General features: G+C 33.7%; 2 protein-coding genes across 2 annotated transcripts; one reads left to right on the top strand and one right to left on the bottom strand.

Annotated features, from left to right (window-relative positions):
• Positions 1 to 34,007: 34,007 nt before the first annotated feature.
• Positions 34,008 to 38,117, bottom strand: LOC143581468 (proteasome subunit beta type-4-like). The gene is made up of 6 exons (XM_077064246.1): positions 37,837 to 38,117; positions 37,481 to 37,557; positions 37,057 to 37,186; positions 35,730 to 35,889; positions 35,390 to 35,575; positions 34,008 to 34,310 (listed from the first exon to the last, which is right to left on the bottom strand). Exons 1-6 carry the CDS (start codon positions 37,887 to 37,889, stop codon positions 34,197 to 34,199), a joined length of 720 nt encoding a protein of 239 aa, XP_076920361.1. The 5' UTR covers positions 37,890 to 38,117; the 3' UTR covers positions 34,008 to 34,196.
• Positions 38,118 to 67,239: 29,122 nt separating this feature from the next.
• LOC143581467 (putative membrane protein At1g16860) lies at positions 67,240 to 71,743 on the top strand. Its single transcript, XM_077064245.1, has 4 exons — positions 67,240 to 68,471; positions 69,827 to 69,982; positions 70,078 to 70,289; positions 71,317 to 71,743. Exons 1-4 carry the CDS (start codon positions 67,674 to 67,676, stop codon positions 71,507 to 71,509), a joined length of 1,359 nt encoding a protein of 452 aa, XP_076920360.1. The 5' UTR covers positions 67,240 to 67,673; the 3' UTR covers positions 71,510 to 71,743.
• Positions 71,744 to 72,089: the final 346 nt, after the last annotated feature.

Here is a 72,089-nt window from a genome sequence, read left to right as displayed (position 1 = left end):
AAATTTTAATAAAATATCATATTTATTGAGCTATTATTTTATTATTTTGTTTATTGTATTTAATAGATCATAAAATATTAACTTTGAATTATATACATTATACAGCCTAAACTATAGTTTAAACCCTACATGTCTCCATCCAATTAGTTTAGGGACCTATATGCAAATTCTGATTTCCTTAAAATATTATATCTTTACGCAGAACCCTATACCCAAACCCATTAACCAACCCGTAACCCGTATCTAGTTCACAAACCCGAGACCCTTTTATCATTATTGGACCACAATTCAAATCGTATAGTAGGGAATTGAATCGTGCTTATTATTCATCTTACCATAACGAGTTACCGACAGTTTTAATTTGGAATTAACAATCAAATCGAATACGCATAGTTATATGTTTTGACCGTCCTATACTCGTATTTGAATTAGTATTATAAACATCTTAATAATCAAATTAAATTGGTACACTTAATCCTTACAAGCCATCGATCATTAATCCTAAGTTCAATTACATTATAAAAGTCCGTCGAGGTCAGTTCGTGTACAGGCCGGCGATGTGGGTTTGTCTTTCTCCGTCAATTCATCATCATATTTGGTAATTCTTACATGCATCATACTCGTCTTTGATTCAATTATGTTAACCTAACTTTTATTAAACAAACAATCAACATATTGATCAATTGCAGAAATTAGGGTTTTACGTTTTGGGGGTTTCTATTGTGTATGCATATAAAGAATTGTTTCTAGTTTGTAACCAACTGGCATGTTGGAGTAGATGGTTCGTGTGTGTGTGTTTAACTCCTTGAACCGAACAGGGGCGCAGGTTCGAGCCCCCAGGACACGGTTCTGTTACCTTATTTTTTTCTATTTTATTTTTAATGGTTCCAATGATTTATTAATTATTTATAATTAATAATAAATGTCAAATAAAACCTAACCTAACCTAACTTGGACACTCTCGTTTTAAATTTATAAATATAGACTATCCTAATGCTAGACCACTAGACAGGCAAGTGTACCTATCGACTGTAATAAAGCCTAATGAAGTCCGGATATCGAACCCAAATGACACTAGCGACACCTAAACTAGACTCTGACTAATAATTCAAATAAATTGATTTAATTGATTTTTGTCTTTTTTTATAATTAAATATAAACTAAATGATACTTACTCTAAAACTAGACATGGACAAATCGGTTTAGAACTCAAATAGGGGAAACAACTACCTAGGCAAGGAATCTTACTAATTAACTCGTAAACTTTCGGAATTGGATTTATGATTGGTACCGTATTCTAAAAATATGACACTAAGGAATAACTAAAGTATGCTAGATCTCCTCCCGGTCTCCCCAACAATACCTAAGAACCCTAAATATCATGTAAGCTCAACGGTTAAATGGTTCGAATCACCTCCCGGTCTCACCTTGCCTAACTATGCTAAGGTACCCAAAGATTAAATCACCTCCCGGTTTCTCTAATCACAAAACACCCTAAGGCGTAAACAGGTATTTTTATTGAATTCGGTTATAATTCGGATCTGCAAGAATCTAAAGGAATCTAGGGTAACTCACTCCCGTGCAATCACTACCCAAACCCGCAAAAGACCAAAACAGACGACCCTTAATTACCTCCCGGTCTCTCAAGTAACAGAATATAAGGTATCTCTAAACTCTCAATTACCGTTCCTATGGTATAAGTCGACTATAAACCATAAACTAGTTACAAACACACAGTAAGTAACCTAATATGCATCCATACATGAAAGACGTTCACAAAGACACATATGGAACAATAAATTGATTATAAATAAATACCAAATACGCATATGCATCACAACCAAATAAAATAAAAACTTTACCAAAACATAAACCAATCAATATATAATCCAACACCGAAAATAAAACGAGTCTAAAAAGTATTCATTTAAGCCCAGACAGTTAACAATTTAGCCAATCATAATAATCAATGAAACAAAATAAGTATTATAGTTCATCAAAGAAGTAAATAATTGAGATCGAGCTACTAGCCTGTTCTTCAAAAATTCCTTCACGTGACCAGATTATTAAATTCACTATTCTTAATATGTGAATTTAAGATTTTGACTTGGTAGCACAGTAGCCTCACTATTGTTTCTTCCTTGTCTGCTGCCTTCCGATTTTTTGACCAGGAGCCACACACCATCAAAAATCCCTCAATATTATATTACATGTTGTTTTGCTCTCTCCACCAGCCGCCCAGCGGCTCTCTCCTCCACGTGACCTCTAGGGTCTTTTACCAAAAACCCTCCTTTTATCTTATAAGGCTGAGGGGTGTGGAGCGTGAGAAAGGGCGCAAGAGGACAGACACTCGCGCCCCGGGGCGCGAGCACCACACCACCGAGGCGCGAGAGGGGCGCGAGAGGGGCGCGAGCGCGGAAAAAGAGGCAGGCGCCAGGGGGTTCGCGGGACAGGTTGAGCGTGAGGGGCATGGGGAGTGGTGAAAAGAGCCGTTTGAAAGATAAAATTGAGCCGTTGGCTCTTAATTTTTTAAAAAAAAAAATTTTCTCCTCCTATATATTACCCATTTTATACAACACTTTAACACAACTTCAAAAAACACCAAACTTACCCATTTCTTTATACAACACTTCCTATATATTACCCATTTCTTTCAAACTTTTTTAAAAAAACCTTTACAGAATCCTATATAATACCCCTAAATCAACCCATTTTTACCATATCAAACACAACTTCAATCTCCAAACAACCCATCGTCCCATTTATTTTTTTAAAAATAATGTCGTCGTACTCGTCTGATTCCGACTCCTCCGAAGAGGATGATTTGCTTCTTCATGTAGGGGGAGTTTTGACCGCAGCCGTGGTAAATCTCTTGCAAAATCAAGCCCATCAACCCCGACTCCCGAGGGTTAGAGCACCACCTCGTGATCGTGATCGATCGGGTGCTAACGATACTTTGATGAGGCATTATTTTAGCCCTCAACCGGTATACGCGGAGTCGGATTTTCGAACTCGTTTTCGAATGAGCAGGCAATTGTTCATGCGTATAGCGAGTGATTTAGAGGCACGGTATCCCTTTTTCCAACAAAGGGAGGATGCTAGGGGTCTTCCCGGTTTTACCCCTCTTCAAAAATGCACGGCTGCTATCCGTCAACTAGCGTACGGCATCTCGTCGGACGCTTTGGACGAGTATTTACAGATGTCGAAAATGGTTGCACGTGAATCCCTTCATTTTTTCTGCCAAGGTAAAAAACATTAATTTTACTTTTTATTAAATATTTATTACATTTTTTAATATATATTGTACGTAGGAGTCATATCGACTTACGCTCGGAGATATCTGCGTAAACCTACAACGTATGACATCCAACGCATATATGAGGTGCACGCAGAAAAACATGGTTTTCCTGGGATGCTAGGTAGCATCGATTGTACGCATGTTGGATGGGTTATGTGTCCAACGGCCTGGCGAGGTCAGTTCCACCGTGGTGATCATGAAGGGCCGACCCTCATACTTGAGGCGGCGGTGTCACAGGATCTTTGGTTTTGGCATGCTTTTTTTGGTGTTGCTGGGTCAAATAACGACCTTAATGTTATCGATCAGTCACATTTGATCAACGACCTTATCGACGGGGTTGAACCACCTCAATCTTTTGTTGCAAATGAAGAACTCTTCAAGTACGGGTACTATCTGGTCGATGGTATTTACAACGAATGGGCTGTGTTAGTTCAAGCTTTTACAGATCCAGTCGCCGACAAACGGAAGTATTTTACGAAGAAGCAAGAGTCTGCTAGAAAAGATATTGAAAGAGCTTTTGGAGCTATAAAAAAACAATATTATGTTCTGGCGAACCCGATACGTTATTAGACTCGGGAGAGGATAATGGACGTCGTCTACACGTGTCTTATCCTACACAACATGACGTTAGAAGACGAGGGCAAAGCTATATGCCAAAACTACCAAGGTGACATTCCGCCACAACCGTCCACAATCAGTGATCAACAAAAACTTCATAACATAGCAAATATCAAGAGCCGTGAGATACACGGGGATCTTCGACATGAGTTGGTTGAACATTTGTGGGCGAGGCGACCAGAGGATCTTGTATTAGATTAGTTTTATTATTAAATATTATTGTTTGTTTAATTTTTAGTATGTTTTTTTTATTATATGAATTTTCAAAAAAATGTGTGTTTTTTTAAATAATTTTTGCGTTTTTTTAATAATACGTTTTTTTACTACATTTAAAAAATAATAAAAAAAACCGCTCGCGCCCCCTCTCGCGCCCCTCCACACCATGCCCCGGGGCGCGAGCACCACTACCAACACCCATCTTATCAAGTTTCTCTCTCTGCCACACGTCACAATATTATTGGCTGGCGCCCTCACTCGCGCCCCCTCTCGCGCCCCCCACACCCCTCAGCCTAACATAAATTAAGAATTAAACCCTTTAACCCATTTGATTTTTAATTATTGTTGGGCCCACAATCTTTTCTTTTCACCTGCATAAAATTCCAATGTCCAAATATATCAATTGCAAAAAAAAATTGTTGAACTTGATTTCTAATCATTGTTGGGAGAGTCACATTTACTTTCATGTTATTATTACTGGTCTATTTTGTTTTTATGACCAACCAGTTTTAAAAATATATTAATATTGGTGCACTTTGTTATTAATTAATATGTAAATACAAGTACCTAAAATGCACCCATTACATTTAAATATGAACCATTTCGACGATTTTTTTTAATAAAAACAACCTTGAAGTTACTCACAAGTGTAGAGAATATCTATAATATAATTTTAATAATTATATTATGTATGTATGTATGTATGTATATATAATTTAGCTCATATCAGTATGTATGTATGTATTATAAATATATTTTAATAATAATAGTAAACCTTATTCTTTTTATTTAAAACCGTTCATTTTGATTCACGGTTCGTCATCATTGCACGTGTTTATAAACTTACTTATATTATATATATATATATATATATATATATATATATATATATACATATATATATATATATATATACATATATATATATATCTAATAAACGTACTAAATAGATTTTCCTTTAAAGATTTAAACAAAATATTTACTTGCGTCTTACTACATATTATATATAAATAATTACACATTATTATTATGATTATCTACTTATTTATATGTTAGTATTTTTTTCTATATTCAAATAATCAAAAATATATCTCACTTTATATTTAATTAAATTATTTTATTTAATTTGTATATTTATGTATTTACTTATTTAGATTTTATCATTACAAGCATATCTTATATCTTAATTATCTAAAATTTTTAAGTATTTAATTATATATATTTTATTGTGGGTAATTATTTGTGAATCTATAAATAATAAGACTAATAATAATAATAGCCATAGAAATTAATCGTTCGGTCAATAACATCTCAATCCCAAACATAACTCAAGTCACGTCGAAATCTTAATTAGTCCAATCATGTTAAATCTCTTATAATTAATTTAATATTATATTATATAACTAGGAATCCTTGATGATAGGTTCATCTCTCTCACATCATCACTTATATTTCGTTCATCCGATCAGGTGAATATCACATTCCCCCTTTTTCACTCAGTTTATACCGTTTTGGGGGCGTATGCGTTACTATTTGTTTCCCTATTATTTAATACACAAACTTGCAACTGTTTTAACTTGTGTTTAACAATTTATACCTTACTTGTTATGTGCTTATATGCTTTATGTGAATCGTATTCGGAGAGGTCCAACAAAATTTCAGAAAAGTATGATCATACTACAGTCGTAATAGCCATTGTGCTTATCGACATCTCATTATTTACTTGCTTATTGATTAAATTGCTTATCTCACTTGATACGGTTTGCTCTCTTATTTGTTATTATATAATCATGAAAATCTGGTGTTTTACTCACTCAACCTTGTGTTAACAAAACCTATTGTATTTTTGACGCATATGCAGGTTACCGCGTGTTATGATCATCAAGATTGTTTGAGCAACTTAGGGTGCATGTTAGAGAAGAAGATACAAGAATTTAATTTTGGATGTTCATTTTACTTGTTTATTTATGAATTTTATGTACTATGATTATTTGAATTTGTTGTACTATTTAATTTGGAATAATAAATATTAAAATTTTAATATTGCTTGATAGTACCTTAAGAGCTGTGAGCAATCAGCTCACGCCCTGGCATTTCCACAATAGGTTGGGGTGTGACAGATTGGTATCAGGGTCGAAGGTTTAAGATAGGTCGTTAGTGGTGCATTAGTAACATGCTTAGGAGCCCCATATGCGCTTATTTGTTTACCTGATGTGTTCTATTTAATTGTTTACAGCTTTCTTATATAATTATTTAATTAATTGTTTATTTATATTGTCATGCATACACACACAACTCCAAAGCTATGCTTCACTCTCAAAATATTTTATTACTCCGAGACTATGTCTCATTATCAAAATATTTTTTTATAACTCCGAAGCTACGTCTCAATCTCAATATATATATATATATATATATATATATATATATATATTAATTTTATTAGATTGCCTTTTATTGTCGGAAATTTCATTGAGAATTTTCTAGTTTTGTTTTTGCTCTTTTTCACCTAAAATTAGGTAGTGTGACAAGATTCCCCGCCATAGTGGAAATTGTCATATGACCAAAACGTTAAGCGTTTAACGTAATCGGCTAAACTGTTACACACTTAATTGTGTTTTATTGTTTTTTTTAAATGTCTAGTCGGGTGTAAAACCCATGGGACTCCATGGACACGCCAACTGTACATTTGCACAATTTGTTATATTTTCGATATTTTGTTGGAACATTATCATCCGTGGTGATACACAAGATATTTCAACTACTTATGCTTGAGTTCGTTTATTCATTATTGAGTTTGGTCGGTTAAATCACCATATAACGTTCATGGGCCGACAAACTTAATTGATACGTTGATTCGATAATTTAGTTGGGCCATTCAAATTGCCATGTAATGCTCATGGGAGGCCAACTCGCACATTTGTTTTGGTTTTGGTATGATAATAAGTTGGGAAAACAAAATGCCATGGAAAGCTCATGGGAAACCCAAGACATCAAAGAACATTCGCTATTTGTTTAATTGTTTGTTGATTTGATTTATGACTTGATTTAATTATTCAATTAATCTGTTAATCAATTACGCAATTAATCAATTTCTTACTTTCTAAATCATTTTTTATTCGATCTATTCATACAATCAAAACATTTTTATTTTCCTGATCTGATACAAATTCTTCATTCATCGAGACTCGGTTATCACGAGCAATCAAAACAATTTACACTCTATTGGTTTTCACCTATTCATCTTATCACGTTATTATATTATCAAAATATCCAGTAATTTAAATAATATTATTGCGCAATTTAATAATCAAATGGCTTTTTTATACTCATGGTATCATATATTTAAACTATTAAACATATTTCAAGTATTCAACCTCAAATTTTAATTTGTTAAAACGTATCAAACTTTGATAAAACTCATTCACTCATCAAATTAACTCATTGGTTTTCAATCTAGATTCTAACTTATTCTTAAGTTATGAATAAACATCAACATAACATATTTAAGTTTCGTTTTACACAATAACTCATATGAAATGCACAACTATCCAATCTTCTTATTAAATCATATCTTTATTAATCACATAATGTTTTCTCAACATCAAACAACATCAATCATTTATTTTCTAACCACCTCATAACCACATGTTTAGTCAAGGAGATAGCTCCTGCGACCTCTAAAATATAAACTCAATTTCCAAAATATATGTACAATCAATTTAATCTTGTTCATTAACTTCTTCACCAATAAATTCAATTCATTTACCCTTACTCATTCTTATAACAACAACAATAACAAAAGGCAAGTCTAAACATCAACTACATGTTGTTAATCCAATTAACAATCAGTCTGAACAAAATAGCATCTTAAACAAGGAACATTACGTCAAAATTCACTCATTACGCTTCACTTGCCACTATCATTTCAATTCAATCCTCATATCGCTTTGTACCCAATGTATTCGTTTGATCATCTTGTTAATACTTGCCACGTACCACCAGACGTTCCAAAACGGGCAATGCCGTCTAATTCTAAAACCCATGCTGCGACATTTGCTCAAATTTTATACCCTGCTACCTGTAATTGCTACAACTATGGAAGTCCTAATCACCTACGCCATGTGCGTTCTCGATTTAATCATGTTCATCAAGCTCAAATTTTCCAAACTTATTTTATTAAACCCTACTTTGCAACTTAATCAAAACATTTCAATTCAATCGACTTAAATTATTCAAATTTTCATAGATCTAAGTTTTTGTCATTTTTATCTAAACAAAAGTTATCTTTCTCAAAACGTACATTATAACAAATCTTTATTCGACTTTTGGATTTAAACAATTTTAATATTAATAGTTTATTAATTTTAAGTGATTATGATCATGCAATATAATTCTATCTTTTCAAAAGTCAACCTCCTATAATACCGTACTCCTAGTTTACCTCTTGTCCTCATTTATCTCAATTCGTTTCACTCTCAAACCTATATAATCCTTTCGTTTTAAAACATCCAAGATTTATAACTTTTATCAAAATGCGTTTTAGAAACTTTAACATTTTATTAAATCAATTCAAGTGTTCTAACTACAATCAAAGTCATTGAACAAAGAAACTTTTGTTTTTAGCAATATTTGGTACAAATACGATATACTAAAACGTATTAAAACTTTCGTTTCCTCAAAATCATGTTTTTCAAATGTTTTAAAACTCACTCAATGGGACAAGTTATGCGGACCATCCGACGATCTAAGTAATTACGGGTTGATACGTAATTACCAAAGTCCTCGCATGGAAATCATAATCCGAATAATTGTGTGTCATAATATAGAATTATAAGTAGTGGAAATAATGGTACAAATGTAAAGATGATAAAAACATGGTGGATGCGCCTCCGGTACACATTCTCATACTACCGTTTTTCTCCTTCACAAACATCACTGGTACACCTCGCACGAAAACACTCAGCATTAAAGCACCTTTGTAGAGGAGTTCTTGTAGTTGGGACATTAACCCTTTCATCTCAGACACCGCTAGATGGTAAGGTGCTTTTGCGACGGTTGTGCTCCTAGTATTACTTCTATCTAGAATTCTACTCCTCGTTCTGGTGGTAACCCTGGAAGTTCGTCTAGGAAAACTTCTGGATAGTCACACACTACAGGAACATATTTCACTTCTTTCGTCTCAGCCGTAGATTTGACAACATACGGCAAGTAGGCACTGCACCCTCGCCTTAACAAACCTTCGGATTTTATCATCAAAATGATGTTAAGCCCTAAACTTTCCTTAACACCATAAACCATCGTTGTACCGCCATCCAAAGACTTCAACCCCAAGCAATCATACGCATCAATAAAATCAAACTCAACCGTTTACTTAGAACATAAAATCCAAAACAAAACGAAATCCAAATAAAATCAAACCGAACCATGGTTTATCACGACCTAGGTAGTTTATGGAATTTAGCCTAGCATCTTAAAGTATAAATCAAACAAAACAAATAATAATGAAAACATGGTGAAAATCTAAAGAACGAAGAATTAAAGGCGATAAAACCCGGAATCTCCAAACGTGAACGTAAAAGTCTTCACCGGCTGTCCTCTTGCCTTCAAAATCACCACAAAGCTCGAAAATATGCTCCAAAGTCTCTCCAAAATCGGCCAAGGGTTTCAGGTTAAGTCAGGTTTAAGTTAAATGTGTTTAAATAACCAAAACAAGGCCCGTCATTAAGCGAAAACGAAATTAATTAAGCCCAATGTTGTCTAGGCGCCGCGCGGAGGGCATTTGGCCTTCCCCCTTCGCGCGGCGCGGCGTGCTTTTTTATGGGGGGCGGCCAGACCGGCCCGGTCTGAACGGTTCTCTGTTCTGGTTCTTCCTGACGCATTCCAGATCTCCGTTTCAGCTCGTTTTTCACCCTTTTTAATCACGATCAAATCCCGGAACCTACGAAACATAAAAACGTTAGTAGTATACAAATCTCGACTAAAAACGAATAAAAACTATTAAAATATTAAATAAAATAAACAAGGAAACATATATATTTAGCATTATATCAAATATCCCCACACTTATTCTTTTTTCGTCCCTGAAAAAGTTTGATGCAGTTGGATCAGAATCGGAAAATTACAGTCTAACAAACATATAGGTTAATTTTTAAAGCTCAGAAAAACGCAAAAGCCGCGATCACCGATATTGTTGTCCACTTAAACCCATGCTTTAATCTTTACCGGGACAAAGAAGATCCGACAATTTTTTACTCGGTGGTTTACACAATTAAGACCCGCTTATTTTCAGCTTTTAACGGACCAGACCACCCCAACTTGACTTAAACATCAAAATTAGCAGATTTAAACTTTTTGTTGCTCTATTTATTTTATGAATAGTTAAGATGATCAAGGGTATTGTTTATCCACCTAAGCTTAAGCATCAAAGTCTACCAAGCAGCCATTAGATATGATTAAGGTTCAATTATTTTATAGCTAGTGTTCCCCACAACATGACATACCCCCGTTATCAAGCAATACACCGAACCATTACCATAGGTGAGTATGCAAAATTTCATCTGTAGGGCTTACATGTGGCGTGTCCCTTGTGGTCCGCTTCTTAATGGTAATGAGACGCGAGCAAGGGGACCCCACATGGCTAACAGCGTGGATGATCAAGTCTGTAATGCATTTGTACTTTTGTACTTTTTGTGATCATGTTTAAAGACTTAAGTGGCAGAAAACTGCGGGTTTGCTCATTTTTTAGCTTTATTTTAAATATTCACAACCCTATTTGAAATTGTGAATACCCAGATGAATAATCGGCATACAGACCCATAGTCTCCGGACCCGGGGCATCCCATCAATACAAGATTTAAGGTTATAAAACCATACACCAATGATGTGTAAAACACTAAAACTAGCAGTTTAAGATTTATATCACAGGCTACACGGCATACTCTAACGTTAAACCTACCCAAGCATCATATGATAACGTCAATTTTTTTTTAACTTTTCAAACTTTATAATATTTTCACTTTTTCATACCAAGAATTGAGGCTTGAGTATGGCTGCCCTTTCATCACTTATTTTCTACGGACACAACGCTTTACCCACAAGAGATTTCCGACCCATTTTATCTAATTTGCCCTTTCATTTTCAAGGCTGAGCCTACCGACACATCCCAAGTTAAGTGCGCTTTCTTTTATTTATCTCATATTATTAGTAGTTTGAAAAACCAATTTTCGATAAATATCATCATCTCCCACTTTAACGCAAAAAAACTAGATTCAAGGGACATTTTTAAACATTTTTTCAATTTTTTTTTCAATTTTTTTTAGTTTTCTTTATTATTATAAAAGTCAATTTAAACTACGACTCAATATCCTATCCCCACACTTAAATTTTGCATTGTCCTCAATGCAAGGATAAGGACGACTCAAAATAAAAATAAAATTAAAATTAAAATAAAGTCGGACTACAAAAAACTAAAAACCTAGAAAATAGAAACAAAAATCAAAATAAAAAAAAATTAACAAGCTTGATAAAGGAAAAGACTTAGCTGGTAATATGCGCATGAAATATGATGCCAAAGTCTTCTTCCGTGAATGCCCTCCAACTACGAACGTGTTCAGCAAATAGTAACTCCTTCTCTCTCACACGAACGCAAGCGGCAAAACAAAACAAACATATCTAAAAATGTATCTTATCATAATGATAGATATTAAGCAATTAAAGTGTTTCACATCAACCGACAAATAAATCATGAATAATTAGCAGCAAATAATAAATATAAAGTAGACGTTTCAGCTGCTCCATCATCCCCACACTTATCTTTTGCAATATACTCTTCCTTGGGGATCGTTTCTCTAGCTCACTCAAACTTAAAACCAGCAAAACTCAAAAAAAACAAAACAAAGTCGAACTACAAAAAACTACGTTAGTGACTCGATGAATTATACAAACTCCGCGAAACCTCCCCACACTTGAACTTAATCAGGAGGTTTCTCCTTGATTTGGACCCTGTCCAGCCCGTTCAGTTCCACCCGGAATTTATCAAACAGTAATATATCAATGGTGGAACCGCAAAATATTAAATTAGAATTAAAAATCAATAACGGGTCAGACCACCTATATTTAAACTTACCTGGCAAAAGCCGAATGCGTTATATGTATCGAGAAGACCGGTCGTGTTTGACTTTTAATGGCTTTTTCACTCCCGTAAACCATCTTCTAAAGTATACACAACTTCGGTTTTCAGGTAACCTGTCATCCTCGGCCTTATCCCGTGGTTTTGATTCCTGATCATCATTCAAAACACAGTCCACGGGCCGGCAATGGTGTTCTTCCTCCAACACCGCATCCTCATATATAACGTCCTCTACAAGTAGGGCCTCAAAAACGCAACATCCCCATTAACGTCCAATGTGTCTCCCTCGTCATACTCTGACAATCCATCCAACTCCAGATCAAGGAATTCATCTTCCTCACTCAATTCATTCACAACCTCTTCCTCAACGCCAAACATCAACTCAAGTGAATCTTCCAAATCCACGTCATCCTCTATCTCTTCTTTCTTCACTAACGACCTCTGATAAGCAGCCCACTCTTCTTCATTTATCTCATCATCAGAGTCACTCCAAAAATCATTAATAGCATGTGAAACCGGAGGTGGGACTTCAACATCCATTTTTGTCTCTGTTACTTGAATGATCTCCTCATCTAGCTGCTCAACATATTCCAAGGATCTCAACCTCTCCATTTCATCTTCTTCATCCAGTCTCCTAGAAATTTCTTCTACTTGACGTTGGAGATCTGTAATAATATCCTGGTGAATTTTGAAGACGGTATCATGCTCAACGAACATCTTTTGGGTATCTGTAGCCATGTACTGGACCAACATCTTTTCTATCCTACCCATAGCAGCTACATCCCATCAGAAAGGCTTTTAGAAAATTGATCATAACATTGTTCCTGGTTTTGCTGAGGTTGCTGATACGAATTATCAAAATAATACGGAAAAGGTCCTTGTGAAAAATTTAGCACCGGCTGCACATAAGGGTTCAACGATTATATGGACATGCACGAGTCATATGACAACCACCGCATCTATAACAAATAAATCTAGAACCCTTGTATGGACAATCGTAGGGTAAATGATGGTCACCACACGTATCACAATTAAGGTTACTATAGTATGGACATTTAATGGTAAAGTGAGGTCCATTACAAATTTCACACATAATTACAAGAACAAGAAAAAGACACAGACAATTAGACACCTACGACCAAAGCAAAAATAAATAAATAAATAAACACGTAAAAATAAATTTAACTAAACCCTAAAAACTCAAAAGCAAAAACACAATAGCACGTATATAGCAAGTTAGTCCAACCAGAGCTAATAACGCAATCGCCAAGAGTCCCCGGCAACGGCACCAAAAACTTGATGTGCAAAAAGTAGTCAAATAATTATTAACTAAAATTATACTAATATAGACACTAAGTAATACTCTAGACCCTTAAACTTAACTTAAACTACTAACCGGCAAGTGAACCGATCGACTCTAGTACAGATAAGTAAGTCGAAATATCGAACCCACGAGACTCTTTTAATTACGAAACTAGCAAATTAGACTCAACTACAAGACACGACTATTTATTAATAATATTTGAGGGGGAATTTAGTACTATTAATTAAAACTAATAACTAATTAATTATTAAACTACTAATTAAACTATAAAAACCCTAAACCTAATTAATGTAATAATAATAAAACATAATCATTACCTTAAACTTAATTAATTAATTAAACTTAGGGCATGTTTGGCTAAGCTTTTTGTTTTTGGTTTTTGCTTTTTGAATGGGCAAAATGTCCAAAATACCCCTCCAAAAAGAAAAAAAGCTTCAATTTGGAGCTTTTGGAGGGGCATTTTGGACATTTTACCCCTCCAAAAAGCAAAAACAAAAAGCTTAGCCAAACATGCTCTTAAACCTAATTACTTTTAACTAATAAAACAATTAAACACTTAGATTAACTCAGATGATGAAAATAATTACCCAGGCCAGAATCCCCAAAGTTACGGTTATTAATTAAATGGAAAACGCAAGTTATGGAACTGGGATCATAAAATAGACCCTTGACAGAAAACCCGAACAGGACCCTTGAACTTCAAGAAGACGCCTATGGATTTCTAACAAGTTTTAAGACTCACCAGTTTTATATTAAACTTCCTTACGGTTATTTAAACGCTTATGTCTAAGTATCTTTTATGACGAAAACCTACCTTACAGCACGGAATTCAAAAGATAGCAAAGCAGACTCAATTAACTTAATAGACTAAGCTGACAATCAAACCTAGACGGATTCCTTACGAAGAACTAAATCTAGCAATCCTAACAAGCAAAGATCTATCAACAACCTATCACCTTACAGCTTTCTAGGCTGGCAGTTCACTTTTATCTATTTAATTGATTTTATTGTTTCTATGATTTTTAATGCATATTAATCACAAACTAGCCAAGAACACACAGTAAATGACCTAACAAAACTCTATCCTATGAAATAATCAACAAGGGCAATGTGAAACAATAAATTCAAGTAAACAAAATCAAGCAATCATACGCATCAGTTAAATCAAACTCAACCGTTTACTTAGAACATAAAATCCATAACGAAACGAAATCCAAATAAAATCAAACCGAACCACGGTTCTTCACGACCTAGGTAGTTTATGGAATTTAGCCTAGCATCTTAAAGTCTAAATCAAACAATACAAATAATAATGAAAACATGGTGAAAATCAAAAGAACGAAGAATGAAAGGCGATAAAACCCGTAATCTCCAAACGTGAACGTATAAGTCTTCACTGACTGTCCTCTTGCCTTCAAAATCACCACAAAGCTCGAAAATATGCTCCAAAGTCTCTCCAAAATCGGCCAAGGGTTTCAGGTCATTTTATTGGTAAAACGGGCATAAGGGATGAAAAAAATGATTAAAACATAAAGGCATGAAAAACCAGTTTCGAATCGTTTTCATAAGAAAAATCGATTCGATTCATTTAGGAAGCTCGACTCGATTCGTTTGTAATTTTTTATCCGACTCATTTGTAAAACTCTATTCATTTGTAATATTTGATTCGATTCATTTGTAAAACTCGATTCATTTGTAATATTCGATTCGGTTTGTTTGTAAAACTCGACTCGGTTCACTTAAACCCATCTAGGGGCTCTGCCTCTTGGACCCTGCTAGGGGTTGCCGCCCCTAGGACCCCGCAACCAAGGGATCTGCACCCGGACCCCGTTTGTTAGGGGTTTCACTAACCTAGAAATATGATCTGGTTAGGAGCAGTTAAGTGATGTTTGTTAATTATTACACAGTTAGTCGTGTCCAACTGAAAAGAGGTGCGACCGTAAACTCCGAGAGGAACAGGATTCATGTGAGTTTCTAGCCCCATTTCCTTGTTATGTTTCCGGGGCTGCGTGCATACTCGATGTGATTAGTTAATACACTTACCTAAAATGGTAAGTGTATGCTATGGATGTTTTATGGATGATATATGAATGATATAGAAATGTTGAACGAATGTAGAAAGTATTAGAAGTATGTATGGTTGTATGGTTGTATGGAATGAAGGGACCAGACCCTTATAATATATGTGAGGATAGGACCAGACCCACATAATATATGTGATGTTATGAACCAGACCCTTATAATATCTTTGAGGATAGGGACCAGATCCTTATAATATCTGTGATGAAAGTTACCAGACCCTCATAATATATGTGACGATAGGGAACAGGCCCTCAGAATATCTATGAAGTTATAGAGCGAAAGGATCTTTAAAACATAGAGATAGTTATGTATATACTAAGTAAGTTAAAACAAAAAAGTATGAAAGAATGAATGTATGTATGTTTGTATGTATGAAAGATAAACATGTTAAGTATGTAATATGTATCTTCGGATACGTTTATGTAAGTATGAGAATGTAATGTGCGTTACCTGATTAAATAGAACTCACTCAGCGTAGCTAATTCTAGTATGCACATAGACAAATAGGTTAAAGCAGCTAACTTGAGGGAGACATGTGGCATTGGACTGAAGAGGCTGGCATCTTGAGAAGATATGGTATTATGTTTTATGTTATGTTTAAGACAAGTTTGAATTCTGCCAAGACAAGTATTTCATGTTTTGTGATGTATGATTGAAGTTTTAAGTCTTTCGCGCAAATTTTTAATTCACTCTGATGTTTAGAACTAAGTTTATGAGTAAATCCAACACCCAATGTGGGGCACCGAGATCGGGGCATTACATGATACTTGCTTAAACTAGATAAACGAACTTAAACGAGTGCTAATATGAACGTCCTTCCCTCCAAGCTAGAACAGAACCTTAGGATAGTTTGAGAATGATTGCTAATGCTTTTGGATACTTGATCAAAATCCCTACTTGGTCAGAACCTCTTGATCTTGCTTGAACTGTCTTAACATACTTGAAACACTAAGAACACTAACTTTCTTTGAGGGTGTGAGAATGATTCATGAAATGGACGTTCAAGCATGAGTTTTTAGAGGCCAGCTTGCTTAGATGAGTCAACAATCATGTTGTGACACGTTAGGGTCATGTTTTGACACCTCTTGTTGACACAGGAGATTAGACGGGTCATTTAATTATTAGACGGTTCGTCTCATAATTACATACTGCCCCATCTCAAAATTATGGTGCATGAGACGCCCCGTCTCAAGTGGAAATCTTCGGGTATGGGTTTGGTTATATACGAACCGTCTAATATTGAGACGGTCCATCTCATTCTAACTTTTGTAGAATTACATATTGTACCATGTACTTCAAGTTCGGAAAAATTAACATTTGGTCCCTCAACTTTTAAAGTTGGCAAATATGGCACGAAGTTTTCGGGGTGTTACAGTAAACTTTGATTGAGATGCCATTTTTTAGTAGAGTTTGGAAAGGTAATGGTTAAGACCAGGTTTAAGGGTGAATTTAAGGATGAAAAACACCACTTGTCCACGGTGGTCGCCAACCTGTTTTGGTCAAAAATACCGAAGCAATTAGTGATCAGACTTAGTAGGTGAGGTAGCGTGTTCTTCACTAAAATGGTAAGCGTGTTCTTCACTAAAATGGTAAGCAAATGCGATAAAGTAAATGGGTGACACGTGAGGAAAAACCTTGGATCCTTGTGAAGATCTCTAGCAAAAACCTCGGGAGGGAAAAATTATCTGCATGCCTCAGATTTATTAATGAAAAATTGCAAGTACAACTCGATGAAGAACGAATGCTAAGTACAGATGTGAAAGTGAAGAATGTGAAGTGTCTTATGTCGTTCTCAATAGCCTCCTTATATAGAAACAAAAACTAACAAACCATGCCACAAATCCGGAATCCCTAGTCTTGTGACCGTTATGAGACTCTTTCTTTCTCTTCCATGTGCATATTGACTGGTCTTCCGATTTTAAGCAAGACTGAGTCTCACTAGCCGTTTAGGTTGTTATTCGATAAGTAACCTGCAATATAATAGTTAGTAAAAACGAATAAAGGTTCAGGATTCTGAAATTGTTAACGATCCTGAGCAACAGGATATCTCTGAGGATATTACTTGAGATTCTAAGCAAGAAATTGACAAACAACACTCAATACTACAGAAAAACCTTTTTGAATCAAATTTCAAACCTAAAACCATCAAAATTCTTAAACCTTCTCACACCAATACCATTAAAACTAAAAGCCAACAACAAATCTTAATCTTATCTAAAACAATATTCATTCTAAAAGTTAGTTAAAAAAATATTATTATATGGTTATAAAATCTTAAATGACATGGTCAATTGTGGTTGAAAAGAAAGGTAAAAAAATTATGGTTAGTACCAACTAGCGAAAACAATGTACCTCTTATCTGCTGACATGGCAATTACAGATTGGATATCCAGATATCTAGGGCTGACGTGGACTATTGTTGATTGGTTAAAGGACTATCACGTGAGCTAAAGAAAAAGTGTTGTTAAGGTTCAAAAGAGGTCTAAGATATGTGGCCGATGGATGCCCTACGTTCTTATTTATATTCAGTGGCTTTTCATTGCCAATCCCCAATCTCTTATTTTCTTTTTAAAGTATTTCTTATTTAAACCATACAATATATGAGATGACTTATGTATTTTAAAATATCTGTCTAAAATTCACACCCAATAATAAAATATTTTGTCTTTTACTAATGATAAATTAGGATTTGAATCAATACAAAATTACATTAACATGTTAACTGTAAGAATCAAGTAGTATAATTATAGTATAGTGTAACTACAGTATAGTATATTTATACTATGATATAATTACATAATTATTACACTATTTATATACATAATTACATTATTTAATTCTTACAGTTAACACGTTTATTTAATTTGTATGTTAACGTTTCCTGAAATATGTATCCTGTATGCTAGTTACATCATCCATTCCACCCTACAAATAGGCATTCAAAGCCACAAATTACAATTAGACCCCACCAAAATTTTGAACTTTATGTTGTGAAGCTATAAATAGGATACGTGGGGCATGTTCAGGCCCGGCTCCGAGAATTGAAAAAAAAAATTGGGCCGATGGCGAAAAATATTTTGGGCCTTAAGTAAAAAAGAGGATTTTGTTGGGTTTAAACTTTAAACAATTTAATTTTTAATTTGGCTTCCTTAGTTATGATTTATGATTTGGGTTGTATAAAAAACTATTGTATAAAAAATAGGCTTAAAATGCCTCAAATGAGACTTGAACCCTCAACCTTTGGGTTGGAAGTCATACCCCCTTGCCACTAGACCAAGTTAGTTGTTATCTAATTAAGTTTAAACATTAAATATACACATCGTTTTTCATAAAAATACATAATTTAAAAAAAAAATTCGGGCCTAGCGGATAGTCGAATCTATGGCCGTCGACCACCCTGCCATAGGCCATGGCCGGCCCTAGGCGTGCTCACACTCAGTATGGATGAATTCATCTTTGTGGTTGTGGCCTGTGCATATATAAAAGATAATGAAAGACACTTATATTAGGAAAAAAAATTATATATATTTATAGAATTGGGATTATTATTTTTTAATTTTATACATATTATTTTTTATACACATATGTACGTGTACATTATGTAAATCGAGATTAAATAAAAGATTACATATGTGTATAATTAGGGTTTTTTTTTTGTAACTGGGTGAACAATAAAAAATTTTGGTTTTTTTTTTACTTTTTAAAAATTTTGTTTTTTTGTTTTATAATTTTTTTAAAGGGGGTTGCGGCGCAGCTTGTTGCCCGTTTGCCTGCCACTTTATTGTAATCGTTTTATAGTAAATTATATAAAACTTCGATTATTTAAAAAAAAAATTAAATATTTTTTATGTGGTTTTTTTGTGGTCCAAAATGGTTCTCAAAGTTTTTTTAGGATCCTCACCCTATATATGTATATGTATATATATATATATTTAGAGGAATGATCTTTTGAAAACTTGATAAGTTGTAATAATTTTAAGAACTCAATATGGACCACACAATCAATTAAATGGGTATTGAATATGTGGCTGAGAATAAATCTGATTAAAAAATTAATCAGGAGAGAGAATAAAGATTTTTGATAATTACACAAGTTTAAATGTTAGTTACACATGTGTAATAAGTCGATTCGGTGTGTCAAAAAATACTGTAATTTTTTTTACGTTACTTACACTTATGTATTACATGTGTAAAAAAGATTAAAAAAAATTGTTACGTTGAGTTCTTAAAACTCAAAGTGAATCTCTGATGTGCAAAAAGCTATATATAAATATTAATAACTAATTCTCGTAATTCAACACAAGTCTTAAATTTATAAAACCAAACAATCCTAACTAAGCTTCACACAAACGGCAAGTGTACCGGTCACGTAGCAGCACAGTCTAATGGAAGTCTGGATATCGAACACAAAGACACGTGAGAACGGCCCAGATAATTAACCCTAATATAAGTTCTGCCTAAATAACATATTTATCTTAATTATTTAAACTACTTAACTTAACTAACTTAACTTAAGTTAACTAACGAGAAAACTTAACAGGACTTAACGGTACTAACAGAGCTCTCAAATATGATGAAGGAGAACCACCTTGGTAAGGTATCTTAACGACTATCAACGACGCTCTGGTGACAACGAACACATAAAACCGGGTTCTAAAGATTATCTTACTAGACAATTATAAGGGAAAATAGATCGCCACGGTCAGTTTTACTAAAGACCCCTAAAAACGTCTAGAAAGAATGATAAAGTACGGTTGATTTTCTAAGTACCCAATTGATTTATTACTTGGTCTGTATCAAAATCACAAATTCCTCTAAAGCTCGTAAGCCCAACAAACCTATGGAATAAGGGGTAATTCAATATTAAAGATTAAATAACTTGGCTTACAAATTAACCTAATCAACGGCTAGAAAACCGCACGCGGTCTCGCAACGGCTAACTAAATCGACTAGATCAAAGAGATAAACCAACTCCTAATGTCTTGGTCCGACTAAAAGGAGATGAACTATTGAGATAAACAACTCAAACTAATCGAACCCTACGGTGACGTCTACCACAAACAACCAAAAACACAAAGTAATTAGTCTAATATGCAATCTTAAACCAAACACGAAACTAATTCATGTAAATAATAAAATCACACGGGGTTTAATTAATAAAATATTGAACAAACTCAATAACAATTATAGAATAAAATCATAATAATATGAACTTGACACTAAAAAATCAATTATATGTTCGTTACTCAACCCAAAAACAATCGTCAAAACATCGTCAATCAACCAAACCTAGGTAGTTCTAACAAGTTTAACTACTCATATCATTAATAATAAACAAAGACACAAAAATATTAAACATGGTCATGTCTAATACAAACTCAAAACAAACCATAACCATAACCATAAAGAAAAGAAAAAAAAAACAAACCAAAGTATATATGAATACAATATGATGTTCTTGGCTGCTAACTCTCTTTTTCTTTCTTGTTTTGAGCTACTGTCCACAAAATTAAAAGTTGCCTCTTTTAAGAAGACAACTCCTAATTCCTTGATGCCGTCCACCAAAAATTACATATTTCTCGTATGCGCTGCTGCTCCAAGTCTTTTCTGCCGTGTCTCCCAATACCCTATCTATCCTCTTGTAGGGTTCTTTTTATTATTATCTCTTGTTTTGTTTAATTACTCTAGAAAGCCCATAAAATTTACCAACTTGGCAGCCCACTTCATCTCACACCTGCATGTTAATTTGAGACATATTATGATGTATACATTATTTAAACCATTTATCTAATTTCAATTTATATTTAAGTAAACGTATTGTATACACATTTCATATGTAACGTTCATTTTATTTATATTTAAAAGAGAATCAATAAGAAATATGCTCATGTATAACGCACCTATTGAATATGAATCAAAACGAATATGATTTAATAGAAACAACTTCGAGGTTACTCAAAAGTATAGGAAATATTTATATAAATTATGTATATTTTAAACCATATCAATCTCAAAATAAATCAATCATATATGTATATATATATATATATAAACGAAACCAAAAAATCCTACGTTTCGTGATGTGGTCGCTCCCCTTTTTTTTGGAGTCACCCGATTTGCTTGATTTTCAAATAGAAGCTTCTCATGCATATCAAACCCAGATACTTCTTAAACAGGTTATAGCATCTCATTAAATTAAAAACCAATCTCATCAAATATTTGATTTAAAAATCCAATAAAGTAAGGATATACTAAAAATTAATATCTTATTTATTTAAAAAAAAGATATATATTATTTATAATTAGAAAACCAATTTTATAGTAAAAAAATAAATGGGTCTTGGGTCTAATTAAACCCATATAGCTTTTAAAACATGTTATAATATCTCATTTATTTGTGAAATAACTTATCATCAAACCAAAAGTATATTATTAACTTTCATATAATAAAAAAAATAAAATTCAAAAAATAAATAAATATTAGAAACAATCATATAAAACAACCGCCGTAATACAGGGGATAAAAACTAGTGTATGTATATATATATATATATGGGTGGGATCAAGAGAGAACTAGAGAACTCCACTATAATCATTGATTTTACTTGATTAATGGCTAAAATATAAGGAAGGGGAAAAAAGAAAAAATGTGGGATGTTCTTAATAAAGAAGGGTAAATTTGGAAGATGCATAAACAACTATTGGTATTTTATTCTCTGCTCATTCACTCATCGCTCACACCAACAAACCTAGGGTTTTTCACATTCTTCCAATTGACCATCTATCTCATCCAATCAACTATGAATTCAAGCAGAAACACGGAGAACACTATCAGGAAAGCATTCATATTATTCAATTTCACACATTATTAAACATCAATTAGGCGTATTACACTAAAATCGTGTTCAACCATCTCTGTTTTTATGTATTCTGGTTAATTATGCGTTAATTGAAGAACATACGATATTTGTTCGTTGTTTAATTGTGTGTTATGGAATTTAAAGGTTATTGGAAGCAAATAGTGAGTTAGCAGTGGAATTAGGCAGAGATTTTGGTTTGTTAATTTTTTTGTGAGTTTTCATGTAGATCTTACTTGATACGGTGATTTGTTTGTGTTCTGTGATGTTTATCTGTTTGAGATATGGTTTTTATGCTAGGTTTGATTGATTATATTGGTGACTGGATTAATTTATGAGGATTACTAGCTTGAAATTTATAATTAGTTATCGTGTAATGGTTTTTACATACTGTTATCGTGTAATGGTTTTTACATCCTGTTTTGATACTCATGTGGATTTATTAACGATATTTTGGGATGAAATCGTTTATTAGTTTCATTTCTTTTGTATACCAGCTAATATGATAAGGGCGAGGAGTATAAGTCTGCACATATGTAGTACGTGTGAGCAAGGAACGAATATTAGCTAATTCAGAAACGCTATTACAATAATCTATTTTGTCTAAATCTTCCACGAAGTCAAACATACATCAAAAGAAAAATAACGGGTAAATATTTGTAATGTTCAATCTAACACATTGTGTCATCGTTTAGGTTTATTATGCACACAATTGAGCATAAATAGAGCTATCACATTCACGGTTTTGGTGTATTGGATATATGGAATACATATGTATTACATATATGCAATACCAGCATATTACATGTATAAGCAATATTAATATATATATATATATGTGTAATACATATGTATTACACGTACACGGAGCATAAATGTATTAAATATATGTAACACGTATGTATTACGTATATGCATTAATACTGATTGTATGACGTATATGTATTACCGATGCATTGTGTATATACTGATTATATTACGTATATGCATTACTGATGCATTACGTATATGCAGTACTGATGTATTACACATATACGTCACGTATATGCGGTTCTGGTTTATTATATACATGCAATACATATGTATTACATATATGCATTATTGATGTATTGCATATAGAAATTTACTGTCGGCTTTGATTTTAACTAGGTAATGAAGAGCATAGAGCAGAGAAGGTATCAAGAAGAAAGAAAACATGGTGCTAGGAAAAATCATGTGTTACAAAAACCAAAAGCGAGAGAAAGAATACATAGTTTGGAACACGTTGTCAAAGAAACAACGAGACGTTATTCGAAGCTTAAGAGTTGGAATTGTTAGTGTCAAGACGATATGAGTGAATATTTTAGTACTTTAATACGATGGTATTAACTATTGTATGAAGGCATGTGCGCAATATATTACGCGTATTTATTGTGAATGTTGTAGAACAAATTTTGAATTAAGCATGTATGTTATGTTCATTAAGAAGGCACTATACTAAGTATACATATACGCTACCTGGTGGTTTCTATTCAATTTATTAACGTCGGACTAGATCATAAAGACTTTCATTTAAAACAAGTCATATTGGATTGGGCGAATCTCATGTTTGTAGTAGTGGTTATAGAGAATATGCAATAACAATTTAATAAAGTTCTAACTTCCAAGTCAAATGAATTGTAGAAAGTGACATAAACATAGGAAATAATTAAGTTTTTCACACAAGATTACAAAGATGGTTTACATAATTAAAAAACAAAAACAACTCGGATGACCACATGCATCACCATTTCCGTAATACATTTGAACCAAGCTTGAACCTTGCTTCCTTTTGCACTCCAACTCTATTCATCTTATATGAATGGCACTTTCTAGTTGCATTATAAAATTAACACAATAATGTTATACTTAGATGAAAAAAATAATAGTTAACATATATTGCACATGTGTAATATATATGTGTAAAATGGGTAATGTAATACTGATGGAGTATATTACACATGTGCATTATCATTTACTAGAAAACTAATAATAAATGATTAGCAGCAGCACAAAAATATAGTTGTAACATGACACAATAGCATACATGTAATGTGTGCGATCAAAAATATGTTAATTGCATACGTTATATTACATATATGTAATACTTAACATTATATTGCATATATGTATCATAAAATAAGATTTTACCATGTTTACCAAAATCACTCGATTGCAATAGTATACTATTAGAATTTCCATATAGTGAACCAATATCACCATATGAACTCAGTTAGGCATTTCGATTAAACAAATTTGTTTATTCAACTGGTAGAAACCATTTATAACGCCTATTTTTTGAATTACAATGACAATGCTGCTTGTATAACTTTAAGACGAATCAACACATAATGAATTTAACATTGAAATGAATGTAAAACAGTTTAAAAGGACATACACGTAAAGAGGGTAACAATCGGATTATAAGTACCTGAAATCGACATGATAAACGATTAAAATAATTTAGGGTTCAAATTAACTTATTTGTCACGAACTGCAATTTGCATATATAGTTGAAATTGAAATAAAAAATTGAAGCGGTATATGCATTAGATGTAGGCATACTTTCATATAAATCCACTTGTGATATATATACATAAAACATGAATATAAACTCTACAACAACCCAAAACTGCTATTAATTTAACTACAAATGAATCAAATATCCATTATTATATCGACCTAGGAGCCACATTATCATAAATTATTAGATCTAAACCTAAATTAGATCAAAGATGATCATTCCAATGTATAACATAACCTAATTGTGGCAAATGAACACTCGTACCTAAAATCATAAATCAGTCAAATCAAATTCTGAATCTAGGAAAGCCAAACTTGAAATCAAATTAGGTTTTTACTCTTGGGGACTCTGGTCAAACAAATTGGGATTTTACTCAATTAGTACAAGTTTATGACCTAGAATCGGTTGGGCACTATGATCAACCAAATTAGGACTTATCTAATTTTCATAAGAAGCAATACCAAATCAATTGCAAAGTAGCACATCTGTGTATCAATAAAAAACACATATGTGAAATAAAAAGTAACCGTACGATCATATATACATGAAATTGATATGTTAAATGAACGAAATAATCGATGATTGGGGTTCAGAACTAACCAATTTGTATTCATTTACGATTTGTAGCTGTTAATTTCTTATTAATAGAGGTTTGTGTTGAGATCATTGAATAGGGGAAGCTGGTGGTGAGTTCTTCAGAGATGAAGACGACGTAAACAAAGAGTTTATGTTGGGAGGCAATTTACAAATATAACCCTACAATTAGGAGTTCTTTAGTTCCCTCTCTAAATAGGAGTTCTCTCTTGATCATTTCCCTATATCTACATATTCTAATAAAGTAAAATAATGTAGACACGTGTCAGTTTATCTTCACATTTGTTTTCCCTCCAAAACTAATATGTCATACATCAATAATTATTCACTTTTCTTTTACACTCAATTTATATTATATATCTATAATATGATTAAATTATTCACTTTTCTTTAAGCTCTATTTATATTATATCTATACATTTTTATTAAAATAAATATTAACATATTATACTATTATACATAGTTAGAATGTATTTCACAACATACTTGGTGAAATCCAAAAAACCAACAACAAACCATGTTTATTAAATATTGAAAAGAATATAATTTTAAATTTTATCATTAACGTATTATACTACGTATAATGTTGAAAATTGTAAATAAAACAAATAAAAAAAATTCTTATATGCTTTCAATTTACGAAGTAATTTTTTAAATCATTAAATTATAAATATATGTTTAAAAGTTTATCCATTTTTTTAAAATAAATTCATTTATCTATTGATATTTTTGTACATTGTCATATAAATTTATAAATTATAAATATATAATTTAAATCTATCTATTTATTTTTTCGGTTAATTTAGTAAACTATGCATATATGTGCTAAATTGTAAGGATAGTATATATCAATCATTTTCAAATATAATAAAGTTTATCATATTTAGTTTCTTGGGCTATATTTTATCAATAACTGCTTCGAGTTTTTTGTGGAACTTAAATTTGATTGTTACGAGTTAACAGTTGGTAAATAGATCGTTTTGTACAAATTAACTACATTTGGCTCAAATTTGTTTCGAGTAAAAAATGGGTAATCTGAATATTTTTAAAAATTTAAGAATGCAAATAGATTTATCTTCAAACGTGTTACGGGTTTAAAGTTTTGACTTGAAAATGTAAAGCAAATGAAAGTTAGAATTTTAAATGTGATTGGGTTTCGAATTTATTATTAAGGACATATTTGAAATAGTCAAAAGATTCGGGATTTTTCACATTGAATATTTTTCCCATGACTATTAAATTTTAATAAAAAATGGTTAAAACTTCTGACATGTCACTTGCAGGCCTATCAATGCTTCTAACTTTTATCTAATTAGAAACATTTGTGTCAGTATTGACTTTTACTTGAATAATGATCAGAATGTTGTATGTTGAGTATGCCGTACAAAATTATGCTCAAGTGAAGCAAAAAAAACTCACAAAATTGAACGGGTTAACCTGCTATTTTTTTTTTTTTTTTGTCAATTGGCAAAGTTGAAAAGCCCCTCAAACTTATCAAAATCTTTTTCATGATTTAGCTCAAAACTATTATTATATGAGAAGCATTCTTCAAAATTGGTTCATAACCATATTTTTCCAATTGTAAATATATGATACTGAGAATGAATTTTCAATAGATGAAGTGTTCTTGGGTATGTGTTTGCACGTGCATTATTTTTTTTATTAAGTTCACTTTTTTTAGAAAAAGTCATTTTGTGATATAAATAAAATCAATTTATGTATACTGATACAAGCATAGATGTAATACATTTTTCTATATACATTATGTATTGCTTTGTTTGTAACTTAATTATTTAGATCATCCCGTGTGTTACACAGACTCTAATACTAGTACATATCTATATATATATATATATATATATATATATATATCCCGTGTGCTACACAGACTCTAATACTAGAGTATATATATATATATAGGGGATGGTTCAAGAGAGAAATGATATTATTGCAAGAAATGTGAGAAATAAATATGGACCACTAGTTTTGTTTTAAGTTTTAAATGCTTAAAGCTAAATAAAGAAAATATTAATTATTCTCTTTCTTCAATTAATATAACTAATAAACCATAATAATTATCTATTTAATTAATATAATTAATTAAATTATTATAATTTAGAAAATATTAAGAACTCATTTATTTTTATAACTTACTTTTTGTTTCATAAATTTTTATCCTACACAAGTATAATTTATTCATATATTAAAATTTCTTTCTATCCAAGACTAATTTCTTCCAACTCAATATATTAATATCCATCAAAGCATACTTATGATGAATAATACCAAAAAACTATTTTACATGTATTTGCATTAGATATCAACAAAAAAACATACAACCTACACAAAAACGTATAATCTACACTTGTTCTAAGAATAAGACAAAATATAACCTACACACGAAAAACATTTAACCTACACACGAAAACATTTAACCTACACACGAAAAACATATAACCTACACACGAAAATTTTATCTTACACAAATACAATTTATTCGTACATTAATTTCTTTTTATTCAAACCCAATTTCTTCAAACTCAACATATCAATATCCATCAACACTTAGTTGCATTGTGATGAATAATAAAAAAAACTATCTTATACATGTTTGCATTAAATGTCAATGAAAAATATACAACCTACACAAAAACATATAACTTACACTTGTTCTAAGAATAAAAAAAACATATAACCTACATACGAAAAACATATAATCAACGCATGTGTAGGATATGTGTATCTTTGTGTAGTTTATATAATTGTTGATGTCGAATTCCATATGTAAGTTGTATATTTTTTTGTATGTTGTACGTTTTTATCGCTCAAGACAAGTGTATGTTATATAACTTTGTGTAGGTTGTATATTTATTGTTTACATTTAATGGACACATTTGTATGATATTTTTTATTATTATTTATGACAATAATTTTTGTAGGCATACCAATTGGAAAAAATATATATTATGTTTTGATATTTAGTGTAAAAAAACATGCTAATAAATTGAGTAGATATTATTTTTTTAATATAAAGAATAGTATTATATGAATAAATGTATTTATGTTGAATAAAATGAAGAATGTGTAAATAAAAAATAAACTAAAGTAGTGTTTTTATCTTTTTAATTATTATAGTAAAATTAGTTAGATATATTAATTAGAGAGAGATTCAATATGGTTATATTAATTGTATTAATTTGAGAGAGGGTGCATTTATTGTTGCATTTGCATCTTTTTTTATTTATTTTTAAATATTTAAAACCTAAAATAAAGCTAGCGGCTCATAGTTATTTCTTTCATTTCTTGCAATAATTTGATTTCTTTCTTGAATTTAAACATATATATATATATACTAGACATATATATATACACACACTTGGATTAAACACCGCGCAAAGATACATGCTCTGGAATGGCCAAACTGGTGTTTGTTTGATTGTTTTAGACTTGGTTAGTGGGTTGTTTCTTTTTTCTTTTGCTACTCCTTGTTAGTGTAATTGTTCTTGTTGTTTGTTCTTGGTTTAGGTTTAGCCACGGGCTAGTTTCTTAATATAAGTGTGCAGTTCAAAAAAAAATAAAAACTAGACAGGTGCCCGCGCGATGCAACGGGTGTTTGAACCTGTTAATCATGTATAAATATAAGTGTTAATGGTTCGATTAAAACCTTGAAATCGTTTAAATTGGTCATTGGTTTGACTTCTTTTTTCTTTTTCTTTTTTACTTTCGGTTTGTTGGTCGGTTTCAAAATTTTCAAAATGTAGTGAACGGTTGGTTCGCAGTTTATATCGGCAACCGGCCATATGAAACCAGAAAAGACTGTAAATTAACCTAATTGCAATATGATTCCTTTTGTAATCTTTGTTGTTATTATTTCACGCCCTAGATCTTCCATTAATATTTACCATTTATGTGGCTAAAATTATCATTTTTTATTTATGATCATCTCAAGTATCAAATTATGTTGGTTTTTAGTTAAAATTGATGGTACATTTAAATTACTAATTATTTTAAACTAAATTTATTATTAAATCTTAAACTGTGAAACCAAACTGGAACCAGGCCGTTAGTAACGATTCGGTTTCAACTTTCAATGGTTGAGTTTGGTTTTAGACGACAAAAAATTAGTATTAACGATTGGACTCACAAGTTTAACTTAAAAACCATCAAAACCGACACTGAACACCCCTACGTAACATATTAATTTATTTAAAATGAAAAAAAATTACAAAAATATCATATCCAAATTAAAGAGAATAAAATGCTCGTTTTTATGGTGTAATTTGTTTATAAAAATATTAACGTATGAAAAGGCTATAGTCGTTTAAAAATCATGGGTGGGAAGTTAGTTTACAAGTTAAATTTAAAACATAATATGGTTAAAAATGAGGAACCAAACTTGTAAGTTGAATGGATTGTGTTTAAAAGACATGTTTACCCTTACTAACACATGTACTTCATGCTTTAAGTGTTGTAAATTACTTAAAAATTGGTGTCTTAATTTGCCTTTGTTTGATATATATATATATATATATATATATATATATATATAACTTTTTATAGTAATGTAAAACACTAACTAATAACATATGTCTAACATTACAGTGTTTAGCTTTTTAAACCTTTTTGACGATGCAAGGTATCTTACCATAAGGTAGCAGGCACAAGAAAGCACCCCAAAAAGGAACAAAATGGTTACCAAGAGGACGACCACTTACGTGCTTAAACGAGTCGAGTCGACATGAATCCGAGCTTGACCTTGAAATTAAACGAGGCAGCTCGGCTTAGCTCGGGCATGAGCTCAAAGTAAAATGAGTTTAAGATCGAGCCGAGCTTAATTTGATTTGGTTACAAAAATGAGCCAACTTGGCTCAGGTCGCATAAAATAAGTTTTTTTAACTAGATTTGTTTTTCAACGAGCACGCTACAAACCGTAAGATTTTTAAACAGGTTAAGGAGGGAAAAAAAATAAAAAGGAGAAGATTCATCCACCAATAAAAGAGAAGGGTCACCTTCAAACCATTAGGGGATGGACCTTCCAAAATATTCATTTTGCCTTTTATATATATACACCCTTGTACCTTGATAAAATAGGGCATGAGATGCATTTGTTGAGTTTTAGAAGCTTTTCACTTTTATTATATAAAATAAAAATAAAAATAAAATTATTATATAAAATACGCATTCGAGACCAAGTGATTTTACTTAACGGTAAGAGGTGAGGACAATGTGTCATGTGTATGTTTTTTATTGTATTTATGTGGATGGGGTGTGGGTAGATTTTTGTGTTTATATATGCACGCAAATTATAACATAGTAATATGGTATAACTATGATTATTACCACTAATAGGGTTGTAATATAATACAATTGAGGTGTATAAGTGCACAGTTACAACATTCACAACTCATCCATTAAACTCTCTCTCATGTTTAAAATATAAAAAATCTTTCAAAAACCATTCAAGTATTCAACCATTTACATATCTAATACTAAATTATAAAAAGTTGTTACAATAACTTTTTATATATGAAAAACTACTATTCATCCTTCATTAAATATATGTGAGTGCATAAAAACAAAAAAAAATAATAAAATAAATGTTTGTGAGTAAGATAAGATAAAAACAAAGAATCCGATGAGTTAGCTTTTTTAAAATAATAAAAAAAAGATAAATTTTAAAATTATATAAAGTATGTTTTTTATTTAAATTATAGGATAGAATATGATGTATGTGATGCTCTTATAATGGTAACATAGAACAATTATAATGGTCAAACATTTTCTTTTGCTATGCTGCCTCAAGCTTGTTTACAGTTTTCATTTAAGTATCGAATCAAATTTTGAAGTCCTACTGCCACTGCATGTAACATCCTACTTTCGGTTATAATAATAAAATAAATTTCGTCTATTTTATAGTGGGTCATTATCGGTTTAGATTAATAGAATATGAGTTGGGCTAGTGTTGGGTAAATGGGTATGGGTTATGGAATTGGGTTATGAAAGAAAGAATGAGAGTCCATGGGCTTGAGCCCATGATCCCTAAATATATAAACCTTTAATCACCCATTAATCATTCATTTCACACACATTGCATACACCACCAAAACACACACTTAAGCCTTCTCTCTAGTTTCTCTCTTATATTAGCCGAAACCAAGGAAGAAAACCGATCCCGACCCAAGGTAATACTGGTATGATGTTTTATTAACTTAAACTCGTTATATTTAGTTACGAAACAACGAGCCGACATCGTTACATCGTTAAAGTCACGAGATTCGGGTGGAATCGGGTATAAACCAAACCTAAGATGAGCTTAGGGGTCACCCTAGCTCAGATCTGGATCGAACGGGATGAAAAACGGTGGAAAAACGAGTAAGATCTCGTTTTTCCGGCGAAACCGCGTTTTTCCGGCGATGACGGCGCCGGAAAAGTGTGTACGAGGATGTCAGCAATGTCAGGGAATGTTCTGACCTAACCCTAGTTCGCTATGGGAACCTAACGAATTGGAAGGTGATTCGCTAGTTGATTCGCATAAGGGAGCTCAACGAACTAGCTCTCGTTCGTCTCTAATTCGTTAGGGGTAAAGGGTAAAGAATTACCCTTGATTCGTGATGGACCAGTTCGTTAGAAGAGATAACGAATTAGATGGACTAATTCGTTATATGGACTGGTTCGCTATGGAACTGATTCGTTAAGGAGTCCAGTTCGTTAAAGGGTCCAATTCGTTATAGGAACCAGTTCGCTAAGATAAGCCAATTCGTTATGAACCAGTAACGAATTAGAAGTTTAATGGAATAACAAGAACAGTCCCTGGACTTAGAAAAGAATGGATTAATTATAAAGAAGTCCTCAAACTTTTTAAGTTAGTTAATTAAGTAATGATTCAAAATTGTAATGGAAAATGTGTTAAGACAGTTAATGGAAATAAAATTTTTCCAAACTGACCTGGCAGCTCGACCCCAGCCATGGGCTCTGCCCCTTGGACCCTGCTAGGGGCTGCCGCCCCTAGACCCCGCTGCCAGGGGCACTGCCCCCGGACCCCCGTTCGTTGTGGGTTATAAATCAACTAGAAACGTGATATAGATAGTGATAGTTAATTGATACGTGTAATTGTTATACAGTTAGTCATGCACAGCTCAAGAAAGGAATAACTATAAACGGTGAACGTAACCGCATTCAGGTGAGTTTCTAGCCCCATTCCTTGTTATGTTTTCGGGGTTGTGTGCATACTCGATGTGATTAGTTAATACACTTATCCTAAGGGATAAATGTATGTCATATATGTATTATGTGAAATGTATGAATGCTTTCTTGTCGGTACATGAACGATCTTCGGATATTGTATGTACTGCCAGGTAATGGTTGATGTTATATGTATGTTGTAAGATGAAGAATGAATGATGTATGCATGTGCGAAACTTACGATTATGTATATAGAAAGTATGTTATGAAGGTATGGAAGAAAGGGTACCGGACCCTAATAATATCCGAGGATGAAGGGGGACCGAACCCTAATAATATCCGAGGATGGAGGGTACCGGACCCTAATAATATCCGAGGATGACGGGTGACCGGACCCTAATAATATCCGAGGATGAGGGTGATCGGACCCTAATATATCCGAGGTATGTAGGGCGAATACCCTTTATAATGTAAGGTTAATTATGAATGTATATAAAGGACTGATGGACAGGTTAAGTATGTAATGCGTACCTACGGGCTCGTATATGTGTATGTAAAGTAAGATATGTGATTAACTATAACTCACTCAGCGTAGCTGACTTTTAGTATGCACGCAGACAAATAGGTTGAGGCAGCTCGCGTGATTGAAGACACATGGCATGGAATCGAAGATACTGGCATCTCGAAGAAATGTTGTGATGTTTTAAAGATTATATTTTGTTTTAAATGACTATGAATGTTTTATAAAACAAGATTTGAAGGTTATGTAAGATATTATGGTTAAAGTTTTATATTCCGCGTAAAGTTTTAATCAACTCTGATTTGTAGAACTGTGTTTATGAGTAAATCCAACACCAAATGTAGGGCTACCGGTAACGGGGCCTTACACTGCAACTATTAGATGCCGTATTTTCCAAGTATATATGATGTTGAACCGTAATTTGTAATATAAACATATTTAATTAATTTTAATAAAATTTGGCTTTTATTATAATGCCTATAAAACACTTGATAAATTTATATTTTGAAAGGTATTATAATGTCCAAAGAACCATTTCGCTTTTCGATTATAACTGATTCTCAACCCGGTTTGGTTGTGCACCTGCAAGTTCAGATCCATGAATGGTGTACGATATAGGATTTGTTTTATCGCATACAAGAAAAGCTGAAACTGACTAATGTATTGTTATGAAAATACTAGCAATGAGCACAGAGATGATAAGTGAACTAATAACAAGCATACGGTGGTTCAAATAGTCTCATTGCACGCAACAAAACGCTCAAATATATAGAATTCTTACACCCAGATGCAAATACCAAGTCAATTACCTGAAACTTCAACATGTTTGATGCTACCATGATCCCTCAGCACCGACGGTTGGATTCTGAAAAGCGGAAAAGTTCCAAAAGGTCTTGAGGGAGTAAGGTTGGGAGACGGTTAAACCTTCCTCGGTAATCTTTGCTATCTGTAGTTTTTTTCAAATATCAAAACAAAGTTACTTCAAGATGTATGTACATATATGGACACAGTCAATATATAAAAAAATTAAAGAGAAATCACGCAAACATTTGTACATGCCTACATGGTGTTTGCTGCCAGAAATAGCAAACGAGGGAGATCTTTATACGGTTCCATAACCGCTGTATGAATCACAGTTACAGCAACAGATACAGGGTTTATGCGGTTTTAGGGGCGTGCACTCGCCAGTTACATGGTTTGAGCTCAAACCGAACCAAAATAAATCAAATTTTGCGTTTTCACATACCGTTCGGTTTCGGTTTCTTTGGTTTGGTTTGGTTTTGGTTTTTATGGTTATAACATTTTCGCTTGAATATTTTGAGAGAAAATATTTGGCACAAAAAAATGAAGTTTTGCCTGAATCTTGTTGTTAATTAATAATTAATTGTTTGTTATATGTTTGGACTAAAAATACTTAAATAACAATATTTATATAATTCTTATAAATTACTTAAGAAACGAAATTCCATAAAATCGTTTTGGGTTTTTCGGTTTTAATTAAGTGCAGAACCAAAACCGAAAAGTTCAGTTTTTTTACGAAAATATATAAACCAAACCCTTTAATTTGTGTTTTATTTCGATTATTTCGGTTCGGTATTTTCGGTTTCAACCACGCCCCTAGCGGTTCACGCAAATCTCTACCTCAAATTGTTATTGTAACAAACAATTCTACATATATAAATAGCAGAGAGATGGCGATTGCATCTCATTTACTTATGAACGGGTTAACGTATGGTCAAACAAGTGAGATTTGAAAACAAGCTTCTATAGAAAAAGTATCAAAAGTCACCCGGAGTGTACTTCTAATGCCCAAAACCACCTCAATCATGTTACTCAAAAGATTATGTTGCAATTCAAATAATGCAACTTTCATAACCATATTTGACATGGGAACTATTCGTATGAAAATGATAACTTAGGTCAACCCGACCCGTTTGATAGCAAAAAAGTACTTGTTTTGGCCTTTTGGCCCATTACCCAACCCAACCTGGCCCGGCCCATTTGGCCCATAGCAAAATATATCACCTGAAGCTTGTTGACGGCAGACCTGTCACGGTACAGAAGGTTCCGCATGCATTTCTCCAATAACTTGACACCCTCCTCAAAACTTAAATCCTCCCTCCATTCCTCACGAAGTATAGGGCGCGCAAGGTGATTTCCAAATCCAGTCGCGATATGATTATCCTCATAATTTACACCGATCATGCTAACCTGCAGATTAATTAATTCTCCAAATTAAATTCTATACACCCTGCTTGCGGTGCGCGGGATATACCGCCGCCGCCGCCGATGAAATTATTAAATTCTACAGTTACCAAGAATAAGTTACTCTAATACTAAAATTGAAGAGGGAAAAAAAGTCTACCGATCCAAGATACTTTTGTCCGTTTTTCACCCCACCAATTACAAGTGAATTCCATAACGGGTCAAATTTGTTGCGGCGGTTGTACATAACCCGAGTTAAATAGTTGTATACTTCTTTAGGTCCAAGTGAGTTCCCATCATCCCACATGTTGTCATGCAAGCTGTATAAAGTAGCAATCATTGCATACAACTTACAAGTTAAAGCTTAAATCTAAAAGTAGGCTTATAAATGAACCGGCCGAAAGCTTCATATTCATGCTCGCAAAAATTGACCGAACAAACAATCGAACATGAACAATTAAACAAGCGGAGTGTTCTTGTTCATGTTCGTTAATATCAATAGTATAAACAAACGGTTCATGAATGTAAACGAACGAACAAAATTTAGTGAACACCAGTTAAAAATAAATGTGACAATCAATCTCTTGTGCCTAAATAAATCTAGACTAAATTGCAAAGAACCTATAAGATTTTAATGAATATATAGACAAGTGAACTTAGATAAACATAAATGAACATAGATGAACGAACGTCAGAACGTTAATGAACAAACAATGTTCACGAAAATGAATGAGATATGTGTTCATGTTCGTTCATTTAACTAAAAGAACCAAAAAAGTTGTTCATGTTCGTTCATTTAACAAAAGGAACCAAAAATGTTGTTCATGTTCGTCCGCTTTATATATAAACAAACATAAAGGAATTTCGCACCGAATGGTAATATCAAAAACATTAGCTTAGAAGAGAACGGGTCAAACGAGCAGCCAAAAGTATATTATTTATGCATAAAACCTCCTATGTCCTAACCAATGTTGTTGAGACCGGACCGGACCGGCCGGTAGAACCGGTCCGACCGGGAATCGGTCCACCGACCGGTCCGGTTCTATATAGTTCGCTCGACTCCCAGCTAACCGGCCGGTCCGAACCGGTTCAGCCGGTCGGACCGGATTTTTGAAAAATCATTTTTCCAGCACGACCCGTCATTTTTTTACCAAAGTTGTTCGGCCGGTGAACCGGTAGGCCATCCGGTTCGGTGTCCGGTTATGAAAACATTGGTCCTGACTTATTTCGATCCTAGCAGCATACTTTGTTCAAATATAAATCATGCTTGTAATCATACTTGGCGTACTAATTAATTACAAAATATATTCAATAATCAATGACAGGTATTTCAAGTCAACCAAACCCTACCCGCCCCAATAAGTACACATTTATGGCATGCTGCTTAACCCACACGTCCCGTTCACTTTCCCACCTCTTCCCGAAAAAAAATCTCTATCGGAAACAACCAAAAACGATTAAGAAAATATGTACGAAAGATGCTTTACATGAATTCATCGAGGTACTTCAGAATTTCTTGGAAATCACTGATTTCTCCACTTGCACCGATTAGAGAATGTTTGCCCACTTGTTTTATTCGCTCCACACTCTTGTAACGAATGGTGGACCCATATGACCCTGTCAACGCAAAAGTCAGCAACCAATATAACTAGTAATAATAATATGTTCAACCATCATGCAATTCCATATATTAAATCATTGGTAATAGCATAGCCCCAATAGGCAATAGCATGTACTGCATCAAAACTCAAAAGTATATACATACATGAACGTACGAAAACTCAAGTATGTATAGCATATTCCTTATCAGATAATGCACACATATTAACAAATTATACAGCATAAAAGGTTCATCAAGCAAACCTTTCTAGAATCAACAAATTTATTTGAGGTTATTAAGAATCATCTAGCCTCCCATGTCAGCAGCCATGAGAATTCCATCCTTGTATTTGATCCCAATGATGGATGTACCAGTCACATACGGATACCTATTTTTAAAACCAATCATCAACTTCCAGCACCGTCGACTATAAACAAAATCACTACTGTAATGATAGTGCAAACGAGCAAATGAATTATGTCAAAAATCCATATCAGACTGTATATTTGTATCTGAATAGTACTAGACTAGATTTCAAAGTCAAAACTCAAAAGTTAACATTTATTACTACTAAATAGCAAGTTCTTGCTTCATATTTTGTAGCTAACATCAGATCTAGAATCCCACATGTTACACCATGAACTTAGATAGCTTAAAGAGTACATACTGAGTCCTTTGAGAATCTCCTTCTGAGGCCAATAAAGTATCCATCTCCTGCATAACTACAAACCAGAGAAACCAATCAAACGACGAGAGATAAACAAGTTACATACCTATGATTCAGTTGAAGGTGAACCAAAACTTGACAATCAAATCGTCCTCAGTTATTTCAGAGTTTTCATATTACTACTTACAAATTTACCACGGGTTTCAGTTTACATATTGCTATTTGATGAATGAATATGTATCCAACATATAAGAGCATGTAGATAGATGAAAAATGAAACTTTCTCAGTTCCATTAAAGTTCGTGATTTTCACATGCCCATCAAATTTGCACATTTCCTATTTCTAATAAGTTCTAATCAATACCCACTAAAATGTTCTATTGATTTGGGTTCAAAATGTTCCTCTGTTCTGTCTTGGTTGAAAGGTATTTTAGATACTTGACAAATAATCAAATATATAGAAAAAAATGTTGATTCTACAGATTCGAACTCAAAAGATTACAATGCTTCAAACGTTGACGCTGTTAAAAAATATCCATCCGTCTGAATAGAACACTACAATGCTATACAATGATTAAAATACAGAAAAAAGAAACACAAAAACAAGCATTTTATAGGGTTACGTGAAACAAATTAATTATTTAGCCATGAACCATGATATACGTGACTTAGAGTTGTGTATCTACTGTAACTCGTGGATCAGACTTCTTCCCTTAATATAGGGTTCAACTATAATGATAATGACACCATATCGCGTATAGGTACGCTTATGCATTATTATTCACATATAGAGTCAAATATAACATGAAAATACTTAGGGTTTAGGCAAGTAAAGTAGATAGAATGATAGATTCTTGTATCTCATGGCTATATGCATGAAATTAATCTGGCATGACCATAAGAGTACAACACACTACATAACAAAAGGTGGCTACTTTCATAAATTCTTTTAAATACAACTCAAGAACAACGACTCTGCACCAGCAACAACAGTTCACAGTAAATCCCACAAGTACATAGCTATTGGTAGGGTTTGGAGAGGGCGGGATGTAAGCAAACCTTGCCTACAACCCTAGAAATAGAGAGGCGGCACCAAAACAAACGGAAGACAAAAAACCAAAACTAACAATAGAGGGACAGACAGCTACCAAGTACCAAAAGAAGTGGTGGAAGAGTAACATAGTATTTATTGATAGGGGTCTGCAAGAAACTGAACAACCGATCCGAAACCAAAAAAAAAATTTAAACAGAAAAACTAACCGATGGCTTGGTTTTATGTTTTTGTACAAACCGAACTTACGGTTTGGTTTTGGTTTCGCATGTAAATTGTAAAAGAAACTGAAAAAACTGAACCAAACCGAATTTCTAGAATTAATTTTTTTACTTAAAGTAATTTATAAGAACTTAATAAATATGTAACACAAATATCTTTGGCCAAATGTATAATAATAATCAATTAGTTAATAATTAACAAAATTATTTATACCAAAATTCATTATATTCTGCCTAAAACTTTTAAGATCAAATGAGAAAAACGAAAACCGAAACCAAACAGTTATCGGTTTGGTTTTAGCCCAAACTTAACCGTGCACACACCTAAAAGAAAGCCAACACACATTCGTTTCTTACCACCTAAAAGTCCTTAACCTTAATCCTATCATTCAGTAGACTAAATAAAAAGTATTAAAGGATCGCACCTAACATTATTATAAACCTAGCTAAAATGATAAACGTGAGATCAAACCTAACATTAGTATAATCAATTTGATCAGATCAATCGTAAACTGTAATAATAATAATAATAATACAAATATATATATATATATAAGTATACCTGAACACGTTATTCCGATCTGTATCGTCTTCCTGTTTGTTCGAACAAAAACTGTAAAGTAAATATTGATTTGAATAGACGAAGATGAATTGATGATGATGTTTAATTAATTCAATTCAATTGGGGATAAATGTGTCTCTCTACAAGAAAACACAAATTACGGAACCAATCCCTCAACTTTACTATTTCACACTCATATTTTTCTTTTTAACAGCTAATTTGAATCACTAACGGACTACTAGCTCATCCGCTCATCTCCATGTGTGAGAAAACCCTTGGCCCATAGGTGACAAAAACCTGGCCCAACATGAAAGTGAAACTAGAGGTGTACAAAACCGGTTGTTTACAAACCGAACCTGTTTGGTTTGCATATTCCAAACCGGTTTGGGTTAAAACGGTTCGGTTTAGAAACCGGTTTAAGCATAGAAGTAGCCAAACTGATCTAGACTGGTTCGGGTCGGTTTTAAACTGGTTTTAAAACCAATTTGAATAAAAAAATACCCAAATCGTTATACGAACCGGTGGTTTGGTTCGGTTTCTAGTTAACCGGTTCTAAACAGGGTTTTTTGTACACCTCTAAGTGAAACCCTGTCACACCTTCATTCTAGGCCTAGGGGTATGATCCATAGTTGATACCATGTTTGTAAATAAATCAGAGTTACGGGTTTTAGCGGAAGACTTTATGAAAAACAAATGATCGATAATATAAAATATTTACATTAAAAAGACGAGACAAAAGTCTCGTTTAATATTTACTTGTTTATAGGTTTTACAAAATCATCATATTTTAATATTTACACAAAATTATCCGAGCCATCGGATTCTTGAGCTTCTTCGTCTTGCAAGCTCTAACCTTGGTTACCTGCAAAATGTTATTAAAATACGTCAGCAACGAATGCTGGTGAATATGCTGACGCTAAAATATTTTCTTTATTTAATTACCCCTCGAGACCACGTAAGTCTCGGCCCATCTTGGCTTAGGAATAATCAAGTTTCAAAAAATCATCATAAACTTGAGTCTCTGCACTAGGTCACCTCAGCGAAGCACCGCAGCGTTTATGACATAACTTAGGTACCATAAATATACACATGGTCATTCCCCACTCGGACGTAACTTAGGTCCGGCCCATCGTGGCTGGAGGTCGTGACCAAGCGTGGTGCGATGTGCCCACCGCGTTCCACGTATGTAAGGATCCAGACAAACGTATACCATAGCCTGAGGGATGGCTTATACTCTTATTTATAATGTTTTAGAGACACGTAGCCTCATGTAAAGTTTTACACATAACACGTTTGTTTGTTTGAAAACAAGTTTGTAAAAGTGGGGCGTATTCACCTTTTCAAATAGGATCGGCTTCCAACACCGTCCGTATGTCTTTCCTTCGCTATCTCGCACCTATAGTACGAGTATAACATTCATTAGTCGGCTACACGATCCGGCTTAAGACCTTTAGTCTTATCATCTCGATAAACCTTTAGTTCATTATCCCATTTTACTTTAAAACCTTTAGTTGAAAAGTAATATTTAATAAACTTTTAGTTTATAAAAACCCGACGTTTCTTCTTCACTAAGAAACGTATTCTTTTCTTTATTATTTAAGTACACTCATTATACTTAAATAATATATTTCTAACAAAGAATATTTATATCTATATATATATACTCATATATAATTCTTATTTCTCTTTCTATATTTTCTTTGTTATTCATTTCTTTGTTTATCGAGAATAATATCGACTCGGGTATTAAGCCGTTATAATATTTTATTATTATTTTGGTTGGGCATTATGCCTACCTTTGTCGGCTTAGAAATACCCTAGACACTTGGGCAGCACTCCGACGCTACTCGCTTTTCAACTATCACTTGATCAACACTTCCTTCCACACTTGGCACGTTTCTCGAGGCACCAATACTTCTTGGCACGTACTTCAAGGAAATAACCGGGTCGTCAGGGCAGTACTTCCTTCTCGTTCGGGATGTTGGGGAGTGGCACGGAAATCGAGGTAACGGGCACGGAAAACGAGATTTCGGTACACGGTTTTCGAGACTGATCGAGGGCACGAACTTAGAGGTTTAGAGAGAGAGTAGTGAGAGAGTAAGTGTGTGTAATTTGATGTGCAAATGGGAAGAGCCGGAGGCTGCTATGTATAGACTCAAAATTGGACCCCATCACGGTACGCGATGGGTCACTTGGCAGACCTATCGCGTACCGCGATATAGGTCTGTTGAGTCAGTGTATAGACCTGCCACGTGTCAACACGTGGCAGGCGCCGAGCCACATGGCGACACGTGGCAGGCGCCGAGCCACGTGGCGACACGTGGCGGCAGGCGTTGCCACCGTGTGCCACGTGGCACACTTGTCACCATGTGTCAGATACCCCATCGCGGTACGCGATGGGGCTCCCTTCTAATCCATCGCGTAGCGCGATGGGTCAGGAAATCAGAATTTACAATTTAGTCCCTGAATTTTGGTTATTGGTAGAATTGGTCCCTTGACTTTAAAAATTGACATTTTTAGCCCGAAATTTACGTGATGTTACAAACCCCCTATTGTTTTTTGGTCATATGTGAGACTTGAACCCAAAACCTTCTTATTTTTATATTGAAGTCTTTATGTGTCTCACCTCAACCACTTGAGATAAGAATTATTGGCAAGACAAATAAATATGGGAAATTGAATTATAGAAAATTGGATTTTTATAATCCAACTTTTTTGTAGTTGGTTGATAATAAACTCACTTAACAATATTCTTATCACCGGTCTAAACTTTTACACTTTTTTTTTCATTGGACCCCATTAAAAATATGTTTTATCTGAATTTCAAGATGATGTTTTAGAGTGTTTGATTAGAAGGAGGATGCGAGTCAATTGATATGAAACTCACATAAAAATGGTGCCCTAAAAGACGACCGGAAGGAGGATACAAGTGTTTAAATTTCCAATGAATCAAGCCGGCCATCATTTGGACTTTGAGCACCATTTCAATGTGAATTTTGCATCAATAGACTTAAGTCATTCTTTCGATTAAAAACCTTAAAACATCAATTTTAATTTCATATAAAACATAACGGGGCTAAGTTTTTTTTTTGGAAAGGTCCAGTGAGAAAAGTATTGTAAAAAGTTAAAACTTGTAACAAGAATACTCTCATGTTTGGATTATTGTCAGTTAGCTTAGAAGAAAGATGAGATTATTAAATTCCAATTTTCCTTACAATATTGATAACTAGTTAAATTACAATTTAAAAGTAGGTATACTTATATGGAGATTATGGGTTAAATGGAATAGTGCGTTAGGCACGAGCCTTGGTTTTGATAAACGGGACTCTGACGAAGGAATTCCAATGATGTCAAGGCAACCCTTAATGAAATTACACTAAACCGTAGACTATCATCGTTTGAAAAAAAAATCCATAATGAAATTACACTAAACCACCCTCACGTTTATTTTATAAAAAAAAATAAAGGGTTGATGTTAATAAATGAAAACAACTAGACTAGCAAAAGACTACACTATACATGTCACGCCGCAACCTACGACGGAAATGTCGGGGTGCGAAGAGAACCATTGATTCACAGCTCACAAGGTACTATCATGCAATTTAATTGTGACAATATCTAATTAATTAATTTAAAATTCGAGTACAACAATTCAAGGAAATTACAAAACGAAATCAAATAATCTAGTATAAGTTTTAATCCTAAAGGTCATCTCTACGTGATATTCATCTTGATAAACAATCCAATTGATAACTTGCAAATGCATACAAAATAGATATTTTTGTCAACAATACATGTTGAGTGAGTAGATCACCAGCTTTTATTACAATATAATAATATATAAATATATAGCAAAATTGTTACCTGTGAGTATAAACAATCAAATCATTGAGCAAATAATGAGTGTCGGTAAAGCCATTGTCATGCAAATCAGACGGTGGCTACTACGACATGATGTGATAAATGAGGGTGTCGGTGAAACCATTTCCATGCGAATCGGGATCTGGCCACTACGACGGTCGTACGATCATACTATAACGTGATTATGATAGATCTCTCCGAATGAGATAAAATAAACAAATAAACTTGTTAACAAATAGCAAATAGTCATTCAATTGATACACACACAAAGACCACAGTTTGCTAATGAGTATATGATAAAATATGTAAGTAATTAACAGATACGCATAAGTCCCCAAAACGTTTGAAAACAAGTAAAATAAGGGAGTGATTACTCACCTTAATATTCAGGCGAGTTAAACGATAAAATAAAGATATTAAACGAGTCCCGAGCCTTAAGCAAGCTAACTGATCTGACACAAACAGACCTGGAACTTTGAGACAACAAAGTATAATTAAAAATGAGAACATAGCCGCTGGAATCAGATCAAACAAATGTATAAAACTCAAGTTATGAGATTTTAACTATTTAAGCGAGTTGGTATTGTTCAGAATCCGAACTTCGAGTCGAAAGTCTTGTTCTGACCCGTGCACTTAAAATTTCAAAACAAACATAAAAGTCTTCTGGCCCAAAAGCTAATTCTGATCAGAAGATAGAGAAATCAGATAGTCAAATATTTTGACTATTATGCCCTAAAACAGGTCGGAAAGCAATTGACCGACAATACCCCATAATAAGTAAATATTTTTCACGAAGACTTACCCGGAAGATGAATAGAACAATGAGGAAACACTAGTCAAATGGTCTTGAAGCTTGAAAGTCAAACCGAAAGATGAAAGTTCTTGAAGAAAAACCATGAACCATTATGAACGATTTTTTTTGAGATGGGGGCTGAGATTCCAGATTAATTTAGGGTTTAGGAATATGTTTTGTTTAAATATTAAGGGTTATTAAGGCTTGTTTATTAGAAAATAGCTCGTTTAGCTAACCGAATAATCAATAAATGACCGAATCAAGTATAATAGCCTAAAGATTTTGTTTGGACAACAAGAAAACGAATTAGGATGTTTAAAACATTTTGACATATATTGGAGGTTAAGTTTCGTTAATTTGGTCGAAAATAGGAAAGATTTGGTAAAATTAGTCCTTGTACTTATGTAAACGCGCTCTTTAGCAGTTTTAAGCGATTTTAAAAGTTTCTAAGCATTGTTAAGAAAATATAAATGAAGTTTAACCAAGTTAAATACTAATAAATACAAAATTTAAATAATTCGAAAGACCTGAATTACATTCCGAGTCAGGTTAAACATAAACAAATTCAAACACGAAAAACCCGAGATGTTAAAATACACAACAAACACCAAAAACTTTTCACTTTTCCAATTCAATTTTCAAGATATAATTACTTTTCAAATATTAATTAACTAGTTATAGGCTTAAAGCTACGTATAGCTGTTTTTTAACGACCAACAAACATAGAACGCTAGGTACTCCGTACAAGGTGACCCAATGACAAAAGGCCACCGCCAGCTGGCCCAAACCAACCGTACGAAGCCCTCAAGCACCTCCAAGTTATCTCCAATTCCGGGGAAAATCCACCCGCTCGAATGGCCACCGGTGATAAAACCCGATGCCCTCAGGATCGAACTAAAAATCGTAAAGATCTCAGTATTCCTTCATTGAGCCAAACATGTCCCTTCCAAAGTGTTGTAAGTGGGGATTGAACTTGAATCTCCATTAAAAAAGACATACTTTCTAGCATTACACCACATTGGAAAGTTATTTTTCTTTCTATTGAACTTAAATAATTGTGTGGTTATATATTTTTTTATATAGAATTTGATTGATTATATAAATAAATCGAATGTTAATTTCAAATTTTAATTAGTAGCAATAACTTTTAATTATATAATAACTAGGGTTTTTTCCGGCGTGTTGCGCTTGGAAGGATGGCAAAACCTAAGTGGTGGTAAAACCCATGAATTGATAATGTAAGTCGATGCGAATTCAGTCGATTTAGGTTACATATGTTATTGTATCGAAACTAAAACAAAAATGGAAAAAAAAATTATAAAGATTGGGGTCGACCAATGGCGTGGCATCGGTCGATAAAAACCGATCATTGGTAAAACCCAACCATAATTGATCCCGGGCGTTGAGACGGTTGAGTCTATGCGAATTCATTCGGTTTTCGTCATTTTCATTACAGTACCAGAACTAAAAAAGCAAAATTCGGCATTCGGTCGGTTTCGTTATGGTACTGGAACTAAAACAAATCATGGCGAGTCTATGCTAATTCGGTCGGTTTTAGTCGCCTTCGGCACGGTACCGTAACTAAAACAAAATGGTAAAAAAAGAACAAAAACAAAATTCACATTTGGTAGATTTTAATTACGTTCATTACGTGCCAAAACTAAAAAAATAAAAAGAAAAAAAGAAATGATTTGACCCGAGATGTCATTTGTGATGTGTTAAAACGAGTGGAGATCTCCGCAAAAAAGGAAGCTTCTGTGAATTTCCCGTCGGATCCCTTAAAGGGAGGTCTACTATCAGGCCAAAAAACGTTTTTGTGATTGGATAGGCAGGGGGAAGCACGCTTGTATAGACCTTATTGGAGTGTCTCCCCTTGTTAGGCTTAACATACCGGGTTTGTTGTTAGACAGATTGTGTTGAAGACGGAATCAGGAAAAATTGCTAAGCATGAGAAAGTATGTGCTGAGAATCAACACATTTTCATTTCTTTTGCTTTTAATACATTTGGGTCCCTTGTCCCCGAAGCTATTACGTTTCTTAAAATAGTTCAATGGGTCGTTCACAATAAGAGATGTCATTTGTGATGTGTTAAAACGAGTGGAGATCTCCGCAAAAAAAAGAAGCTTCTGTGAATTTCCCGTCGAATCCTTTAAAGGGAGGTCTACTCTCCGGCCAACAAACGTTTTTATGATTGGATGGGCAGGGGACGCACGCTTGTATAGACCTTATTGGAGTATCTTCCCTTGGCAAGCTGGCAGGCTTAAGATACTGGGTTTGTTGTTAGACAGATTATGTTGAAGACGGAATCAGGATAAATTGCTAAGCATGAGAAAGTATGTGCCGAGAATCAACACATTTTCATTCCTTTTGCTTCTGATACATTTGGGTCTCTTGTCCCCAAAGCTATTACGTTTCTTAAAATAGTTCAATGGGTCGTGCACAATAACTTATCGACGTCAAAGAACCATACATTTATTTTAGTAGGAATGGGTTTGTCATTCAAAAGGGGCGGGGGAGGGGAGGGGGGGTACTTGTTGTCAGCTTACACATCTATTTATTGTAATTGAATTATTTTGTTCAATATAAGAATTACTTTTTGGGGGAAAAAAACTATCAATAGTAGGGATGGGGACCGTACCGGTACCGACCGGTCCAGGTCCCGAAATTCGCGAATTCTTGGTACCGGTACTGGACCGGGATTGAAGGTAAAAATTCGGAAAATACCGGTCCCGTCCCGTACCGTACCAGGTACCGATGGTACCAAATCGATACCGATTTCGGTACCTGTACCGGTTCGGTACAGGTACCAACCGGTACCAGTACTGATTTCGCTCATCCCTAATCAATAGGGTGCCACAAAGTGGCCCAATAAAGGTTTTGCGACACCAAACTTGTAAATTATTATATATAATAATACTAATCATAAACAATGAACCTAACAAGTCTCAATATTTTTTGGACATATTATATATAATACTAATCATAAACCACCCTCGCATGACCATATATCACATTGTTTACACCTTAATCTAGAACACTTGTAAAAACCGTCATTTATCATCACAATATCACATGATCTTCATGTAGAAGTTATATCCATAGATTTATTTCAATAATAACTTTTTTATATTGGAACATATATTTCAAAATATCTCAATTCAGATTAACACGGTTTTGTTATTCATATATTATTTAACAGATACACTTATAGTTGGCACACTCACACACCTAGTTGTTGTTAGGATTAAACGCACACACGAAACTGAACACACACACGAAAGCAGTAAACGAACACGAGGATTTAACGTGGTTCGGTCTAAACTGACCTACGTCCACGGGTGGCAACTAGGTATATCTTTATTGAGTGACAAATATTACAAGTACATAATGTTGTTTATATAGAGATTGAACTAGGGTTAGTAAATTATTATGCAGGAAATCTAAACCGGGCCGGGCTTGGGCCCGACCGCCCACACCCGTCTCCTCTTTTGACTTCATATAATAAACCGGGCCAACAAGGTCTACGAACCCAACAATCCAAGTTTGAAGAAACGTTTGATATCAGTTGGGCAGTTGGATGACCAAGGGCACGATGTTAAGTTCGGGAATGGGCAGTGGAAAGTAGTCAAAGGGAATCTCGTGGTTGCTCGTGGCAAGAAAATGGGTTCGTTGTATATGGTCGATATGTCACCGAAAGGAGTGGATCCAGTTTTGGTGAAAGACAAAATCCGGTTCACAGAATCTCGTGGGCAGAAGAAGGTTCGTTTTGCAAGTAACAAACCCAGAGCCAAAGTGAAGATTCAGGATGAACGAGCTAGGAAGGTTAAATCAGTTGGGGGAGATCGTGACAGTGGGAGCACAGGTCGTGTTTCAGTTACAGTTCCAGGTCGACAGTGGATTAAGAAAACCAGTATTCCAGCTGTAAAAGTCTCTCCAATGAATTACTTGCTGAATATGGAGAGTGTTTGTTCTCAGGTTATCTCAGGATCCGGTAGTTCGTTACAGTGGGAGCCGGTAGGGACAGAGAACGGGTCAGGGGCAGTTTCAGCCATGACTGACGTGTTGGAGCTCCGGGGAGCTTCAACGGGCCTTCAGGTTAATTGATGAGAAGGCTGTGGCAACTAGAAGAAGTTTAATGTTCAGATTACAGAAGTACAATCAGGAGTGCAGACGAGAGTACTCAAGGCCTCCGAGTGGGAGATTGTTGGGTTCGTAGACCTTGTTGGCCCGGTTTATTATATGAAGTCAAAAGAGGAGACGGGTGTGGGCGGTCGGGCCCAAGCCCGGCCCGGTTTAGATTTCCTGCATAATAATTTACTAACCCTAGTTCAATCTCTATATAAACAACATTATGTACTTGTAATATTTGTCACTCAATAAAGATATACCTAGTTGCCACCCGTGGACGTAGGTCAGTTTAGACCGAACCACGTTAAATCCTCGTGTTCGTTTACTGCTTTCGTGTGTGTGTTCGGTTTCGTGTGTGCGTTTAATCCTAACAGTTGTCTAAGAAACAAACATATCATTTTGATCGATTTCTTCACAATAATTCCCCTTCTATAAATGTTTTTCAATATCTTTACTTTAATGACTAGACTTACATTACACACACATTGGCTAACATGTACAGGGCTGGCTCTGAATATTCACGTGCCTCAGCCGAGTCGAAAAAAATATGCCCCTAAAAACCTTAACATACTAAACAATGTAAACACATTTTTATACGCCGATTAAAATTATTGCGATTAACATTAATATTAGAAAATCATGATATTATAATGACTTTTTGATACACTTAATAGATTAATAGCTAATTGAGGATTTGTGAAGCTCTCATAACATTTTTTATAGCAAATTGGTGAATTAACTCTTCACAGTTTATGCTCTTCAATGTTCCGTTCTTGATAACTTTCATCGCCAACCCGCTAAGTCTTTCTTGAGGCATTTTGGGTCGAAAATAGGATTTCAATAACTATAATTTTGAAAAACTCATATTTTCATACGCTACTATGACTGCTGGTGTTCGAAGTCGACGTGGCTGCTAGTCTTCGAAGTCGATTTTGCTATTATCGCGCCTATTCGTTTCTTCTATTTATTTACTTATATTAATTAATTAAAAGTACTTGCATTTTTCAAAATTTAGTGGGCCTATAAGTCTTTGGTTAATCCAAAAAATGGGGTCTAAAATATGTTTGAGTAATATAAAAATAATGATTATAAAAATTCGGGTATTCTACATATATACATCGGGAAATTTTAAAAATTTTGTGCCCCCAAAGAAAACGTGCCCGGCCGGTCACCCACTTTGCACACCCCGAAAGCCGGCCATGAACATGTATATAGTGGTAGATTATTTGAATCGTATCATAATCTAAAAGTCCACACAAGTGATTACATGAAAATAGTAAACGGTTTAAAGTGAATACACGGATTACATAATTTATATAACCATCACATTCTCTTGTACATCACTAAATTACTCACTTCAGGGATCACTACTAAAATTACTCACTTAAGTGATCACGATAGAGTTATTGTGGACTTAGCAACAAACGATTTTTCATTAAAGAATTAACTTAAAAAACCCGTATCATAGGTTAAAGGGTTAATAAGGTTCTAGAGCACCCAACATATGTCGTCTTTTGTCACGCTTTTCATACCTGAAATCAAAATATAAATAATATGAACGGAGTTCATAAAGAGTATTGTGTCGTTCAAAGGTATTAGTAAAACATAATCCAATTGATTTTCTCTTGATAGGTTTTTCAACATACACGTGAAAATTTTCACATTTTACAATTTTAGAATCAAGATAATAAAAGATGGTAAGCAAAGAAATTGAGTTTTAAGTGTGACATTTGTCAGTCTTGTAACATGGAGGAGGTAGAAAACAATGTGACAGATCTCAGAAACCAATAACCGAGTATTAGAAGTGTGACATTCGTCAATTTCGGGTCTTATTTGTGTTCGTTTATGCATTGTTTTATGTTGTAAACCGAAACTCATGATATATAAAATATTGGATTTTAATGTTACCAAAACATTCCCATTTGTTCAATTTGAAAAACCTCTTTTACGAATTCGAAAACGGACTTAAAACGACTAAAATACATCAAAAACGAACTTTCGGCCGCGAAAGGAACCACTAGGTGAGCTGGGCCAGCCCCCTGGGCACGCCGCTCCGCGCGACCAAAGGGCTAGAAGGAGCTCGCGCGGCGCCTAGACACCCTTGTACACTATTCCGTTTGTGTTTGTTGTTTTGTGCTTTGCTTGTTTGTTTAACCAACCTATTTTCATATAAACATAAAAGAGAACCTTGTAAATAAGCTTTGATCCTTACTCTATATATACACACCCATCTTCTTCATTTTCACACTTGCTACATCTCCAAAAACTCTCTCAAAACTCCATAGATTCAAGGTTGTTATTTCTTATGTATTCTTGAAGGTTTGACTTCTCAAGTCAAACTAACCATAGTCTTTCATTCTAACTTGTTCATCTAACATTACTAACACTTGAACATGGTGGTACAACATATATATAATACACACCCCTTGTTACCTTTGGTAGTTACTTCTCCGACTCCGCTTGGATAAGTTTCGGACCTCGTAAGGCAAGGCTTCATGGAGGACTTCGTGTTCTTGATATATATACACACACATAACTTGTTTGCACATACTAACCATGACTAACTTCTACTCTTTTTAGTTTTTTTTGTCATATTTATGAAGTTCCATGGTGGGGGGTTTGTAGAGACTAACATCGGTTTAACCGTAAATAGTCCAAACCGTGAACCGAACTTTTGCTTATTAGTTTTGTTAAAATAGTTGTTTAAACATGTTTAATGTTAGATTTGAGTTTCAAAAATCATTTTTACAAGTCTTTGATATTAAGCATGTGGAATCCATCTATGAACTCGTTGGGAGATGGAAACCGAAACTTTTGCTTAAAAGACTTGTTGTTAACTTTTTAGTTGTAAAACTTAAATATTTTTCATTTATAAATTATCTATACACATTATGATGGAGACGCCGTGACATTTATGAGCGCTTCACTTGGGCGATCGTAGCTGCTGTTCAATATATCATGAGTTACAGTTTATCCTCCGGTGAGCGTCCTATTCAATCGTTTCCGTAACATCTATCCCTTCAACTCGCTACCGGAGTGAATATAAAAAACCAGATTGAATATGTCGTCAAGAACCATGGCTTTAAATATAATTGGCGTTGTGTACTCGGAATTCTTCGGCTCAAACCACTCAATTCCAAAATCATCATAAAAGGGTTAGTTCGATATAATTATGTAATATTCCAATTCAACGACTGAAGTTGATTCCGATTTGGGGATTTGTAGGCATCCAAACTTCATTGATCACGGTTTTATTTATGGTAGAATATTGATAAACTTGTATTTGTTTTAATTGAATCTTATATCATATTTTGGCATGCACTGGAAAATATCAGGATTGAATTTATAGTCCAACGCCAATCTACCAACGATGATGTCAAGGTATAATTTGCAAGTTTTGATTATTTTTCCTGTTGAGAGATCGATTATGGACTAATCTATCATCTTGTTTTGATCGCGTACGCTAAAAGACCGATATGTCTTGATTCTAGAATGTTCAAATTGCATACAACTTTTGGGGAAGATATGGCCCTGCCGAAGCTGAAAGAACTTGAGCAACTCAAGCGCCAACTTGATTCAACAAAAGTGGTGATGAAAATACCGCTGGTGAGATTACATTGGTTATGTTTTCAGCCATCATTTTAGTTTCGTGATAGATGCTTCTTTTGCTGATTACTCAGTTTGGACCATGTAAAAAAAGAATCAGTTTTGCTATAAGCAAAATGAGTTCGGATCATTTAAAAAATGTGACACTTTCAGTTCGGATCAAAATGGATTATAACCAAAAATGAATTTCTGTTAGGTTTAACAAGTATAAATTTTGGTTTGGGTCAGAGATTAAAGACTTTAAATGATCAACCCGTGTTCGGATGAGAACGGGATGTTGGAAATATGGTTGGGTTAAGTGTATACCATCTTCACATTTTATATAATTCAATTTATCATTTTGATTGATTCAGTTATTACTTATTAGCCTTGTGAAATATGAAGAAAGTGGAATATGAAGAAAAAACTGATTATGAAGAAAGTGGAATATGAAGAAAAAACTGATTATGGTCTATCCAATATTATGTTAAATGTGAATGGGCTTTTGCATAGGCAGCAACACGTAAGGAAAACAACTGACATGTTAACTTACAACCAACAAACCTTGTCTTTGAGGATTTAGTAGCTTCTTTTTAGATTCTTATGTGGAAGTTGGTGTCAGATTTATAGGAGAGTTTACTTGTTCTTTGTTCTATGCAGTTTGCTAGACAATCTTGTATACTATAGAAACTTTTATCTGTTGGAATGGAGGTGCCTCAGTTTCATGTGGCACATTTACTGGATGCAAAACTACTTAATGAGGTACTTTTGTTAGAACTTAGAAAGTGATGATCAAAGCTGGCATTGAGGTCGCTGGGTGTTAATTCTTTTCTTAGTTAGATGAGTAGTTCCCTTGAGTTAAGATTGAATTCGGCATTAATGAAAAACAACTTAGTAATCAAGAAGAAGAAATAAAATGAAGCTTTTGCTCAAGCGAATGTGTATAAATGAGCCAAGCCGAGCCTCGGCTCATTTTGACTTACGAGGGTTCAAGCTTTAGCTCGGCTCGGTTTTCAAAGCTCTAGCTCGGCTTGTGATTTATTTTATCAAGCGCGGCTCGTTTATTATATATTGATTAATTTTTATATGTTTTAATTATCTTATATATTTTGAGAAAACCATAAATGAGCCTATGCTTGGCTTGAGCTTGGCTCGATTTTGAAAAAGTTTGCCTCGTTTTGAGATTTTTAACGATCTGAGCTCATGTATCAAACGTGTGCTAAAAGTATCAAGAAACTTAAGATAAAAAATAAACTGAATGGAAACCAATTGTGTTCTAAAAGTATCAAGAAAGTGAATATAAATGGCAGATGCATATCGCATAGCCTAGGTCTGATGATTTCTAGGTGGTAACGATCGCATAATAAGCAAAACTAAGTGAAAATTCATTCCATGGGTAGGGGAGAACGAGATGGATAAGTTCATTATTGGGCATATTGTCCAATAGATGTATAGCGCGTATAATGATCATTCAAACAATAATCAAAGTTTCTTTTTTTATTAATTTACTTATTGTTTATACTGTTATATATGAGTATGCTATACCAATAGTTTTGGTACAATGGAGCCCTAAGTTAATTCCTTTGCATATAATTGTAAACTTGAGCACTTGGTTTAAAAGCGAGAGGCGCTCCGATGCTTTTTCGTCCCTAAAGCTGAGGAGTGATGTCGAATTAATGGAGATTGTGTTTGATTTGCCAACTGGGTATTAATGGAATACCTATAAATTGACGTCTCTAAGTTTGGTTTGTGTTGAGTGTAGACTGCAAATTTTAATTAACATGTCCGTTCAATTAAATTGTAAACGGGTCAAAGTTGCTGTGAAAGGGGTTTATTGTCTATGTTTTGGTGCAATGGTAGTGTTGGCAATTATCAATAGTTCAAGAGTCTACTGCAAATTGAAAGTACAAATATTTGAGAAAAATATGTTAATTAAAGTCATAACTGCACATCTGTCACTTTTGTGAAAGATTTCTCTTGATCAAACCGAAACTGAACTGAGTTCATATAGTTCCAAAATGAATCGGAAACTAGGTTCGAATTCGGCTCGGTTAGAATTCTTCAGTTTAGACCAAGTAACATATATGTTTACTTTTTACCATTATTTGTTTTGGAATTGGATTGGTTAAATATGATAGTGCCAAATGACAAAACTTAAATAATCATTATTGTTATTTTGTTTGAATCGAGTTTGGATTTTTAAAACGATTGAAATCTTAGAACTGACATTTAGATTATAGGCTGAACAATTATTAGATCAAGTTGTTTCGTTGTTTATGATTTGGGATATTGAATCTCATTATGTTTTATTTTTGCAGGCGGGTGTTATTGAAGAGATTGTGAATGATGCAGTTGACTCAGCACTAGATTCAGATGACATAGAAGATGAGATCGAAGAAAAGGTTGATAAGGTCTTAACTGCAATAGCTGGCGAGACTGCTGCATAGCTTCCGGAAGCTGTTAGGAAAGAGCGATTGTAACAACCTGCACAAGCAACTGAATAGGTACTTTTCCCGACACTTTTCTTGGTCTTATTATATTCTAATGTAATCTTTTATAGAGAATTAATCATTGATGTGAAAATGTAGGATGAGGGTGTCAATGATGAGGAAGAATTAGAAGAAAAATAAGGGTCCGACTCGCCAAAGTAAGGTCATGATTTCATCTTTTGCATTGACTTGTGAGTTGATGTACTTATACCATATCTAAGAGTTAAGATGGCTGCCACCTTAAAAAGTATTCATAAAGGGTATTTGTAGCAAACGAAAACTGTCTTCATGTAAACCAATCATGTTTGGTATGCTTATTTGTGTTGATTATATAAAATTGATCTAAAAAGTATCTTAAATAGTTTAATCTTCTTTGTTTGTATAATGTAATGTGGTGTATTGGTTGTGCGTCTAACGTGTTTATAAAATATCTCAATGATGGTTGAAAGAAATATAATGAACGATTGTTTTAAAAAGCTATTGGTTTTACAAGTTGGGACTACATGAACAAGTTTTTTTTTACCCAAACAGGTTCGGGTTAGAACTGGTTTTGGTTTGGATCATTTTTTGTCAAAGCTGGTGTTATTATTATGTAAATATATGGTGTTATTTATTATGAAGTATATTATTTTTTTAAATTTATCATTTTTTTATACATGGTGTTATTTATTATGTAAATATATATGAATAAATTAGTGTGTTTATATTATAATATGCTTCTTTAGGCTCACAATCAGAAAAATAAACATAACTGGAATAAAACAAACAACACATTAGTTTCTTTTGCTGCAAATCATTAGATGGTGGTATGCGTTTGTCTATTTTGTGCATTTACAATTTAAAAAATGAAATATGGTTTTTTAAATGATTGTTTAATTTATTCGGCTTGCACATGGACTTCTGGTTGGTGGGTTTTTCTGACTTTTCCTAATTCTTGAACTGACACAAAATCCCAAAGTCTAATCTTTTGAGTCATCTTTTTAATTTTCGCTACTGAGACTTTGGTTATTGGTAATTTGTTGGAGAAAAGATTCTAGGAATGTTATTGAGGTATTGGGAAGCTAGGGGCAGAATGAAAAGTATTAGGATATTATGGAAGTAAAGATGGTCATGGAACTAAGAATATAAGATGGTCAATGGTAATTTGGTATGGTCAAGGCCAAATTGTTTAGTTTAGTCAAAGTTGACTTATTTGGTGTCAACTCAATTTTCCAATCATCATTGACTTTCTTGATAAAAGTTGAGTTTCTAACTTGTATTGACTTGGTCTCTCGGTCAACGTTGGTTTCTACCCGTCATCATCCGTCAAATACTATCCACCTTGGTGGCAACTTTGTTGTCATTATGGTCAATATGTGGAAAGTATGTGCCGCCAATGGTAATTTTGGAATTTGGGATTATATGGAACTACATAATACATATTTTTATGGCCAATATTGATTAGTATACTCAAATTTAACTTTTGTTGGGGTCAAGTCAAGCTTTACTTTCTTGGTAATGCAGTGTTTAAAAAAAAGGTAGAACCAATTATTCTGGACGTCATATAAAATAAAAACAAAAACCCAGTTGGTTCAGTTGACTAACATCAATAAGCGACACCTGATCCAACTTTCTCGTTTTAAAACGTTATGGAGTTATGCCTTGTTCAATAGATCAAACTCTAATTAGAATAGTTTCCTTTCATATTTAACTATATTAATCATTTGTTCATTTAGACGGTCCACGACTCTAATCAAGCCCGACAAAATACCTATTGCGCTCCCGCCGCAACGACACCCCTTCACCTACCCACACTCTCTCTCATGAGACGCTGTTAAATTTATTGCCTCATTATATCTCGATCAACAATTACAACTAATTTGACATGGTTGCCTGAACATCGTTAAATAATATGTACACTAAGTTGAGAATATGATTTATAAAAGATTACCAACTAAAAAAAATATTTTTTTTGTTTTTTTTATAACCTTGGATTCAAAAATATGAAACATCTAAACAGCAAATAATACATATTTGGACCCAACACAACTTATAAGTGACTCAACTCAAGTTAAGTTATTAAAATACTAGAAGCGATATTAAGTTATAACATTAATAATTGCTTTTAAACTTCTACACTCATTTTAAATTATTTATTTATTATTTCTAAAATAAGATATAAATGTAAATAATACCTAAAAATATATACTTATTTTATCGTATAGAGAGGTTCCCACACAATTCATCGGGAAACACTATAATTACAGGTTGTCAATGAATTGAGTCATGTCGAGCCAAAGCTAGCTCGAGATTGCTGCAAACCGAGCTCATACCGAACACATCCCCATTGCGTCCCAGCCGCAACACGCGGGCACACCTACTAGTTATACAATATCTATGATATTTGGGCATGTGGAAACCATCAAGGAACATATTGTGAGATGGAAAACGAACCAATCCGATTTTTACTCGCTTAAGTCACACAAGTGTTTTTTTAGCTATCAAGACTTGTATATTTCTTTAAAAATAGTTTACAAACTGATTTTAATTATTTTCTCAAGTACTTGGAATTGTTGGATCCAGCTTGATCTCATAACATAGTTTGGACCGACAAAACTGAACACTCGCTTAACGTACGTTGTTAGTTCTAAAACAATAGATCTACATACTTGGTTAAGTCTTATAAAGTTTTATTGAGTTATCTCATAACATTCATTATTTTGGAAAGTTGACTTTGGATTTGACCAATTATCAAGACCCGAACCAACAACCCGAACACTCGCTAAAGACCCGTTTTAGTATCTTTGTCCCAAAGGAACTTGCATTTAGCATTTTTCTCACCTTATTACTTAATATAGGTTAAGTAAATATTAAGGTTAGATACTTTAACCCGGTTTCGAGCAAACTTACATTTTTAAAGGGTTATTATTATAAATTCTTAAATAGTTACATTTTAAACCTTGAACTTTAATTGTTTACTTTTTGCAACAATTATTTATTTAAAGATCTTCAAGACAACCTTTCTAAATCCAAGATTTTTTTTTATTTAGGCTTCATACGTTAAACTCGTCGTTCCAGAAAATATCCAAATAATAAATCTTTCAAGTTTATTACTTGAACGTGAGTAACTTCATACCACGTTTTCTATCTTTTGTTTTGGGGGTGACATTTCATCTTATCTAAACTAAATGTTTTATACTTGGGTCTTAAACCACAAACGTTGTTGTATAATTTACTTGAATAATTGCTCGATTTGGTGTTCTATGCTTATTTGCCTATGTGTTTATCGCTTTTGGATGGTGGAACTATAAATCCTAGACCATTTGGCAATCCCTCATGGCAAGGTGTCGTTAACGTAATGCAATTAATGATAACTATAAAATCATAAACTATTTGGCATCCCCTTATAGTTGGGTGTCGCTAACTTGTTAGCGATAATTATTTTATCCAAGTTTATAGCTCTTATTTATGGTTTCGTATACTAGTTTTGTGGTTTTTCTTACTATATACTATTGTTGCTCAAACTTATGAATTGCTCACCAACCTTTGTGTTTACAAACTTTATTTTATGAAATGTTACAGGTTTGCATCTAGGTTGACTCGAGATGGTGGTGAAAACGTTGTCAAGACTTTAGGTTATTAGCAAAAATAAACAATATTTGATTTGCTATATTTTGTTATATGTTGTTGTATTTGACTTATGAATATTGTTATGTGACATTTTCGATTATGTGAAATGGAAATGAGTTTGTTAAATATTGTCGCTTTAATAGTGTCATGCTCTTATGGGAAATCCTTACACCTCGGCATGTTCCGCCGCCTTTGGTCGGGGTGTGACAGATTGGTATCAGAGCCATGACAATTAGGATAGGTGGTTAGACGGTACGTCTTAGAATTGTTATGCTTAGGGTCCTATACGTGTGTTCATACGTGTTTACTATATTTTATTGTTCATATCGCATGTTTATTTATAAACTTGTTTAAATTCACCAATATCGTAAATGTTCAAATACACACACTTTCATAGTATTTCCAAGGTATCCTTACCTTAAAACGCAAAAGTAGATTTTTATTGTGTTTTATGGATTACAAGATTAACTTGGATCCCGTTGTTTCAAATCCGTTAAAGGTTGCGTTTATATCGGGTTTGTAGCCATAATAGAAAACGAGACATTATAAAATTACCATTTGACAAAAAGATTCCAAGTATCGAAGGTGATTTACTTACCTGGGATGGTTGATAGTGCTCGTTTTCTAGGCCACAAATTATGTTATATATGTCAATTCTTTAAGTAGTCGAATGCGAGCGTTCCGGTCGCCATCCTAATTTTCGGTGTTAAAACAATAGGACTACGGTGGTCCGTGGACTAGTGTTTTGACATGACGTTGTATCTCGATTTATTGTGTTATTATTGTTATTTGAGTCTAAAACATGAAAAAGTCGCGGTGGTTACGTGCACATGTTTAGACTCCAACATGGTCTTTTATAAAACTTTTTTTAGTGTTGGAATATCGAGTCATGGTGATTCATGCACGATTTTTCCGACTCTATAAATCTCAAAATCTCAAAATTTCAAGCTTTAACCATCTCAAAATCATTTACGTTTTGTTTCAGGTTTTGTTATTTATATACAAAGTTATATTTTACCTAACACTCACATCTTCTCCATACTAACTCTAGGATTCACAATAAAAAAATGATATCTTATTTTATACACCCTTATATTCATTTCTTTTTACCCAAAACTTATTCCATTTTTTTAAAAAATTTTAGCATGCCTCCGCTAAGACGCCAACCGCGCAAGAACTCCACCCGACGTATGGCCACTCTCGTCGCCAAACAAATGGCTGCTGTGATTCCCGAACTTATAATCCAAATCCAAGCTGCCCAACCAACACTCGTTGTTGCACCCGTTGAACCCAAACCCGCATCTTACCTACTTAAGCAATTTACTAGTGCCAACCTAATGTACATAGAAATATACATATTTTCGGCGTCATATAATCTCTAAAAACTGCACTTTCTATCAAATAACATAGCATAAAAGGCTACTTATCATAATAAAATATAGTTGCAGGTGAAACCAAGCCCCAAACGAAGAAACAAGCAAAAAGACGAAGAAAAACAGAAGAAAACACAAGAAAAACAAAGAAACACGCCCCCATGCCTCAAGAAACACGCCCCCATGCTTCTGAACACAAGAAAAGACAAAATTTGGAAGCAGAAGCACGGGGCCGTGCCTCCCAACCACGGGGCCGTGGATGTGAACACAGAAAAGACAAAAAAAAATTAGCAAATGTCACTAAAAACCACGGGGTCGTGCCTCTCAACCACGGGGCCGTGGTCACCTTTCAGAAAAGACAAAACAAATCTGGCACATGTCATAAAAATGCACGGGCCCATGCCTACGTAAGCACGGGGCCGTGCCTAACACTCCAGATTGCTTATAAATAATGGCTCATGTTGCACTCATTTGGTGTGCCTTGAAAAAAGAGTTCTATCCGGTTTTCACTTATAAAAACACAAACTAACACTCACATTGAAGATCTAGTGAAGAGTTTGAAGGCTTGGAGGTCATCACCATCAACCATCATCATCAACCATCATTACCATCATTAAGAAGTAAGATTCGTCTACATTTGGTTAGATTGGTCAAAGTTTAATCATGTATTTGTTATCATCATGCTTATTATGAGCTAAACTCCTTTTACCATCTAAAATCTATGAAGAAGCTTTGTTTTACTTGATAATTATACAAAACATGTGGTGTAGTCTAGTAAAGTACATGGTTATATTACAATTATCTTTTGATGAGAAAAGTTTCACCATCTTAAATCACTAATTCAAAGTTGGTGGTTGTCAATTCCATTGGCAATCGTTCATGATCGATTCATGTTCTTAAAAGATATAAATACTTCGATACATTAACGAAACATGGACCCTTATATTGTACTTAGAAATGATGAGATATAAGTTATGATGTATTTCTTCTCTAAGTCTTAGTAATCCGAAAATGGCTTTGCTTAGGATATCATTTTAGTTAAAGAAATCATATGTTAATTGAATGTGTAATTATAACCTACATAAATCAACCAAGGGGAGGTTGTGTGAGTTAACTACAACCACCCGAAGTTATTAGAATTGGTATTTGAGAAATCGGAGTCAATCCTAATCTTTCTACTTTACGAAACTACTTGCCAACTTAAATTGACATCATTTAGGTGGCGTGAAATTAGGAAAGGGTGGACTTTAAAATGCGCACGTTACCTCCTTAGTGCCAAAGATGCTCACTTAAGGTTTAAGGAGCTATCTATCATATATTGCTATGGCAAGTTTATCACATGTTTAAATATTAATTATCAATGCTAAAATGGAGTGAATTCTTGATCTTAGATGGTAACATTCGCATAATTGAACAACTCGTTTAGAATCTCTTGTCTTGGTCACCTATATATTATATATAAGTATTTATATTTTATAAAAAAGTTCAAAAATTAACCCCAAAATGATTAAAACCTCTTATTAAAGTAAAACAACGATTTATTATTAGAAACATTTATGTCCACGGATCGATACTTGGTTCTTACCAATACTATTCTACATATACGATAGGTACACTTGCCTATTTTGTGTGTGTTTAGTCTTTGTAGAAATCACTTTTATAAATTTAAAACACGATCTTGTGCAAAAGCAAATCATTCCATCATATATATTTTATCACCTACACGCGCACACGCATCACAACCCGTCCAAATTCCTTGGAACCAATTGTGCGACTATCTTGTTGCAATGGTTCGAATTGACCGAGAGTGTGTTCCGACATAGCGAATGCCCCGACGCGAAAAAGACAAATTTCACGTCAAGAATGTTTAGAGAAACCGCTCTAGCATGGTGGGGTAGTGTTATGCACCTCCAAGGTTCGGATGTGGCTATGGCTCTTCCATGGGCCGATCTCAAGGCGCTTATGATGAAGAAATTATGTCCCAAACACGAGCTACAAAGGCTTGAGGATGAATTTTGGAACCTAAAACAAGATAGTGGTGATAATGCCGCCTACTCGCTCTGATTTCACGAGTTGAGTATCCTTGTCCCGCACTTGGTTACCCCAATCGAGCGTGAACTTGACAAATATATTGGGGGTCTACCCATGCAAATCCGGGACTCTGTTATGAGTGGCAAACCCGTGACCCACGAGGATGCCATCACTTTGGCCGGTGCGCTGTCGGAAAATCACGTTAAAGCGGGTACCCTCACCATTAAGAAAATGACTGAGAAAGCCAAAGCTGAGCCCGCTCCCCTAGCCAAGGTTGAACCCGCACCACAAGCCATCAACTACTTCAACTCATCCCGTCACAACAACAAAAAGAAACCCAAAAACAACTACCGAAACAATGCCGTTACTCAACCACAACAACAAACCCAAACCCTTCCACAAAACCGAAAACCCTATGTTGGAAACGCCCCGCTATGCAACACTTGCCAACTTCACCACCCACCAAATATGCCTTGTCGCCATTGTACCATTTGTAACCGACTTGGACATCTCCATACCACATGCCGATCCACCCAAGGAACCCAACCTAACCAAACTAACCAACCAAGAACTTTTCCCCAAAATTTCCAAAACCGATATGCACCCTACCCACCAAACCAACCCCAACAACCCCGAGCTTGCATTAATTGTGGCGATCCAAACCATTTCCGCAACAATTGCCCACGCCTAACCTTTGCCAACCAAGCCCAAACCATAACCATACCTTACTACCAAACCCAACCCTACCAAGTCCAAACCTATTAACCCCGATAACTGAGTTTCAGTTATGGCAAGAAGTGCGCAAAGTCAGTTCAGTTTTTAGGTTCTACTTTGATAACTGAGTTTCAGTTATGGCAAGGTCCTTAACCATAACTGAGCCGCAATTACAAGTGATTCGATTATGGTTCGGTTATAGTTAACTACGATTAATTGTCCAATGTTTTCATTGCTTTATGCCAACTAAAAATGGGTTGATTATGGCATTCCAAGCTTGTTTACACATATTCCAATATGAAATATGTACGTTTCAAGCTCGGTTACGCATGGACAGTGGCCGAACCAGAAATTTTATACATGAGGGTCACTATAAAATTTTTCTACTTTCATCAACAATTTTTTTTTACCGACAATCTACACCTAGATTCAGAATGAATATTAACGTACAATTTATTAACGAATATTAGCGTACACTTTATTCATCTTTATGATATTATATTTGAGATAATAATAACACTTCTTTAATTTAATTTCTATAAAAACTTATTTTTTTAATTATAACACATTGATTACTTTATAAGAAATAGCGTGTATTGTTAAGTAAATCGATATTATAAACTCCATATTAAAAAAAGTATACTTTTCGTTAATTTTTTTTACGTAGGAAAGTATCTTTATAATCAAAATTCATATATGTTTATCTTTTAATAAAAAGATGATAATTAAACAAAGTAAAAGGAATACATAATTTAAATGAAATAACAACTTAATATAACAGTAAAACTAAAGTTTTATATATTCTACTAAATTAAAAACACACGAGAACTTCACTTTTAATGGGTTGAGTTATTTTACAAAGGCCAGCAAAAATGAGAAGTGTGAGAATCCATAAATAATTGACACATACACTCTCTTCATTTTAAACGTCTATATATTTTTCATATGATATTTAAAAAAAATTCACATTAATAACAAACGTTTTTTATCTTTAATATGAGTATATTTCGTTATATATAAAAAAAATTACGTCATTGTGTCTTTTTGCTTCCCATTGTGTCTTTTTCGTCATTGTGTTTTTCTGTTTGTCATTGTGTTTTTTTCGTCATCGTGTCTTTCAACTGATCATTGTGTTTTTTTAAATACAAATAACACCGTATTTATCTAAATATAATGAAGAATACCAACAAATTGTCTAATACATAAAACACAATGATGAATACCATATTACACAATAACCTAAAACGTAAAACACAATGATCTGAAACGTAAGACACAATGGTAAATACATATAACACAATGACCTAAAACGTAAAACACAATGAAATCTACATATTACACAATGACTTGAACGTAATACACAATGAACATAATACTATTTTTCTCAAATTTAGTAAATGTTGAGCACAATGACTAAAACACAATGATAAGTAGAAAGACAAATGCTGAGCACAAAGACACAATGACTATATTCATATTAAAGATAAATAACGCTTTGAAAAACGATATTCTATAACACAATGCATAGAAAAACTCAATTAAAAAACACAATGGACAATCAAATAACACAATATAAAAAAACTCACTAGTTTTATTTTTATTTTTATATAACAATATGATATTCATATTAAAGATAAAAAAAACTTCTTGTTATTATGGTAAAAAAATTTCTAAAAAAAGGTCGTATGAAAAAGTTGTAGACGTTTTAAAATGATAGAGTAATTGACATGTGTCTTGCATGTGGAGAAAGAAAATCATCACAAGTTGGTTATTACATTCACGCCCTTCTCATCAATTTTTATTATTAAATTAATCTCCACCATCCAAATTTAAAATCAATGGATTAGAATCATTCTCTCCCTTCTCATTTTTGTTGTACTCTGTATTTTAAGTTTACCCCACTTTTAATATATAAGTTTTTTTCACCTATACCAAGACTATAAAATATATTAATTATTAATCAAACTTAAAATCTTATCTTAAATATATATAAACGAAACCTCCTTAAATTCTCTCAAGCCATCAAATTGATTTATTTGTAAATAAAAGTTTCTCATGTATTTGATCCGGATTCATGGGTATGGGTCACGCCAAACCCAGATAGCCCTTAAACGGTTATAACATCTCATTATATTAAATATTAATCTCATCAAATATTTGATATGAAAATCCTATAAAATAGGGATATACAAAATATTAATATTCATTTTTAAAAATATATTATTTATAATTAAGAAACAATTTTATAATAAAAAAAGCGGGTCATGGGTCTCACCAAACCAGATTGCTTTTAAACCGGGTTATAACATCTCACTTGTTTGTGAAACCCTTCCATTATCAAATTCTAAGTATATAATAACTTCCTTACAATAAATAAAATTAAAATCCTAAAAAATATATAAATATTATAAAGGACTAATGTAAAACAACCCCGTAATACGGGGGATAAAAACTAGTTACGTATAAACCAAATATTTTTGGGTTTGAAAACTCTTTTCAGTGTTTGTCACCATAGGTGACTAGGTTCCTATTAACTATGGGGCATGGGAAAATGAGATTTTGGGTGGATAATTGGCTTGAAGAAAGCCCCCTAAAAGACCTCTTTCCCAAACATTTTTTCATTAGAAAGAGTTATGTTTTGTCTTGTGGCGGATCGTTGTATTGAATCGAATGAGACAATTGAGTTATAGTGGTGCTGGAAGAACCAACCTACTTATGGTGAGGTGGTAAATAAGTTGATGAAGCTTCTTGAAAAACTTTATTATTATAGATTTAATGGGGAAGAAAATAAATAGATTTGGGGAGGTGATGTGGCAGGTTATTTTTCGGTTTCATCAATGAAAATGCAACTATATAAGGTTAAGCCTTCTCCTCGGGAATGCATTATGGAGTGGCATAGTTGATTTTTTAGAATAAGCCCATTAGGATCTATACGATTCTCAATGGCATTAAGGTTTTAAGCTTTTTGTAGATTAAAAATAGATCAAAGAATTTGGATGTAGATTGGAGTAAATGGAAGTATTTGGCTTTGCAGCTTGTTCATGTTTGTTTTGTTGTAACCGGCCCTTACTAGTTTATCGGTAGAAGGGGTTTTCGGTTCTCTTTCTATTGAAATTTGCAGTTTTAAAAAAACTAACAATCAAGATAAAAAACATAATTATATAACAAATATTAATAAGTTAGCTTTTATCTTCTTCTTTCCTATGCGAAGAGCAGCTTCAACTCACCTCACTACCTTCTACTGTCAGCCATCGTCCTCGGTCGGAAAACTCAATGAATGTTGTTTTTCCTCATTTTTCTTCCTTAAAACACCTTTAAGATGAAAATTTTGAGGGTCAAACTTTAAAAAGTTGATTCCGGTAAGAACTATATTAATGAAAACTCGACCGACCGAAGGGTCACTAACCCCCTTGAACCCCCCCCCCCCCCCACCCCCTTTAAATCCTTCCCCGTGCATGGAAATACATAGAAATATGCATGGAAATACATGGAAATATGAATGACTTTGTCCAACTTTGGTTAACCAATGGAACAAAACTGGACCATAACCGATGACTCAACTATGGAGATGTCCTCAACTGTAACCAATTAATTCAGTCGATTTTCAGTTAATTTTGCCACTTATCGCTTTGGTGTTCGGTTATTGTTTGTTTTTATTCACACCCCTAGTTACTACTAATTTCACCGAGTTTTATGCTCATCCCACCAACTAATGTGACATTTTATAACTTTTATTGAAGTTTGTTTTTAATATAGCAAAAATGAGAATCATAAAACATGCTGTCAAAAAAGTTAATAGATAAACATAAAACATATGACCACATCATATTCCAATTTTAACAAAATTATTATTATTATTATTATTATTATTATTATTATTATTATCTAGTAAAAATTAAAAAAGATATCATCCATCTCATATCACTCTATTCACTCTTGTTATACAAAACAAAAAATAATAATGTTGTTAGCCTATAAATACTAGCTTTGCAAACAAACAAACCATCCATTCATCTCTCACATATCATAATCCATCATATGATCAATAATAATAATCAACCTACTACATTCATCTATCTTCTGCTTTATAATCAAATCAATTCCGATCTCTACAGTCAGTTCGATTTGGTGTTAACATTTGATTTAGATCCATGAATTGTTACTAATTGCATCTGATTTTGTTGTTGAATGCTGATTGTTGTTGTGCTTGATGAAATTGGAATCTGATGTCTGCATAATAAGACAGAATTTGCCTTTTTAGCCCTAAAATAAAATGTTGTTATATCACAAGTTTAATTTAAATTTATTTATTTATTATATGTGTTTTTGTTGTTTGTTTGTTTGCTTGTTATCATCTAGTGATGTGACTTGCTAATGTGTTTTTATTTTATTGTTTATTGTTAAATAAACTGAATTGCTAATTTACAGTAAATGAAACCCTAGGTTTATAAACCTATTGATTTAAATAAATCCTAATTATACAATATTTATGTATATATATTTAACATAGATGGTAGATGATTTTGTCTCTACATCCGGAAATATTGCGTGTCTTAGACTTTTGAATTTTGAGGATCGTTAGGACATGGTACGCCGTCAACACCTAATATTAATATTAATTGCTAAATTTTATCATGTTTAGTAGGTAATATTATATCCCTCAATTGAAATGTGGTTTGAATGTTTGATAAGTGTTTAAAAAACTGATTATTAGGTTTCATCATACATAGGATTCGGTCAATTTCAAGTTTTCAGCCGTGTTTAAAATCTTTAACTAAAACCTAATTATACCATATTAATATCTATGCATAGGATTCGATCAATTTCAAGTTTTCAACCGTGTTTAAAATCTTCAACAATGCTGATTTTGTGGTAATTTTTGTATTTGTTGAAATTGGAATCTGATTTGCCTAATAAGACATAATTTGCCTTTTTGGCCCTAAAATGTTATCAGAAGTTTAAATTAATTTATATGTATTTACTGTTAACATCTAGTGATGTGACCTGTTAATGTTTCTTAAACTTTAGTTCTATATCGTAAGATAAACTGGATTGAATTGTAATGGATGAAACCCTAGGTTTATACAAGAAATAAAACCCTAGATAAATCTATTTTGTGCTTATAGGCTGTATTTAACTAAAACCTAATTATACGATATTAATATCTTTATTTAACACAGATGGTTTTGTCTGTACTTTTTCTTCAAGTTTTAAATCTTACACATGTAATGTGGTCTGATTTGTTAGATTAATTTAATATGAAGTTGCATTAGTTAGTTTGTAAGTGTTTTATGTTTAAGAAAACTGATTATAATATAATACTGTTGTGCAGGTTTGATCATACATAGAAATCGGTCGCTATCGCTACACCTTCGTGCACACCAATTTCAAGTTTTTAACTGTGTTTAAGATCTTCAACAATGAGTTCTCGGATCACATCTCATCAACTGAACAATGGTTTGTATGTATCGGGGCATCCTGAGCCGCCAAAAGAAAAGGCTCCAACAATGTCATCAACTGCAGTGCCTTACACAGGCGGTGACATCAAGAAGTCTGGAGAATTAGGAAAGATGTTTGAAGGGGCAAGAAAATCCGGTCAACTAACGAGTGGACCGTTATCGTCGCACTCCTTGAACCGAATGAATTCTTTATCAGGCAATATTGCAGGATCCACTTCAATCAAGAAAACCAGTTCTGGCCCGTTAAACAAGCATGGTGAACCGATAAGGAAGTCATCCGGGCCTCAAACTGGAGGGTTGGCTTCTTCCCGCCAAAACTCTGGTCCTCTCGCTCCGGTTCTCCCTGCCACCGGGCTCATTACATCTGGACTGCTTAGCTCAACGGGTGGGCCCATTAAGTCATCAGGCCCGTTGGACTCGTCAGGTTCGATCAAGTTGCGAACCACATCAATGGTTAAGAACCATGCTGTTACTCGTTTGAGTGAGGATGGTGCACATTCGTTCTTTAGAAGCTTTCCGAAGCTGGTGTTTTGGTGCATGGTTTTGTTGTTTGTGATGGGGTTTATTGCTGCGATTTTTATACTTGCAGCGGTTGGTAATCCGATTCTTCTTATTGTTGTTGTGCTTTTTGCTATTGTAAGCATGGTTTTTGGTTGGAATATTTATTATGACGGAAAAGCAATTATTAAGTTTATATCTGAGTTCCCGGATGCTGAGCTTAGAACCGCAAAAGATGGCCAGTTTGTCAAGGTTACAGGGGTATGTTACTCAAACGCACTCATGTTTATGCAAACGTTTATATATACATATCGTTTGACGTTTGTTTTAGTGTCCATTATTGCCACATTTTATCTATTTGTAGATGATACGAACCGAAAGGTAGATTCTTTTTAGACTTTGATGAAACATTACCTGGTACTAGAAAAAAAAGAAAATCAAATCAAGCATACCTAACAATATCTCATAATTCTTTATGTATAGTATTATCAAATTATGGAAATAGAAATGCTATCTTTGTCTATCTTGACTATGGATATAACACTATAGCTTATTATATTAATGCACTCTAAGGAACATGATTCTAACATAAGCTAGAAAACTCGATGCTAGTATGTACGTAGTAGTCAAGTTGTTTGCGATTTGCATGATAGGATCTAAATGTGAAATAGAATCGATGAATAGTTGCATACACAAATTGGATGAAAACCCAATTTGATCCTTGATTATTTGGGTGAGTCAAAGCGGAATGTATCAGAAATTTGACTAAGATTCGAAAGAATTAATTTTGCTATAGACATAATTGTTCTCTGTCGTTTTCTTATGTGTTTATCTCTAGGGTTTTGTTAGGTCGTATTATGTTTTCCTTATTAGATCACTTTGGCTGTATTTAGAGTTGTAAAATGACAAAGCTGCCCCTAAATCTACTCAAAAGAAACTTTACATGTATTGTAAAGTTTAGGGGCATTTAGGGGCATTTTTGTCGTTTTACAACTTAAATGTTACAAGTGCTTTAAATTAAGGACATTTTTGTCTTTTTTTAGAGAGTTGTTATAAACAAAACCAAGTTGATATTTGGGTGGCCTCTAAAGTTTTAATATTTAGGTGGCCTATGCATACATTATTCTAGTTTATACATTGCATACCTATTATTTTTCCTCTCAGATCTTATATATACCCTTAATTTTCAAGATATTTAAAAAGTCAGGTGATTAAAATATAAATATAAGCTAATTGCAATAGATTTGATCCAGCCAATTAAAATATATACAATGTAACTATAGTAGCGATTATAGCAAATAAGTCGGTGTGATCTAATTAAATTATGAGTTTTTTCGTCGCATACGTTACATATTAACATATAGAAATAATAATATTACAATATAACTTGATTTGCCTTAAAACGGTAGAAAGTTTCTTGTATTCTTGTAAGAAGTTTCCTTAACCAAACTAGAAATAAATGAGAATAATACGGGCAGGTTCAAGCAATAGGTAATTAATTTGATTAGATTGTTATGTTTTATTAAGGAATCATATTTTTATATTCCTAATAAAACACTTATCCATCATCATAAAATTGCTTTTGCTGATCAAGAAAATCTTGAATTTTTGTAAAGATTGTTACTTGTGGAAACGTACCATTAGAGTCGTCATTCGAAAGGGTTCCCAGATGCGTTTATACATCCACAAGTTTATACGAATACCGAGGCTGGGATTCAAAAGCTGCCAATCCCACGCATCGCCGATTCACCTGGGGTCTCCGGTTCACAGAGGTGAGTCAAACATATTATGATCTTGCGGCTGTTAAATAAGTAACAATTGATTGTGAACATATGTTTGATTCGTGTTTTGATTTAAATGCTTGCAGAGGCATGCTGTGGATTTCTATATATCAGATTACCAATCTGGGTTGAGGGCTTTAGTTAAAACCGGTTATGGGGCTCGCGTGACTCCATATATTGAGGAATCTGCTGTTGTTGATGTTAATCAGGCCAGTAAAGATATGAGCCCTCAATTCAAAAGATGGTTAGCTGAGAGACACCTGTCTAGTGATGATCGTGTGATGCAACTCAAAGAAGGGTACGCAAACATCCCCCCCCCTCCCCCCTCCCCCCCCCCACCCCCACGAAAAAAACCCGTTATGAAGTTTTCCATTTGAATAGGATTGTAAATGAGGCAAGCCTGAGCTTAGCTAATTTAAGTTAAGAGCGCTTGAGTTTGGCACTGGAGACGGCTCAGGCTTGTTTATTACTCCCTCCGTCCCATTATAAGTGTCCGGGTTTGAAAAACACAAAGTTTAAGGTGGATTGAATGATTACTTTTTTTTCTTACCAAATGACAATAATGCCCTTGAAAAGTGGGTCCATCAATATTGTTTATTAATGTTAGTTGTGTGTGTTTAAGGGTAAACTTGGAAATTAGCTAATAAATTTTGCAAATGGACACTTGTAATGGGACAAATAAAAAAGGAAATGTGGACACTTATAATGGGACGGAGGGAGTACTATATAAAAATTTTATTGTTCTATATATTTATATATGAATATTTCTTATTATAATCGTATATATGTAACAAACCATTTATTGTTTTAATTATTTTATTCATAATTATAGTATTTAACTTTTTCATATATTATTTTAAATAGGGTTGTAAAGAGCCGAGCTCACCTGCTTGAGCTTGGCTCGTTCAAGTTAAGAGGGCTTGAGATTGGCTCTTTAATAATTTTTCAAATACATTATTTTCATATTATATTATAATACACGTATAAATATCTATAATTATAATCGTATATATATGTTACAAAACATATCTTATTTTAATTTTTAATCATTCTGCCTTTTATTTTACATATGATAAACTTTATTATGTAATTTTATAGTTTAAAAGTTATCATATTTAAATAAATAGCAAGCTTGTTTAGGCTCGTGAACCTAGTTAAACTGGATATATGAAGCTTGGGGTCGAATCCAGTTTAGGCTTGAGCTAGCGAGCCGATCTCGAGTAGCTGACCGGCTGCACGGCTCGTTTACACCCTAATGTTTTAATATGAACCCTGTGGATCTACTTCCGTCTCATTTTCCATTTGTTTGTAAATTTGCAACATAGGTACATTAAAGAAGGCACAAAGGTGAGTGTGATGGGAATTGTTGAAAGAAAAGATAATGTTTTGATGATTGTTGCTCCACCAGAGCCCGTTCCAACCGGATGCCAGTGGAGTAGTTGTTCGCTTCCCGCAAGCGTAGATGGCATTGTTTTGACGTTTGAAGCCTCGCCGGATGCCGATGTTATTCCCGTGTAGTGTAGCGTTTTGCTACTTGGTAAGTCAAAGTTTGACCAAAAGATGATATAGGTGTATAGGATGTTTGTTGCATCCCTTGATATTATGTGGGAGTGCTTTGCTAGTGGTGTTGTGTGATGATGGATCATTTGGGGGCAACTTGTTACTTGAAAAGGTTTACAGTTTTCTCTGGTTTTCCTTAAAAACTATTTCAAGAATTTAAGGGTTTTTTTATTATTTTTTTTTAATCTTTTATGGTTTTTGTGGGAAGTATTATTTTTTTTTATAACATGTGATTAAAAGTATGTTTAATCTTTGTCGAGTCAACAATTTGCATGGACTCGGTAAACTAGATAGGCTGACAATGTTTTTAGAGACCGCTAGATGAGCAGGTTTTTGGGGTCATTGTTCGGTTTCAGTGTGCCCCTTGTATCGTTGGTGTTGTAATCGTTTGTTTGGTGTGAATATTCTAACTCGTTTATTTATGAATGGGTAAATTTGATTTGTAGTTTGTTTTTGTGGGTTAGTTGTATAGAATAAAAATAGATGAAGAAATAGGTTAAACATGTTGGAAATGGTCTAGGTTTTTTATTAAAATTGT

The sequence above is a fragment of the Bidens hawaiensis genome, unplaced genomic scaffold (assembly GCF_021521415.1).
Source record: "Bidens hawaiensis isolate Kalapana, Puna unplaced genomic scaffold, B.hawaiensis_p1.1 tig00031007_1, whole genome shotgun sequence".
NCBI classification, from domain to species: Eukaryota; Viridiplantae; Streptophyta; class Magnoliopsida; order Asterales; family Asteraceae; genus Bidens; species Bidens hawaiensis.
Note: the sequence above shows the minus strand (reverse complement) of the source record. Positions and strands in the feature narration are given on the sequence as shown.

Coding starts and splice junctions, on each gene's coding strand:
- LOC143581468 (XM_077064246.1), bottom strand. CDS start 37,889: ATGCAGGAGATGGATACTTTATTGGCCTCAGAAGGAGATTCTCAAAGG. Junction 35,576..35,729: donor GACAAAAGTATCTTGGATCG/GTAGACTTTTTT, acceptor ATTAATCTGCAG/GTTAGCATGATCGGTGTAAA. Junction 34,311..35,389: donor CTGCCGTCAACAAGCTTCAG/GTGATATATTTT, acceptor AAAAAACTACAG/ATAGCAAAGATTACCGAGGA.
- LOC143581467 (XM_077064245.1), top strand. CDS start 67,674: ATGAGTTCTCGGATCACATCTCATCAACTGAACAATGGTTTGTATGTA. Junction 68,472..69,826: donor AGTTTGTCAAGGTTACAGGG/GTATGTTACTCA, acceptor ATTTTTGTAAAG/ATTGTTACTTGTGGAAACGT. Junction 69,983..70,077: donor GGGGTCTCCGGTTCACAGAG/GTGAGTCAAACA, acceptor AAATGCTTGCAG/AGGCATGCTGTGGATTTCTA.